The 72089-nt window shown below is 38.4% G+C and overlaps 1 protein-coding gene across 1 annotated transcript; it reads left to right on the top strand.

Moving 5' to 3' along the window:
- Positions 1–53042: 53042 nt before the first annotated feature.
- AADAT (aminoadipate aminotransferase) lies at positions 53043–70328 on the top strand (the record flags this gene model as incomplete). Its single annotated transcript, XM_080343370.1, has 14 exons — positions 53043–53102; positions 54493–54561; positions 56209–56377; positions 57437–57569; positions 58210–58284; positions 59689–59898; positions 60271–60336; positions 61534–61616; positions 62868–62964; positions 64368–64429; positions 66750–66814; positions 68268–68374; positions 69037–69138; positions 70287–70328. Exons 2-14 carry the CDS (start codon positions 54495–54497, stop codon positions 70326–70328), a joined length of 1278 nt encoding a protein of 425 aa, XP_080199496.1. The 5' UTR covers positions 53043–53102; positions 54493–54494.
- Between the last annotated feature and the right edge of the window lie 1761 nt (positions 70329–72089).

The following is a 72089-nucleotide window of genomic DNA, read 5'->3' as shown; positions in this document are numbered from 1 at the left end:
CTACTTCCTCAGAGCAAATAGTTTAATTACCAGCCCAGGACTGCCTGATTTTTGTTTTTCTTTTTAAAGCAAATGCTGCCCCCACCTGGGGGTATAACCTGGAATCAACTACTGTTTCCAGCACTTACTCTCTCCTACCTGAATGTATTAATTCTATTGATAAAGTTACTAGATATATATCTTCCAATATAACATACTTGAAAAATGCTTCATTACTCGAGAAGATTTCAATTCAAAATTTATAGAGAAGTGCTTAAACTCAGTGATCTGAAAAATCAAGATTTTTCTTACTGGATACATACACATTGATTAAGTATAAGGTAAATTTACTTTGGATTGTGTTACTAATATGTGATGCTAAATATTTTTAACTCCAAATTTTACTGAAAGCAGACTCTTTAAACAGAATTATTCTATAAGATAATATCAGAAGCAGGTAATAGGCATAAAAAGTAATTACATTTGATAAAATATATAGAATTTTGATGTATAACCAATACAAACCATACATTTGATTTTTTTTGTGATCTGCATTACCATAATACACCAAATTTAATCAATGCATCAATCAAGTCACTAATGGTCTACAGAGCTGAGCATTATTCTCCTGTGCAGGCAAAGTGAAATTAAATCCTTTTTTCTCTTTTAGCTTCAGTGTATGAGCAGGACTCCTGAATAGCTGCTATGAAGGTTTACTAAACATTTCATCAAACATAGATTTATCAATTCATAACATATTTCAATATATGAATCATAATGTTGGATATGAACCTACATGCTTACTATTTATACCTTTCCCCTCCCCCATCTTGCATCATCTCAAGGGCCATATATGTTATCAGAGCCATAATTGGTATCTGTAGAATGTGGTAGAAGAATCTCAGACTGGAGTTTTCAAACTGCCTTCATATTGAAATCACACTGAAGGTCTGTCATGTTACACCTCAAAATTTCACCAGCCAGCAACTAAGATTTCAGAGGAACGTAGACCAGGAGAACAAATCCAGTGCACACTTCACCAAGTCATATTAATTGAACTCTTCGCACACACATGACCATATCGCAGAAATTCATCTTCCTGACTTTTCCACAGAAAAAAAGTTTCTTGTGTTTGAACTGCATTCACTAGAACAACCGTTCACACTGCTAGAGGAAACCTGGCCGTGTGAAGCATTATCTTCTACATTAACCTTCCTCTTACTGGATCTGGGGATACAAACTCTTTCCCCCACCAAGGTGCTACTGAAGGCATTACGGAACACAGGGAGGCCGTCAGAGAGCTGATTGCACTGACCATGTTCCACGGGAGGAGGGGTGCTGCCACACCACACAGACAGGCCAACCTTGGGCTGCTCTGTCACACAGAATCACAGAATGGTTGGGGTTGGCAGGGACCTCTGGAGATCATCTAGTCCAACCCACCTGCTAAAGCAGGTTCACCTAGAGCAGATCACACAGGAATGTGTCCAGGTGGGTCTTGAACATCTCCAGAGAAGGAGACTCCACAACCTCTCTGGGCAGCCTGTTCCAGGGCTCTGTCACCCTTAAAATAAAGAAGTTTCTCCTCATATTCAGACGGAACCTCCTGTGCTTCAGTCTGTGCCCGTCACCCCTCATCATATCATTGGCATCACTGAAAGGAGTCTGGTGTCATCCTCTTGACATCCACACTTGAGATATTTATAATCATTGACGAGACCTCCTCTCAGCCTTCTCTTCTGCGGGCTGAACAGACCCAGGTCTCTCAGTCTCTCCTCATAAGAAAGGTGCTATAGGACACTAATCATCTTCATAGCCCTTTGTAGCTCTCTCACCACTGTGGCACAAAGACTGCATGATGCAAAGGTGTGAGATCCCACACTGCACAGCTTGCCCCACTGCCTGCCCTAGGACGAACAAGCATGTAGTGTCACGTGTATGAACAGCATACATGATCTGACCAATGTCTGTGTCTTTCCTGCGGCTATACCCATTCAAAGAAATATAATCACTGTATGCATTAAGTTGCAAGACGGTAAGAACTCACCAGTGCACTGTTTTAAATAAGTCATTTGTGAGCTGAACATTTAACTACCTGTGGCTGGCACACTCAGGGACCAGATTAATTGCTGTGGGGGTGTATGCCATGTGAGGGGCAGTACAGAAAGTAAGGAATGGGAGGTACAAAACCACGGCTTTCTTGTGAAGTGCATATGGTGCACTGTTCTTGCTTGCATGAAAGATCAAGCTCATTGCTGCCACAAGCCAGACTAGCCCAAATAACTGCATGTGAGGAAAATATTCCTTTATATTCATACCTCAGGTAAATATACAGATTGAGGCCCTCCTTCAGATACCTTCTACCAAAACATTAAAAACATCACTCTCCTTTGACATGCACGTGACTTCTGCCTTCTGATACAGCAAGCCATGACAGAGAACAATCTATTCAAACATGTAAGAATACCCATGGATAAAACTACCAATGTTTTTGTATAAAACAAGACAATAGAATACTGCATCCTGAATATTTTTTTACTGAGACCAAACCATTGTTAGAACAGATTTCTTCTGGGTCTCATGAAAAGCTAGCTTTTCATTGCAGTATGAGTTCATTTATTCTTATATTCTAAAATCTACATAAAGTTTATGGCTTTTTTACTAAAACTGTGATAAATATTTGGTACTGCATTATAAAACAGCAAACAAATGATAATTTTACCTTCTGCTCTGTGCTGCTATAATTACTTCCCTTAGGAGTACAACCTAGCCTTTTGTCACTTTGACAGCAGCTATTCTCAAACAGAAGCAGCAGAACAGCTAAAGGAGATGGATGGATATGTAAAAAGCTTTTAATCACAGGCACAAACATACTTTAAGCAGCAGTGTGATTCCTCTTCTGAATAAGGTGTCTGTGGCTTCAAATCAAACAGATTCTTAAATTTTCTAAACTACTGAGTAAGAAAATCCAAGACCTGGCTTTGGTCTAGATCCCTGGAAAACGCTCAAATAAACTAGAATTCCTGTACTGATGCAGGAACAGAACTGGGAAAAGCAGTCGTTCATTATATAGAGAGCATATTTACCCTTTGCCATTATTACTGTGGGGTCAAAATTATTGTAGAATATGGATAAAATGTAACAGAATTAATGTGTTTTTCACTTACCACTCCTCCTTACCCAAGTCTGATAAAATTTACTGTAATATACCATTAGCACCCATCTCTACTACTTAACTCTGCTTTGAAGGTGGTTGTGGAGAGAGGAGACACACTTCAGGAATATTAGATATCACTTGACGGAAGGCTGGTACCATAAAATTACAGTTTATTAGCGAAGTAACTATTCCCACCTTTTTCCCCTCTCCCCCTTAATATGCCAGAGATCAGAAAGGAAGACTGCAGGAAAAAAAGAGAAAACTATCAAAGGAAATTCACTCTACATACATCGAGTGTGAATCGTCATCATTTCATCTGAATTGTGTTCTTTAATCACATGGGTATTTTCTAAACAATATATGAAGACTGAAAGGCATAGCACATATACCATCATCACATAAAGTATTTGGGAAAGAAAAAGATGCATTTGCAGGGAGTTTATGAAAGATCTCTAGAGATAAGCTATGTTTTTCCATGTAAGAAAGATTCACCTTCTCACAATTTAAATTCTACATGTTGTATATATTTTGTACGTAACTATAGATTTCATATTATACAAATAACAAGGGTTTGAAACACAATCTAATGAATTAATTAGCCAGTTAAACATCATAGGGCATGATCCAAGAAACAGTCCACACTAATGTAATTAGGAACTGTGATGTTACACACCTGCAAGACCAAGATTTGCATTTCCTGGCTATTGAACCTTTAACTGAGCAAACTTCACATTATTTTAAATCCAGCCATGCTGGTAACATACTAATAAGCAAAGATCTGTTTTAAGAAATAATTCACCCTTTCACTGAAAATCTGGCTCATTGACTTCTTGTTTTAATATGATATAACTACTGCTTACAGGAGGGTCTAGTAGTTAAGAAATCAATTTGTTTGAAGTCCATGGCAATGCTGCCACTCATCTCTATCGACAGAATTTCATCTTGAGATTGACAAATATTTTCAACAATTGTAATAAATCAAAAGTAGTCTGAAGAAGAATCTGAGTAGTATAATTAAATATAATTAAATCAACTAAATTTATTTGAATCAATAAATTAAATATAATTAAGGCAACTTATCTCCATAAAAGCCAAAAATACCAGCACTTGGGATCTCAGAATACTGATGTTTTATAACCTTTTGGGGGAGGTCAGAATGGCTTTGGCATTCTGGTTGCTACTCTAGTTCGGTTTCCCAGAAGACAAGCATTTATAGCTAATTACCAGCCTCAATCATATTTGCATATCACTTTTCTTAAAATATACTTTCAAACACTTCTTACAAGATGAAATTCACCTTTTATTTTCAGCTTGAACTGAATACTATCAACTGTAATGTGCAGTTATAAGATACACATTTTTATGACAATGAGTTGGACATTTCTGATTTTACAGGTCACTGAATTAAAAGCATGATTAAAGGATCTAACTGGACCATTGCTAATGAAAATAAGTTACTGGTTGATGTCAATGAGCGGGTAATGACATAGGCCATTATCTGTCATATCCATTGTCGCAAAGTGAGTGAACCATCACCCTGCATTCCTCTTCCCTGGAGAGACACATTCTGCTACATCTGTGGCTGCACAAAATCATGTGCCCAGAGGCTCAAATATGAACAGAGCTCTTGAGATTTCTATTCTTTAAAATCATCTTCTAATACTTCTGCTCCACTGAACGGTGGAATGTGCCACGGACATTACTTCATAGGACTTCTCACTGAATACAACATCAGCTTCTCAGAATAACAAAACTCATCTGCAGTTTTTTTTCCAACAGCCTAAACTGCATTGATGTGTGCTTAAAGAACAGCTTCTAACATGTAAAAACATAGTAAGCAATTTAGCAACCTAGAGATGCTTCCTCTACAAAATCAGTTTTATCACAGTTCATTTTTCCTGCTGTGCCACAAAGAGAAGGAAAGTGTCTGGTTTCCTTTTAAAAAGTTAGGGCTATTTAAAAAAAAATAAATCCATAGATTATAATGGTCGAGATACAAAAAGCTCTATGTAGGTTTTTAATGTATTTCAAGTTAGATGATTTAAAACAAAAAGTTGATAATGAACTGGTTCCTCGAGAGAATCCAAATTCCAGCACAGAAAAGCCATGAAATAGAAGACTAAACTTCTGCTGAGTTACATGAACCTGCAATTGCAATATTCTGCATATCTATATAGTAGTACTGTACAAATAGCATTTGATGAGCCAGACTCAGAACTACATTATTACATTATCATCCCAGAGGATCAAGGAAACAGCGGGGTAAAATTCAAAGTCCCTTGGCTTCTCCTCATGTGCCAGCATAAATTGAATCGAAACTGGAGACTGAAATGTTTGAAGTAAGCAGCTAAAAACATGTCCCAAACTACACAGCTTCAAACTTCTCTCTTACAAATTAGCTTGCTGTTTATCCTTAAGTGGAACAACTCACAGACCAAATTAATCTGAGTCCAAAACAGCCTTCTGGTCCTGTCGATGGGAACTGCCATGATAATTAACAGTAATGAAGAGAGGACTAGCCACAAGCAGGAAAGAGGTTTCACATCTGTCTCTTGATAATTTGCTTATATCTATCTTGGTTATAGGAGCAGCAGTTAGCTGATATAGAATCAGTGGGCAATGCAAAATATTAAAACAAAACAAACAAAACAAACCAAAAAAAAAAAAAAAGAAAAAAAAAAAAAGAAAACCCACCACACAGAAAAACAAAGTATGGAGGAAATGTTGTAACATTTGACAACTTACATTTTAAAGGCACTTCACTGATATGTACAGAAAACACAGGTGAGAAAAGAACATATCCACTTAGCACTGTACTATTACATACCAGCCTTATAAATTACATCCTGCAGTATTTTATGTGAAGGCAATAAATAAAACCCCATTCAGTTTGCCTTTTTTCTCTACCCTTTATCTACAGCAGTTCCTTTTATTCTGTGATACCATATCTTAGGTTTGGGGGGGTTTTGTGTGTGTTTTTGTTCGGTTGGGTTTTTTTTTTGTGGGTTTGTTTTGTTTTGTTTTGTTGGGGGCGGGGGGGGGAGCTTTTTGTGCTTGGTTTTTGTTTTTTCTTCATATTTTTAGTTCTAGTATATGTAATTTCATTTCCTGATGCAATCGCATCCAGCTCACAGACATATTTGGTAAGCATGCTCCTCTCCTTTGCAAGCTAAGGCACAAACACCAGTCTATCTTCAACATGGCTGGGTCATATATCTTGTATTGTAACTTTAGCTACAGTGTATTGGGGTTTCTGCATGACTGGGCAATTTTATAAGCATATAAGTTCCATTTGTGTTCAAGGTGATAATTTAGTCACTAGATAGAAAGGTCTATGGAAAACTTCTAATAATTACTTTCCTCTGCTCTCTGCTGCACAAGATATATCTTGCTGCTTCTCTGTATTTTCTATTCTTACTTTCAGGCTCTGGCATACCTCTCTCACATCTCAGTTATCCATCCAAAAACTGAGCATAGATGAAGACAGTGTTTTCTTTCATGATTTGTCAAATCTTCTGCATTATTTCTTACACACTTCTTTTGATTAAATTATAAGCTTCTTCTTAGGTTCAAGGATAACAGTGTTCTATTTTTGTCCCAAGTTAACAGGCTGATCTCTGCAGCAGGAAAATTCTCGCTGCTTTTCCCACATTTGATCAGGATATTCCAACAATCTTTCCTTATCGTGGTGTGCCATTGTAACCTGACTTTGACTAGAGATTCCACCAGCCTCAAAAACTACATACATTAATAAGTGTCAAACCTTTAAAAAATGTTTCCAAAGTGTATACAACTTCTTTCTCTTTGAAATCCCTCTCAGAAAATTATTTCCACAAAGCACAGCATCATTTCTCTTTCTTTACTACAGTTTGATGGCTGGATTGCACATCACTGTACCGTTAAATAAATCAATTTCCATAACTTCACTGACTTAAGAGATTACTTCTATCCTTGTTCCTTCTCCAATTGTTTAGAGTGATTCTTGAGTGATTAAGATACTCCAAAGTTTGTTTTTCCATCCTCTTTTCCACCTACCACTCTAATTCTACTTCAAACTCTGATAACAGTTGAAGAAAACTCAGTCAGAACGGATACCAAAGAAGAGCCTTTACCTACAGGAAAGCTAACATTCAGAAAGTCAATCAGATGAGAAATTAATGTCTCTAGCCCTGCAACTGCTAGTGTTTAGTCAACACATACATAAATACCATTCGCAAATAAACTTCCTTCAAGGAGAATTCAGTCCCAGCCAGGAAAGCTAAAAAAATCTGGTACCTCTTCTGGGTCCTGTTCCCATGCTACTCACCAGCACTGCTCATGCAGCATGAAGGAATGAATACAGCTGATTTATCTCTTGAGTAGATCCTAAACTGCTTTCTGCTGGCACAAACTCACCCACTTCACTTTGCTGGGGCCCATGCAGCTGCCACCATCACACCTGCAATTATACAATTCAATTTTCTAACTGAAACTCAACAACAATGATACGCAATGCAGATTTCCTGTATTTCTTTTTAAGACTATCACCTTCAAGTTGCTCACAGGAAGAGGCAGGAATGCTATTTTTTGCTCACTTTTCACTCTAAGATGGGATTATTGAGGAGCAAGTCCATTTTACACAATGCTTTTCAACAGACGGTTGCAGCTTTTCAGCACTGAGCTGCACTTCAAATGTAGGTCAACAGAAGGTAAGACTGCATAGGAGGATCACTGCTAAGAAATAAAAGACTAGATATTATTCATTGGGATTTCCAAATTCTAGGTAACTCTAAACATGATGTGAAATTATAGAAAATAATGAAATTAAAAGGTTGTGGACTCTCGGCAACAGAATTACTTTCATAGGAATGTTTCACCATTAAAATATCTATTTATTAAAATGTGTAGCTAGCTATGTTTTTTAATCCTTTTTAATAGCCTACTGTCATTCAAACACCTTTTTTGCTGATCTCAGAGAGCTTAGTTTATCCAATTGAACAGAAGCATAGAAGAGGTGCGGTCTACTCTAGGAAACATGAAAAATATTGTGCTTTTTAATAGGAAAAAATGCAAAATGAGAAGGATTCTTATCAGCTTCCCCCTATGAACAAGTGATAAAAGTTAACCTGCATATTCTACTTCTACTTCATTATTAAACTAAGAAATCCAGTGTTTCCTAACTTATACACAGAATCATTAAAAACAGCATTAAAAGCTAGATACTTGAAGGGACAGCATGTGTTACATCCCCACAACAGGAAAATGACTCTGACACATTTCTGACCACTCACACATCCTACTGCTACATAGGGGATGCACATCTAAGCAAACAGTGCTTATGGTCACTGATTTAAAGACACTGGTTCATAATATGGACTTCAGGCTAACTGAATAATTCAAATTATCACTATGCATCAGATTTCTGTGCACTGTAAGGAGACAACAGTAGCCTTTTGCCAATTTGTTTTGTTTTTCCAGTTGAATGCTATAATCTGAGCAAGTACAACCTCTTATTATATATCTACAATAGTAGAAAGTTAAAAAACACATTAATTTTCTACCTCTGAATGACACAAATAAATACATCCACTGTTTTAAGTACATTCTGTTAAGTTCAAATTCTCTTCCTTGTTATAGTACACCCATCCATACTGATGCGCTCACTATAAAGTATTATACAGTTCAGCCAGAACCATCAGAAAATAGCACTGGCAGAGCTTTAGAGGGGGTGTCCAGGCCACATCCTTGACCTAAACCAGAATCAAGAATACCTGAAGCACTCACAGCTGTATGTCAAACCTCTTACATTCCCTAAGGGTCTAGAGCTTCCCCAGAGAGTCTGCTCCATTGCTTCAAAGCTTACAACCAGAAATCTCATCCTGTTGTTTCAGTTCAATTCTCCTCACTACAGTGCAAGTCACAATTATGAAAAACAGTGGAATGTTAAATGGTAGATACATTGAATGAAGCTCTAAGTGGGAGTGCTTAGCTGTGAACTTCCCACTTCACTCAATAGGAAAACTTCCTTTAATGTCACTTCAGCAGTCTTAGGGTCCATAGTCACTGCATGCAAGTCATACACTCAACATGCTTCACTCCTACTGCAGTTCTGTAGGCTTCTTGTACACTTGCCTTGGCTGAAAGGAATCCAAAAATAAAGCAGCATCATAAAGCTAATTCATTCCTGGAACCTACTAAGGAAATAACTAGAATTGTTCAATAGTAAAATAGTAATATAAGCTAATGGTCCAGAGAGACCTCTGAGTTCGGCTATGAACTTATTCAATGCATTGTTCCAAGTGAAAATCAGTCATGAAGAAAAGTTCTTCATTTAGAAATTTTTACTGGAGCAGCTCAGAATCAGAATGAATCTAATCAGACTCCAAACACTGCTGGACAGATGCAGGTAGTGACATCCTGCACCAGCACTCCTGGAAAGTTGACTTGTCAACTGAAAGGTTTTTCCATGTGAGGAGAAACGACCAGTTAAATCCAGAAGGCATTTGTTGCTTCCCTTCAGGAATAACTAATTTAAATTATCATGGATAGTAAGAACTGGCAGTCCAAAGAGAACTTACAGGCTACAGAATTTTAGCAGAAAAAAAAATAATATACAATCAGAACTTGGATTTTGCCTAGAAAAAATTGTAGCTGACATTGATTCTGGCAGTTTTATTAAGTCCTTTATATTAAAGTCACTGAAATTCTTCAGGTACCAGGCATTTGTGTACATAGCTGTTGTACATGGTTGTGGGCAGTATTTTTTGTTGTTTTTAAAGCAGAATCAGATTTACCACTATTTCCAGCTCAGTTCTTGTATGAGCTGTGTGTCAATTGGGCTTACAGGGTAGAAACATAAACCACCTACAACTTTGTACCTTGCAGCTTTAATCCATACAAAGCCAAAAATCAATTTTTAATTAGTGAAATAGCTTGAGAAATCATGTTCTTATACTATGTTTGTGATCCTGTGGAAGTTAATAGCAAAGCTACCATTGGCTTTAAAGCAAATCGGGTTGAACTTGGCATCCTTGGGCCCCTTCCCAACTAGTTTCTCTAAGGCTGGATCTCAACGAAACACTGAATGTGTTTTTCAGTCATGTTTACTCAAATGAATGGGTACAATATGATGCGATATGATTGAAGAGCTCTATTTAGGAAGAGGTTAGAAAATCTAAAGCCATATTACCTGACCAAACTAAAGAAGAGACTGTTTAATCATATTACGTTCATCTAATTTAGCTCAAGATTGAAAGACTGACTCTTATTTGCTTATGAAGACATACCGTAACTGTTTAACAGTGGCATGTCATGTAAATTCACTGAAAGATAAAGTGACAGAAACACAGCAAAGAAAGCTATGACTTATATACTCTACCCAGAAAATTATTCTAGTCTGCTATACAGCCATGCATTTTTTTTATCAGCATTTCACAGTGCACAGCAAAGTGCAAGCTGTGATGAATAAGAGAGTCTATGGACTATTTATAATTCTGGTTCAAGACTGAACTTCCTGCACTTTTAAAACCACAAATCTTACTTCAGTCATAGAGTTAGTGGACTGCCTTTATGTCTCCATTTTGGATCAGCAATTTAGAGAGTAGCAAAATGACAAAATGTAATACAATAAGAAACAAATAAGAAGTAATTCAGCAAAATTATTATTAGTAATATACACCAGCAGGTAACCAGCAATTTTAGCAGGAATGGCTACCTGACTTGGAGACAAAAAAAGAAAAAAATCTTCAAGGGAATAAATATTCTAGGTAATCCGGATCAAATAATAAAGAATGGTGAACAGACAAACACAGCATACACAGGCTCCTATGGTCTGTCTGGATCTGCAAGCGTCTTATACCTCCTATACTTGTTTGGAATATCTTTTTGCAAAAATACAACAATACTTATTCTTGAATTTTCTCTAGTCCACTGAGAAGTGCAAAAAAACAGCAAGTGAAAGCGCTGGCAAATGACAGTTTCTGTTATTGAGAAATTGTAATGGAAAGAAGTAACACTGATCCTAGAAGCCTGAGCAACTGGGTATGATGCTCTATTTCCCTGCTGATCTGGAGAGCAGAGAACATGGAGGGAGAGTGTTGAGGCCAAAAATGAGATAATGCTGGAATGTACCTACACCACAGTACCAAGTTCACATACATATGGATGCTAAAGCAGGATTCTGTTGAGAATTTTGTCTGTTCACCCATCCATTATGGAGACCTGCTGTAACTAAAAAAAACCCTTTACTGGGTGGGGGTGGGGGGGGAAGGGTTTTTGTTTCATTTTGTTTTTACAAAAACTCCCTCTGGAGTACCTAGCAGTTGTTAGCATCAGAAACACAATACTCAAGACACTAAATGGACTATGGATTTAACCCTGTGTCAGAAAATCCTGCCCTCTATCTTTCCAATTCTTTCCCAACATCTTTTTGAGAGAAGTGGGAAATAGTCCATAGTCATCATTAGAGTTATTTTATCCACTGATAACTATCAGGTTAAAAAAAAATAAATAAAAGAAGGTGTCAAGAGAAAAGAAAAAGCTGACAAGATGGATGTGGATTGGGGTTTAAAGGGTAGACAGAAAAAAAAAACCCACAGCAAACAAACACACACACAAACAACAAACAAAAACAAACACACACACAAAGAGAAATTTAACTCACTAAGAACACTCATATCATTCTACTGAGTCAAAATAGTGAAGAGCAGAACTATTTAAATTAGTGTAAAAAAAGGGTGTTTGTTCATTCTGCCTTCGTTCAAAGCAACACAAATGTTGGGGTGGGTGGCGGGGGGGCAAGTGGACTTTTGCACAAGGATTCTTTTAATTTTGTTTTGTCAGAATGACAAGGCTATGCTGCAGTTACTCTGGTCATAACAACACCTAAAAGGAGTCAGTATATTTCAATAACTTTTCCAATATTGAATCAATGGATCCTAGAAGACATACCACAGGGTGACTTCTCTGTTGTTATACATCTAAACAGAAAATGTGACAATTCATATACAACCAGTACAATGGTCTCCATCTTTATTTGTGCTATCAAATAGTGCACGCTTATCACAGAAATATTTTTGGTCCATCACTACTCACTGAAAGGAAAATAAACAGTCTTATGAATGTTAGTGCTTCCTCACAATCCGTTGGTCACAATTGATGCTGCTTCAAGAGGAACACTTACAGAATCATGTAGCAATTGTTATTAAATGATGAAGACAAAGTACCTCTTATTTTCATACTCAGAAGGTGAAAATAAGACACAGAGGTGAGAAACTGATCCTTGTGCCAGGAGAGAGAAGTCGTAACTCAGAAGACAGTGATATATCTTGCATGCCCACTTCTTGAAACTGGTTTTCCTCAGGGCCCTCGCTATACAAACAGGGCTGTAAGCCTAACAGTGTTCTAGAGTGTAAGTATTGTCACACTTCTTGATGTTATTTAGCATGGCAAATTAAGACAGCAGGAGAGGGGCAAACCTATGAAAATGTGTACCACTGGTGAGTATAATCAGATTATCTCAAGCTTTAATGTGATAATTCCTATCATAGCATTATTTTAACAACTGCTGATTATATTTTATAGTTCAGTCCATCCCACATTACATTTTTCCTAAAGCACTTGGGATTCTTAAGGTAAGAAGTCACTGTTCTTAAGCTTTAAATCTGGGTTTCTGTTACAAGCTTAGTGGTTCCATTCCTCCTTGGGATCTGCATCTCTTGAATATTAAAAACAAGGAAATTCTTTGCTTTATGAACTTTTAAAGTTAAATATATTTGAATTGAAGTAGTTAAGACTGCGTGTGTTATACAGGCTGTGTACACAATACAGTTCATGAGCATGAATGCTGTATTATTTCACAGTTTTAAAGACTGCTGACTCCATCATCTCCTTTTCTGTTGTTGATTAGGTAACCTCCAGTGCTGTATCTGTAAAAGACACAATACTACTGTATGAGATAAAGAAAATTTAAGAGATGTTCCTTTCAAAATTAGCTGAAGATGAAGTAAACAACCATTAAAAAAAAAAAAAAATCTATAAATAGACAGACTAATAGTGATTACATTCAATAATTTAGCATGATATGCATGACAGCTTCGACCTCCAAAATAATTTAGCGCCTTGAGCTGAGATTAAATGCAGAACATAAATTTTTTCCTCTGGTTGTCAAGCCAACCAAGAGGCCCGTCAAATCCATTTAAATAAAGCCTGCATCATGTAATAATATTAAAGGGGATAAAATATTAATATGGGTGATAGAACACTGGACAAAATAGCTGCAGTGAGGCAGCTTTAATTTACTACACCAACAATCTGTCTTTATGCTGAAAACAGGATGTAAAGGTCCAAAGGAACACATATTTGAGTTTATATGATATGTTCCTTTATAAAATGTTACTGATTTTCAGTCACTGAGAATATTTAACATTACCATGCAGGAAAAAAAGAAAAAAAACAGATGGTTCCCAATTTAATCCTACTGATGTAAAAAAAAAAATATAGATAGATAGATAGATCCACACACACAGGACCAAAGCTCCCTCAACATAAGCAGATGAGTGATAGTAGTATGGCTGTACCCATTTATTGCCAGTAATGAATTTTCTTCCTTCATCTGGAGGATGATAAACATCATGCAAAAATTCAATATTTTGTAATATAAAAATTGATTGAGAGGGTAGGTAAATTCCCAGGCAAAGGCAAACAACTTTAAATATTTAGATTACAGGTGCTTCATCAGAACAGTAGAGTTTATGTTGTCAGTACACAACCACTTAGAGAAAGAAAGAATAGTAAAGATGGTACAAATTAAAACAAGTCTGAACAGTTTCCTGTCAAAAAAAGAAATGAAACCTGCCGATTTAGACATGGTTAATTTGCATGATAAATGGGATTGGTTGTATTTACCGACAATATCACATACATACAGAATACACTCAATGTTGCATTCTTTAACTCTATTGTAGTCACCCTTGGGTGGACATGGAACTGTATTTGTGGCATGGCCCCAAGTTATCTCCTCAACATGAAGTTTCTTGCACAAAGCCTGTCCCTCAAGCCTAGTCGAGGTTGTCAGTTGTGTTTAATTGAAAACTAGTGATTTTAAGAGACTAAAACATCATCTAGTATTCCTTCAACAACAGGCTTTCAACATAGGCTCATTCAGTCTTAACATTATAGGTTCTGAACCAATGGTTGAGACAAATCAGAGTAAGCTGAGTAACTGACAAATTCTTAGCAGGCATGAATACATGTCTGTGGAAAAGGTTCTCAATGAGCATTTCACTAGAAATGCCATAGCCTGTATCTGTTCTCATACCAGCTTTTTTTTTTAAGCACTCATCCATACTGCTCAGCACACGTCATGTTCACATGCCATACCCACGCCACAAAGCCCTCAACAAAGAGGAAGAATGTGAGATAACCGGCTTGCTATGAGCAAGGGAAAATAGATTATTTACACCTGAGCTGACAGTTTTCCTCCAAATTTTAATTTCTACCAAATAAGGTCTAGACTGTACTAACCTTAGCACTGCAAGACCAAAGTACTTAAAACTTTGACTCCATGCTCTTCTAATGAAGGCTTGACACTATTACATTTTGGAATCCTCCTTGAAGTTACCAAATAGCATCTCAGCAGAAGACAAAGTGCTGCTTATAGAGTGCAGAGTGAAACTAAATAACCTGAATCCATTTTTCAAAGCAATTGTAGTTCGCATTCCAAGGCTGATGAAACTGATAAATATTGAGCAAAGCGCAAAAAATACAGGTTTTATAAAAGTCATCAGAGATATGTTGGGACTTGCTATTTGCTGATCACATTCCTTTTTTTTTTTTCCTTTTAAGCTGACTGTCCTTATTTTTTACCTACCTGTATTTCACATATTTGTCATTTGTAGCACTTTGTATCTTGGACAATTAAATTAAAATTAAGGAGGCTATGTAACATAAAAGGTGCTATAGTCATTTGATGTCAGATATACAGAAAAATATAATATTTAAAGAAAAGGGAATGCAGATGATGCCTGGGAAAAAAATATCCATAAGGCACCAGAAAAAAAAAAAACCACACCACACCAACAAAACCTCAAGAACCAATATAAGGATTTCTAAGCTTTCAGATATTATATTTAGGACAGAGGAAAGTCACATACTCACCATAAAATGACCTCAACCTTCTCCCTGGCATGTTCTGAGGCAGAATCTGTTGCATGGCTACTTTTAACATTATATGAACCTACATTACACATCTTAACTCCTTTGTAAAGACCACAACATTTTTTTTTCTTTTTTTCTTTTTTTTAACAGAACCACTTGCTTGTCAGTTTTACTTCATTGCTGACCAATATGTGGGAAGGACACTTCTAATGTTTGGGGAAAGTTCTGTTTAGTATTTCTTGCACTGTAAGAATATTTAACAGTTCCACTTTGACTGAGCTTACATTTGAACATCAGTGCTTGACTTCCAAGAGTGCTCTCCCAATCCCAATGCTATGCAAGAGGAGCACAAAGCTGCTCAGTGTTTCCGAGCTTATCACAGCCTGCACCGAGAGAGAGTGCCAAGTTGTGTTCCCAAAAGCACCAAAACTGGACTGGAAGAACAGAACAAGTTGCAGCACACAACACTTTTGGCTGTACAGAGCATGGAATCAGTGAACAGTGGTAAATCATCTGGTGGAGGATTATGGGTTTAGTCTCAAAGCTTTGCAATTTTTTGAGCTTAAATTTTTTTTATAACAAACTCCTGGAGTACTCAGTCTTGCAACATCTACAGAAGATATAGAATTCTTTTTCTGCACCTTCTTATGGAAGATGTGATATAGGTCTTGGCTTGCTTTACATCCTGGATGATTTCTGTACATTTTAGTTCATCTGTTCAGGTATGACACCAGGTTCATCATTAGGGCACCTCCTAGTACACGTTAGTACTACTGTTGTTATGTTGCTATTCCTTTTTTCTTAGGGGTAAGACAGGAGCTCACATTTAGAAATACTTTTTATTATACACTGAAAAATAATTTTAGAAAGAAGCGAGATTTAAACTAGGTTCCTAAGGCAGTGAATCTGCAGCTACACAAAACCATGTCAGCACTAAAACACATCAACTGTTCTCTTAAGAGATTTGATGGTTTTGTCATGATCTATTGCAGATTTTATGTCAGTTGGCTACCAAGAAGTGCCTCCATGGACACATTGCTGCTAGGTGTTTTCAAAAGAAGAATAAGAACCTTGAATATGACCTCATGTCAGAGGAATACCTAGGACAACATCTTCAGGTGAAGAGCTCACACCATTATATGGCACCAAAGGAAACAGCTCCTGCAATTCAAACAGTTGAAATTTTTCTGAGCATACCTAGAAGCAGCAGCCATGCTAAAGCATGACAGACTATATGCTTTGTTCTATTCTTCTCTTCACTATGAAATCAAATCCCAAGAGACTTGGAACTGGCAGAAAGCCAAGATCAGCTTCAATTGCAGTAGCTGGGAGAGACATTGCTTGGTTCATGTAAAGCCAGTACAGATAATCTGTCCACCCTGTGGAGGGAATAAGCAGGAAATAATAAAATTTCTCTATTCTGAAGACAGAAAATAATAGCTTGGTCTATAACATCCACTGGGTACAGGGGCTTTCAGACTACTGAGCCCTTTGAATGTTTACTTTAGTGCAGCAGAAAAGCTCTGCCTACCGCACACTTCAGGAAAATTAAAATCTACTGTCACCCACACAAACCTGTCCTGGTTTCAGAATCACCAGATTTAAATAATCCTTATCCTTCAGTTTACCCCATTTATGTAACCCTAGGCTAAGGAAACAAAACACAGGTGAACACAGTAACACACCCATGTCTAACAACATTGATGAACCACCCTGGGTAATTTTTATAAATTTTCACTATTTAATTGTCATAGAACATCAAGTTTTATTAAATACTATTCATGTTACTGGGGCAATGTCTCTGCTTTGGAGAAGTGGCAGAATTTGAGACACAAGCACTGAAGAACAAGAATGGCAATAGAGGGAAGTGGGCACAAGCAAACAAGAACAGCACTCCACATGTGGAGACATGTTTTGCTTCCAGCTACTTCTCCATTTTTCTGATAACAAATAATGATCTAAACTGAACTTCCAAACAGAACTTGAGGCTGATGCACACTTCCTGATTAGTTTCTAAACATCTCCCTTAGGCCCTGATTCACACCAAACAGCTTCAACATCTGCATGGTATTAATCAATGAATTATTCCAATAGCTGAAGTCATACACATTAAATATCTTTGGAAAATGTCAGCAACAGATATTCAATTATTCTAGACATCACAATTTAATGATGCCATCAATACAAAACTGGAGTCAATCACTTATGATCCTCAAATGAGCGTTTTTCCCGGATGTACTATAGAAAGAACTACAGCATACACAACAGTAAAACTTAAGGATGGCTAACCACCCCTTGTCCCTAAAATGGAAGGGAACATTCACTGAGTACAGGGACGTTCAGACTACTGAGCCCTTTGAATGTTTATTTTAGTGCAGCAGAAAAGCTCTGCCCACCACACACTTCAGGAAAACTCAAAATCTACTGTCACACAAACCTCCACAAACCCGGCTTGGTTTCATCTAACATTCTGCTTTCAGTTCAAATGCAGAAGATCTTCCCTTTCATTTTGCGCTTTAGAAGAAAAAACAAAACAAAACAAAAAACAACACCACACCGCAGCCCATTCAGCTTTGCTTGAAAAACAATCAAAATCAGAAAAGGGTTTTTGTCTGTTGCAGCTGCTAAGGAGAACAATTATATCATCTGGTGGATATTGCAAGTAACTAACTTTCCCCACAGCTAAACAGAGACCAAACAAAAGAAATATCTGTCACAAAACTGGGTGCAGAGTATGGCCTCTGAACCATATATGGTAGCCAAGGGGACTCTGTCACACTGGTTTTATAGACAGCAGCTCCCCAAAGGCACAAAAACAGGCTCAAGACCCTGTCCTATATATTTAAAACAAAGAAAAGCTGATAGATAATGAGAAAGTGTGTTCCATAACACATCTTTCATTGGTGTTTAACGCACTTATCTGGAATGCAGAAAATCCACTACAAGTTTCCGCTTCATATCTTACATAGCTGGTTTTGAACCTCCATCAAACCACAGGGTCACGTATCAGTTGTGATTGTTACAATCTTTAAACTACCCCATGGTAGTGGATTTGGCCAAAATAAACCCAGAGTTCAAGAATCATTCCTCAGGGAACCTCAGGCTTCAGTCTGAGCTACAGTAGTGCAAAAGCCTGAGATGATCAATCAGCCCTCTAGCCATGACTGACAGCAGAAGCACAATAACCTACAGGGTGAGATCGTAGCTGAGCAATAGCACCTGACTGATGGACTCTGACCAAAAATATCTAGGGGTCTGGCTGTTTCAATCCATTTCAATGAGATATTCAATCATATACTAAGCCGTGATTTCACTGAGATAGCCAAACGACTCCTTTTTCAGAAGAGGCTATACTGGAAGGTATCTAGTCGCACACCCCAAAACTGCCCTTCAAACTAAGCCCATAACAGTAAGTGGGGACACAGCAAGGGGATTCACTCAAAAACACTTTCTCTCCAAATAAAAACGCTATTGTAGTACAGCCTGCCAAAATTAGCTCCTGCACTTTGACCTTTCAGTTTTTACCAATCTATAAAACAAGGACAGCCATTCTACAAACCTACGAGGAAAGATTACTTAATGCTTGTGAAACTATGGAAGTGGGAAACAAATCTAAAAAGACATTTCTTTTATCCACAGATCTGAGGGCAATTCCTGCCTTCTCACAGCTTTTCCTTTCATTAAGAAAACTATGAAGTTGCAGTACTTTTCAATAAGTATGACTGCTTCAGTCATGTCAGTTACAATTTTAATAGCAACTCTAATAGCTATAAGCTCTTCTACGAACAGAAGTTCACCCATTAGACAACTAGAGAATCTAATGATAAAAACATGCTTTACTGGGGATTGCAGTCTTTGACTTCTAATACAGCACATTATCTAAAAAGTTTGTCATTATTAACAATTCTCCTTTGAGAATTCTGTGGTAAATGATAGGGCCAAGTTGACACTGCAAACCCCTAGTTAACCGGAACATAAAACAATATTTGCTTTGCTTAGCTACTTTCTTTCATGAAATTTGAAGGCAATCATTATCTCCTAGTTCCTCACCCTGTCAAATAATTCAGTAAAAATTCTGGCTACCTTAGGACTACAGGGCAAAAAAAAGAAATCCCATACAATCCCCAGACAGACAGGGAAAAGTACTCAAAACTAGATTTATTACCACTGACATAAGTAAAAATTGTTACTGCTTGTTACATTTCCGAGTCAACTATGGAATTAGAATCTGTACCTAAGCATGTAAGATTTCACATCTCAAATTACCATCAGAGATTACAAGCATGCACAAAACAATTTACAGTGCAATGCAGTTTGTTCTTAATATTAGTTCGTGGGGTTTTTTGCCAATATCAGTGGTAAACTTCAGAACACTTTAATTCTATAGACAGTTGAGTGATTCTGTTATGCTAAATCAGCAAACGTGATTTTTTTTTTTCCCCCTGGCTGGCTAAGGGCTAGAGAATTCAGTTCTTTGCCACCTAAAGTGGCATTTTGAAAAATGATGTTAGTTTTGTTTGCAACCTCAGCTGACATAGAGAAAATGCTAAGATGAATTGCTAACATTTCTGCATGAGCTCTGGACAGGATGATGCAATATGCTGAAACAACCCAAACAAGGGGAAGTGGAAATGGAGCAAACAAACAGCAAAATCAGCCCCTGTTGTCCATGAGTGACTAACTGCCTGCTCTGATAAAACGGGGAAACCCTTTCAGTGCCAGACAGTTATTGACTTTAGTAACGAAATCCAAACCTTAGTACTCTTGAACGGAGTCTGCCTTATCTTCATGACTGCAGTCTGTGAGAATAGGTATGTCTGCAGAGCACAATGCGAGATAAATGGGGAAGCTGCAGCATGATCGTACAAGGAAAAAAGTACGTGAAAGATTTCAGTGTGATTTCCAATGCTGCCAGCTGGATCAAGCAAACAGCAGCAAATAGGTAGATTTCTCCTTAGAATACCTAATTTTAGAGAAGCTGGAAATGCTTTATCTTTTAATGATGTAGACTTAACTATCATCAGTAGATACTGGGACAAACATAACAATCCTCCTGTCAAATCACAAACAAGAAGAAAAGTCTTGGAAGAACCAAAGGGCGTCAACAGGGGATTAAACAATTAATAAAGGCAAAAATACCGGTGAACACGGGTTGATATTTAGGGTTGAAAGAAAAACAGAAGCTCTGGTACCAAACAAGCCTGTATATACAGAGGGCAGACAACAACTTAGATTTACAGAGAACTTTGGCAGCAAGATGAAAAGTAACACCATTGTTTATCCGATATCCACTTTTGGTGGTCAGATTACAAGCACTTCCACCTAATCATGGTAAGTGGAAAAAATTTTATCCAAGTTTTTCAAACAGGACTGGAAATCTTAGAACTAAGACATGAAACATCCTTTCTAAAAATGTTCCAAAGATCAGCTTTGTTTTTACGTGCAGTGGAATCTCTATTGTCTGTGTTTTTCCAGAACTTTAGCTAACCTTCAGTTGAATGTGGGACTTATCCTTGCCTCACTTCTTTCACACAAATTAAACAAACAATTCAGAGTTCAATTTGCTGTTGGGTGTTAAATAAAATTAAAACAAACAAAAGGAAAACAGAGTGAGGTGCTATTAATTATGTGAAATATGAGCTGCAGCTCCCGTATTTATACTTCAGCTATAAAAACAAATTGCTGTAGTTATTGCAGTACATACTCTTCTGCCACTTGGTAGGAATTTACATATCACCTTGTGTTGAAACAGAACCGCATGGTACCTCCAGTGGTCTCACAAAAAAGCATGAAAATTCCAAATTATGGACAAGAATACAGTTAGGCAAAAAGGTCTTCATTATTCAGGGTGTTATTCAGGGTCTCACTTCCTTTGTCCTATACATCTTACACAATCCCAAAGCAAAACATTGTGACAATGTAAACAGTTTTGTTTTTTTCCTGTCATCACAGGAAAGGTCATCAAGAAAGCAAGCAAGATGAAAAGGGATGAGTGGAAAACAGTTTTCTGGCCTTTCACGTGTGTTTCAGGACTACACATCTCATGCAATTTTTAAAGCCACATTTAGAGCTGAAAATAGCAACTAATAAAAATTAGGTCTCCTCTCCACATCATACAGATTCAAGCAGATCAATAGACAGGCACCTCATGTCCTCATAAAATGTTTCAACTGAATGAACGGGTAAATGAGACCAGACTGAAGCAGCTCTGATAACTGATTAACTAAAAGCTCGAACAGTTTGAGGCCTGGTATGTTTTGTATAAGTGCAACACATCACTATTGCTACTAGCCAACTCTGCCTAAATCAATAAAAATAGGGAGCTGGGCTCCACAACACACCAAATGTACTGCTTCCTCCATCATATAGATGGTGGATCTTGCCAGAAAGGCCTCTCATTCCCACATCCAGAAGTTTCAGATGCATTCTCTAATATATTGCTACCTTAATCCAGCAAAACAGAAGGCTCCAACTAATGGACCTACATTTGTAACCCTGTCCTTAAATTTTACTTTATTGCCTAGCCACCATGCACCATTGCCACTTCACTACTGCTCTCCCTTACTTTATTCGTATTGCCACTGCCTCAATACAGACACAGTGTTGATCATTAGAGATTACTCCCCCACCTTTAGCAGTACACTGTCCCATACAGGAGAGAGTCTCCCAGCTTTCCTAGTGCTGCTCCATTCCTGTCCACTTCCCGAAAAGTGAACAAAAGCCCTGCAAAGCCACCTTGTTAACAGAAAACATAATCCTTTCACAATTGCTATGAGGCTGCCTTGCCCCATCATCTCTCAGGCATTTTCAGGATACAGCTTTATGGAGCTAGCATTAATTCAGTGTTGTGTGTACCCTAACTGGGAGAACTGGCTGGCCAGTCAAGCTGTTTCAGATTTTGCCCAGTCAGTACTGTATGAGGAGACTTGATAGCCTAGGACTGTTTTTCTTCCCCAATCCCTTGATCTACCTGATCCTAGATTAACAACTCAGCTGGGGCTCTGGTATCTGCCTAGGGATTTGCAGGGCTTCACTCCTCCTGAGAGCCCAGGGCAGAAGAGGAAGGCATAGAGAGATGAGAGAACTGCAGTGGTAATGGAGGGAACCGAGGCTTAAAAACAGAACAGCACCAGTTGTCAGTGACACAGTGGATGCCCATTATTTATCTTCATCATCTACAAACTCTCAGAGCCCATCTGCTGGAAATGTTGCAGTAGGCCCAAGTAGGAAACTGGATGCAGATAAAAACTACCCAGTACCATTTGCCCATCCAGAAGGCTTCAGTCTTTAGACTGTGCTTTAAAAAGATAAGTGTTTCTGAAGTCCTTTCCTTCTACAAAGCATACCCACATCAATCAAAATAAAGCAATCAATCTCTCATGGTCCAAATGCACTTGAAACATACCACTCAGAACCATCAATCACTAATATAGCTCCACAGCTCCACTTCTAACACTATCATCAAAAATGTCCGGTTTTGATTGGGTGTAGTTTGGAAGAGATACTAATGACTAGATTCCCTGTTCTCTTAACAGGTGTATACAACTAATTCTAAATCTGTACATGACCCAGAAAAACATATTTAAACTCAGTGATATCCAGAATGCCTTTCTTACCAGAAATGGAGGCTCTGGCACAGGGTGAATACATTGTGGTTTTACACCAATGAGATACAGGGCTAGCTGAGGTCCTCACTATCCAGCAGTAACCCTGCGTTGTAAAGGTCAAAGACATTTTTCAGCAACAGGAACAAATCAGTCTCCTTTAGCACTGAGCAGCAAAGTGGGAAAAGGGATTAAAGGAAGGAGATTAAATTGCAACATCAATATTTAAAATAAAGCACACCTCTGCTTCCTCTGGACGCTATATCTCTTAATTAGCAAGCAATGAATGAGACACCAGTTGAAAGTGAACTATCCTATGACAGCAAAGATACAGGGTTATGAATGCAAATTCACAGAAGTCCTAGAAAATTCAGGATAAATCATTTAATCACTTCTCTGCTACAGCTTCCTTACTTGAAAGGACTGAGGAGGTGAAAATCCACTCTTCAGAGGTACTGAGCACCTCTGGGGTCAAAAAAGAGGCTGAGGACAACACATATTGCAGTTGACTTGACCTTACTGTTTCTGTAGAAGCAGCTTTAATTTACGCCAATATTAAAAATTGTTACATTGTTCTGGTATAGGACTAAAATTCTAAGTCTTTTTAAGGGTGTGGGGTTTTTTTCTTTAAACAAACAAAAAAAAAAAAAGAAAAGTATCTCTGTCATACAACTTCTGAGCATCAAATGACTTTTGCCATTTCTCAAAGCTGCATGATAACAAAAGGTCACAGGCTGGCTCCAGTTCCCTTGTATTTAACAAAATAATGTGGCTCAGAACAGAAAGGCTCAACTTAAAGGTCACAACAAAAGCTATTTTTCTCCACTATATTATACAGAGTATTTCCTTAGAGTCATATTCCATCCTACAACAGACTGAGTAGCTTTCAAAATAAACCTAGGCAACACATTGTACATGCCATTTTCTAAACACTGTCATTTCAGGGAGGGGGGACAGAAGGGAGAGGGAGGGAGTGGGGGTAAGGAGGCGGCAAAACTTAACTCAAAATTTGAATGGAAAAGTACAAGACTTAAGGATGCTAAATGCTACAGCAAACTGAATTAATACCTGTGAAAGTCAGCTGTCATGACTTTAGAAGCTTCAGCAAGCAATTCTGATATTGCTGCTTGGACTATTCTTAATAAAAAACAAGAAATGCTAATAAAAGGGCTTATTGCATCATCTGTTTCCAGGTCTAAATGAATTTCCAGATGCATATGCAAACACTATATCAGACAAAAAACAGACGTTTTCAGCTACTCATTTAAAAGAGCACTTGTGTGTCAGGTGCAGCCTATTGCTTTGTTCTGTTTTTGTTCCTTTGGGGTCAATTCTTAGTAACAAAGTAAAGAGGAGAATTATTAGAACAGTAGTATTTTAAAGGTTTTCTACTGAGTAAGAAAGCATAAACCTTTATTGCAGAGAGCAATGATACCATCTGTGACTACTGAAGAGGAAGATATAGGATAAATCCTTTTCCCACATTTTTTTCCCTAGTGCTTTTGATAAGGTTGTCACCCACAAAATACTGTATCAATGCAACTTAGTGAATATTAGGGGTGCAGTTAGATTTTAGACAAGAAAATGGATGGAGAAGCTCTTTGAATCCTTCCAGTTCATAGACACCTTGTGAAGTTTACCTTCTTGCTTCTGTTTACTTCCCCAAGTTTCAGACACATTATAAAATACTAAATAAAGCCAAAAAGATGACATACAGGATGTATGAAAGACCTTTTGTCATCTTCATTTTTGTAGAGGCTTCCTCCTCCCCTCATCCTTTAACACACATTTGACATGGATTGTGATTCAGTATCTTCTTTGGGGTGGGGAGAGGGGAATTCTCAGCCCACAACCATCTTTATACAAAGTACTCCATGAAAAAATAGAACATATCTAACACAAGTATATGCACATAAGTATCACCAGAAAGATCCATATCACACCAGAGGGATAAAAAAAAGGCACACTAAAAGATTATGATAAAGCAGTGCAAAGGTGGGTTTTTTTGGTTTGTTGTTTTTTTGTTGTTTTTGTGGTGGTGGTTGTTTTGAGGTGTTGGTTGGTTGTGGGGTGTTTTTTTTTGTTTTGGTGTTTGTTGTGGGGTTTTTGATTTTTGTTTTTTGTTTTAATTTTATTTCCTTCTCCATGTCTGAGAAAGATAAAACACCTCTTATTAAGAAGCAATGACCTTTACAAGCAGTGACCTTACAGACAAAATATTTTAGGGCAATTTTAATTAGCAGGATAGCTGAAAGTTAACTGAAAATTTTAACAAATCAACAGCAATTACTACACTTGTTATCAACTGATCATTTTTCCCATCTTTAGAGGGTTGATCTTTGTTTACCTGTGAAATTAAGCTTCCAGACAACAGCCAGTTTTAAAACATGATGGAGATAGGAAATCTGAGAACTGACAACAGAACTGTCCAGCTAAAAGCAGTGAGAGACTTTTGTCATGCAGGTTTCTGCTCAGCTATAACATGTACAGAGTTTGGTTCTCTTTAAGGAAGATGAATCGGAAAGCAAATATTTTTCTTCCTCCTCTCCTCACACTTATAAAGGATCAGCAAAAACTGATTGGCCTCTTTTTACATGCACACTTCGTACTCAGCTCTATTTAGCATCATGCCATCTGGGCCTAATGTTTTTCTTCTTCTGGCATCAGCAAGCTTCATAACGCAAAACAAATTTCTTATAATGCTAAGGCTAGATCAAGAAGAATGAGCAGGCCAGCATGTTTTTCCACATTTAGACAGCCAGATGAACTCCCACTCATCTTTACCACATGCTACTGAAGATTCAAGATTTTCCTACAGAGACTCAATGTCCTACAAGAAAAAACAGATGCAATATTTAGGCATTGTTGTACTGTTAACCAGTGGTAACTTTCAAATTCAGCAATTGTCAGCAAGTGAATTGTCCCAGTTCCTTGGATATTTACACAGTAATCTGTTCACTTCACACTTTTTTTTTTTTTCTTAATAAATAAACAGAGACAAAGTTTAGATCCCAGTCACCACTGCACAACACTTCCTCCATTCTGTCTCTTAACCAGCATTGCTTATCAGCATTGGTGCGGGCATCTCCCAAGAGGAAGGTGTCAGCAATACACATTGATGCTGCCAATCCATGAGCTTCTGATAAAGCTTTGCCAGCTTCCAAGGTAACAGTCTCCTTGATTATTGCTTGAAGTTTTTCACAAACAGTCTTATGAAGGCAATATCTAGGATCTCCCTTTCATTATAAGATTTTTTTTTCTTTTAAAAAAAATTTCCTCTAAAACAATGCAATCACATTCTGAAGACACCTTCCTCATGTCAAAAAAATCTAGATCAGTACTCAGAATCTCAAGCATGAACATGATCTGCAGCCAAGACTTGCTATAACACGGCAACAGACTCTAAGACAAATAAAGCTTTTGTCTCCATTGTTTGTGCACTTTGAAGATAAAGATTTGCGAGACATTCAGTGCCAAAACTTTGATAGATGTCACTTGCACTGATCTGATTTGGCACAGAGCCGATCAGGAATTTCTTTACAATTGTAGCTGTGAGCTGTAGCGAAGCAAAGAACCAGAACTGAGAACTTTAACATCACATTCAAAGGAACTGACTGAAACAGCACTTAGAGAAACACCTTTGTGCATATACCTGCTGTGGAATAAACATGAGAGCTAAGCACTGGTTATCTGGAAAACAATAACAGAACACCCCCATGCTTTTGCAGCATGTCTGAAAAGTCAAAGTTTTACACCAATGAAGGCAGGCACAGAATCCTGTAACACTGAGAATCCCCTGCCTGTCGTATCTTCCCTTTTTATATTGAAAGGAATCTATCTTCAACAATCCTGCTCAGAAGGTGCCAAGAGAAAGGCAATGACTCTCAAAGGTCAAGCCCAAGCTCTTCTGTTTAAACTACTGAAGACAGAGCTGCAAACTCCACCTTTGAGAGTCAGCAGCGTGGAGCTCAGAAAAAGACTGCATACTGCATGAGAAAAAAAGTTCCCAGAGGCACCATGTCTATTTGATGTGCTCTAGATACTGAAATTGGCATATTTCTATACACCCTTCTGGTAGTTATGAAGCACTTCACTCTAGAAAGTACTTTCTCATTAAATTTCTCACTACATGGTACATGTAAGGCTTGAGTAGTAAGCAAAAACACAGCTTCCTTGTTCCATTAAATAATTCTCTCAACACGTGCTACAAAGAGTTCTTCCCAACACTAAACAATTGTACTGTGATACTTCAACAACTTCTAGAGCACTATTAATAATACAGCAGCAATGTGACTTTTCTTTGAGTATTTTATCTTTTCTTAGTGGTATCCTACTTTTGCTACTATACACATGGTTTATGAGATCCTGAAAAGGAATTGCTTTCCTTTATGAAAGGTCTGCAGAAGGACATGGATTTTAGTCCAACAGTCATTCAGATTACACACCTCTTCCTTGACCAAATAAGTTTTCTCTGCTTCCTACGTTTCAGTAGAGATTTTGACCTGTTCAAACCAGAAACAAGTTCTCTCAAAGATTCACTCTTTGCCCCCAATGTTTTAAAATTTTATTCCTTGTCAAAAACTGGGATTTAGTGACAAACATACCAAAACACCTACAGAAAGGTAAAAATTACTACCAAGTTTTTGTGCACTGCAAAGTGTTATTCAAACTGTTAAATATTTTAAATGATAGGATATTTGTTGAGCATTAAAAGTGAAAATCAGTGTGCAAAGAGGAGAATGTACCTCACTGACTTATTTCATGACTGATGGAGTTTCTGTAAATATGGCCTCGAGTTCTTCTACCCATTGCCATGTCAAGGTTAAAAGCACAAACTATCAGCTGCAAAATACATACTAAGCAAATTGACAATGCATTTCAATTTGAGTCATTCTTTACTTGCCTCGGAATGTTACACAACCAGGAATCACTGCTTCTAAGATGTATATCTGCAAATACCGGTGAGAATGATAGAAGGACAGCTGTAAAATGCCTTGTAAAATGCCATGTAAAATTATCACAGTCACAACAGCTCTGAACACCTGGAACACATTAACATTACTAATGAAGTGGCTGTCATCTTTGGGATACAACTAACTGAGAAATAGCAAAAAAAAAACCCAGAGTGCTTATTTCTTCACATTTTCAGAAATGTATTGGTAAAACGAGGGCCATTACAGAATCCATGTTTACGAACATTTTAATAGTAAGCTTTTAAGAAGGAAAATGACCCATTGTAAACATAGGAACACAGAGTTAAAGGTAGCACACTGAAAGCTTAAGTGAGTTTTTTCCAACTATAAATCGCACCAATACAAAACTACAATAAAACTGACAAAATTTAATATAGTATTTTTCATTCATAAGCTGCAAAATCTACAGGAAAACCTTCCCAGCTGATAGCAATAGGTTCTCTCTTGAAGCTTGATACACAATATTTTGATTTGGGGGTATTTAATGCCATTTTGAACAATAAAAGTGCTAGTTCTTTGTTGCTGTAAGGAGCACCTTAGGGTATTGCAGTCAATGTGTCACCTCACAGCTGTAGGCTGGGGATCACTACTAGCAAAATCACTTACGCACAGAAGGAGTTCAAAGGCAAAAATTTTGTTTCTTGCTAAGATATAAGTTGTTAAGTTAAATAAAAACAAAACCAAAAAATCCGACTAGACAAAGAAGGAAGCAACACCTGAAATAAATAATGTGCTACTAGAGGTTAATAAAGTCTTCCTGGTGATCACAGGATAGGAAACAACACTGCAAAAACCAATAATCATTGCTTCTGTTAGCTGTGATCCCACTTGAAACACTGTGTGCAAGATCTGGCAATATTCACCACCAGGCTGTGAAGGGCAGCAGGAATTACAAGACTGAGAAACTGATTTATGGGGAAAGATTAAGAGTTAAACACATGGATCTCTGCTAAGTAACAGTGAAGAACGAGCATGACAATCCATTAATATTTTATAGATGTAACTTCCAAAGAGAAAGAGATCTATCTAGTGTGACACACAAGGTTTAGAAGCAAAACGATGAGGACCAGAAAAGAGAAATTTTGATAAGAACTTCTTTATTCAGATGTTCCATCAGTGAAATAATTATACTGTGAAACCACTTCGTATTTCAGGTCATCACAGATAAAAGTTTTTAAAGTGTGCTGCAGTGAGCATTTTCACTTTTGGCAGGGAAACAGACTGGCTAAGCCAGCCACTGTTCCGGGGCTCCTGGATAAATCTGCTTAAGTTTGAGGGGACAAGCAACAGCTTATGGATCAAGGACAAGTGTGCCCTGATCAATTCTGCTGTCTTCTTACCTTTCCTTTCTTAATCACCCACTCCCCACATAAGTATCCAGCTACCTCAGTTGCTTTTCTTGCCTACTCCCCTTACAAGCACAGACAGCTGCTGCTTCTACCCCTGCACACAGATCTGTAAGCAATGGCCACAGACATGAATTGGTACACATATATGGAACAAAAGCACATGTATGGGTCTACCTGCAGAACAAACTGAGGCACAGCTGTAAAATCAGTAGCAGTGACAGAGTTTGTAAACGGGGAATGAGCAGAAGAAAAAAAAAAAACACAACAACAAAACAAAAACAAAACACACACACAAAAGATAACCACATGCATACACCACAAACAAACAAAAATCCCCAACACGCACTGACTGTGAGCCATAAGCACCAACCACAAGGAGCCCATCAACACAACTCACTGATAACCAATGCCAAATTAATGCACTTCTGCCACACTTTTGATGCTTCCATGTACATTTCTACCTGAGTTGGACTCCGAATGTAGAGCAGAACATGCATCACTTAATATATGTAACCCTAATGATGGATATCATTGGTAGCAGTGGGTATGTCACAAGCCAAATGTAGGTAAGTAGCAGATACTCTGCATGCTGTTTATAGATACATCCTTCTAATACCATAAGAGTTTTATGCTAATTGTGATCACAGGAACCCTCATAATTCTTAGCCAAGTGAACATTGAAAGCTTTGTTGGGAAAGGGGTGTTCTTGAGGAAGACAGAGGTTTACTGTCAAATAACATTATTTGTCCAAACAATATTGCTGGACTTGTCATTCCTGGTATGTACAATGTCAGAGTGATGGTAAGTAGTGAAGCTTCCAAGAACAGTCTGGTTGCACAGAGACTTAAGAAAACTGTCTTTCAGTGTCCTCACTGAATCCTGTGTCACTCAAAGTGACTGTTATTAATGAACAGATAAATAAGGGATAACCTGTAATCAATACTGAAATACATCGGTTTATTCCCAAAATAATCACCTTATTCAAGAGTTAAAGCTTCTAAAATGACTTACCCAAAGTGGTCCTCTTAGATATCTAACTTCACTAGAATGTGATTTAATCAATTGGGCCGCTTCCTTCCCTAATCTATGTATAAAATGTTGGTTTGTTGGGTTTGTTTGCTTGTTAGGGTTTGTTTTAGGATTTGTTTTGGTTTGGGGTTTTTTTGTTTGTTTGGGGTTTTTTGTTGGGTTTTTTTTTTTTCATTTGCAACAAATGTTATCCTAAGTAAGTGGTCAGACAGGTAAAAAGTAAGTGATTTGAAAGGCAAAACAATTGGAGATATGACACTGCTGTTCAATGCAACTCTGGTTGACAACCATTTCCCCAAAACCAGCATTTTAAAGCAAATGTGGGAAGTGGTAGAGTCACCATCCCTGGAGATGTTTAAAAGGCATTTAGATGAGGCTCTTAAGGACGTGGTTTAGTGCTAAAGATGATCTTAAGGGTCTCTTCCAACCAAAATGACCCTATTATCTTGGAATATATCTACCTCCATGTACACTGACAAACAGACCTTGATAAATCTACAGTTGGATTCCACCCACATTTCATGTGCTGAGATTTAAGCCTCTGAAAATAAGACAGTTCCCCAACTCTGTTACAGGGTTTTCTACTTTAGTCTGAGCACTCTCCACGCACATATCAAGTAGATATCATGGTGTTTCCAACTCTACCTACTTGTAAAATAGATACCAAAATTGTGTTAGGACAGAATTTTTACTGAATATGCATTATCTTAGAAACATGCAGAGATTACCTATGAATATTTATGGATATAAATAAACAGATGTAAGAATGTATATAAATATAATTTAAAACTATAACATAACAAAAACAAACAAAAAACCACAACAAAAGAAAAAACTACAGAGCATAATAATGTAAAATTTCAGCTTATCAAAGGGAAAAGAAACCAAACAACAAAACCAAAACCACACAACACACACAAAAAAAAACCCACCACTTTGTTCTGAAAACATGTGTCTACTTCAAACTTGTTAAGCTCCATAGTGATGCCAAAGAATGACTCCACACACACAATATGCAGACAGAAAATACTGGAAAACTTATTGATGCTCACTGGGTAAATGGTGGCCAGCTAGGGTATTGTACAATCTCAACTAGTGAAACAAAATTACAATATATATTAGAGACATAAAAACGGCTGTATTTTTATGTCCTGTAAAATAAATTCATGAGACTTACTGCCACAGCAGTTCAGTGAATAATTTAGTAAAATTCCAAGAAAAAATTATATGAATGTGATTAAATGTCTTCAGAGACCCTCTATAAAATTCATGCAAGGATAACATATTTCACCCAAGAATAACACTGTCTCTACTCATAGTTGGCAGAATTAAGTTATGAGAACTATTAAGTCAGATGGTTTAAGTCTCAGATCAAAAACTTATGAAATCCACATCTTTTTCCTTATGAGCTTCATTATAAGTATACAACTAAATGATTACAGGTAAAGACACTTTCCTTACAAGCTCCTATAATAAGCAATTGTTAAGCATGTCCACCAGAGAAGGTTAGTTACTCTGTTTTCTGATTAGCTTACTCTTCATAGTTGTTTTGCAAAGGCAAAACTGAAAGGTAAAACACAGAAACCATCTTCCCCAATGTTAATGGGACACGGGAAGGGGGAACACACAGTCCTTTCACCATTTAACTTCTCCAGAAATGAAAAGGGGGAAGGGAAAGCAGGTGTAACTGGAAGAGAATCATTTGTTTTTCAGCAGTTTATTGTGCTTGAATTGTTTTCCTCCCAGCACAATTTCTTCATGCATTTTCCCTACAGGTATATAAAAATGATGGTGAGCCTTTCAGTATCTGATTTGCCCAAGGGGACAGAGAGTGAAGAAAAAAGCAGGTCTCTATCTTGATTTCTGCATGGCTGGGGTTATTCATACATAGGGCGATTTGTTCACATATGAAAAACAGAAGAAAAGCAGTAGCAAGTATGCCTTTGGGTAAATCGAAAGGTTAGAGAGCAGCAGGTCAGAAGATTTACTGAAACATAATAGACAAGCTTTAAAATCTACCTTGAATGTCAGGTATCTGAAAACTAAGTAACATTCACATATAATTTTACATTCAGCTTAAGTAGTCATGCTGTGTCACAAGAGGCTAAATGCAGTTTTCCAAGGTTATGTGGGCAAACTGAGCACCTTTCCTACTCCTTGCCAAACAGACCTTTCCTCCCAGGGCTGAAGCTACCAACGTATTGGATATAAACTATAAAACAAATAACGGATATACACAATCTCACCATGTATGTTACAGTACCTTTCACATCATATTCAAAGATTCAGTCAACATCTGTGTTAACAGCATTACTCAAAAATATCCAGTGTCACATACTAGTGTCATAGTGTCATCACCAGAATCCTTAGTCATAACAGGAATAGCATTTTAAACATCACCAAATGAACTCCTTTTTTAAAAAGCACAGCTCTGTTACCCAGCTTCACTGCAACTAAGATGCTTCAGCTGAGTGGGACTTGCATGAATTAGTAATGTTATTGAAAAGTAACAGAATTACATTATGTCAGCAGATCTTTCACTGACTTCTTTTTTGGTTAAAATTTCTTTCCAACCAGCTGAGTCAAATATATCAGCTGCATATAATGTTTTTGGTTTTGTGGGTTTTTTTTCTGTATCTGCTATTCTCATTCAACTACAAGTCAGGAAAGTACTAGTAAGTCCAAGGTGAAGAATCAAATACATCTAATGGTTTGTCAGCCAATTTCAATTCTTTTAAGAACTTCACTTAACCTGTTTAACTATTTCTTTCTACTGTGACGACAGGTCTTATTTCTTGTGATTGGAAATAAACTGCAGATTTGACTAACTTAACTTCTGGAACTACTTAATACCAAAAACTAAAATGACCAGCCATTTTTGCTGCAAGTCCTTGACAAGAAGTCACATACAGATTTCTGATTTAAAGCACACAATGCAGCCTTTCCTAAGTAGTCACTCTAAGGACTTAACAGATGTCAGCTGCTTGGTAAAGCTGATCAAAACCACAGAACCTTCACGTGGTCACCTAAACCAGGTGAGCATCGGTATTTCTAAGAACATAGTCACTGCATAACTACATACTATTAAGTATAGGCTCAGATCCCAGGTCTTCACACAATGATGTGAAATTTGTTACAAATTTTTTTACCAATTTACCTAATTTTGAACCATCCCACCTTTGGAGGGAACGACAAAGCCAGATCATCAACCCTTTGTCTACTGGAAGAAACCATGAAGGAAGGAGTCACAATGCTACTTGTAGCATTTAAAAAAACAAACAAAAAAACCAAACAAACAAACAAACAAAAAAATCCCACATAACCTTTAAAAGCACTGATATTTCCTCTGTTTCCCACCCCCCACCTTATACTGTGATCAGTGTGGAAAGCCTGACCTATCCAGGCATCTTCGCAGACACATACCAAAATAAGAAACAAATTGGGTGGGAGTGTTGATCTGCTGGAGGGTAGAAAAGCCATACAGAGAGATCTGGACCAGCTAGATGGTTGAGCTGAGGCCAATTGTATGAGGTTTAACAAGGCCAAGTGCTGAGTCCTGCACTTGGGTCACAACAACCCCAGGTAGCACTACAGACTGGGGGAAGAGTGGCTAGAAAGCTGCCTGTCAGAAATGGATCTGGGGGTGTCGATTGACAGCTGGCTGAATATGAGCCAGCAGTGTGCCCAGGTGGCCAAAAAGGCCAACAGCATCCTGGCTTGTATCAGGAATAGTGTGGCCAGCACGACGAGAAGTGATCACCCCCTGTACTCAGCTCTGGTGAGGCCACAACTTGAATCCTGTGTTCAGTTTTGGGCCCCTCAATACAAGAAAGACATTAAGGTGCTGAAGAGAGTTCAGAGAAGGGCAACGAAGCTGGTGAGGGGCCTGGAGCACAAGTCTATGAGAAGTTGCTGAGGCAACTGGGGCTGTTTAGCCTGGAGAAAAGAAGGCTGAGGGGAGACCTTATTGCTGTCTACAGCTACCTGAAAGGAGGTTGCAGCATGGAGGGTGTTGGTCTCTTCTCCCAAGCAGCAAGTGTTAAGACAAGGGGAAATGGCCTCAAGTTGAGCCAGGGGAGATTTAGATTGGACATTTGGGAAAGATTTCTTCATATAAACAGTTGTCAGGCACTGGAACCCACTGCCTAGGGAAGTGGTGGAGTCACCATCCCTGGAGGTGTTTAAAAGGCATTTAGACAAAGTTCTTAGGGACATGGTTTAATGCTGGAGTAAGGTTAGGTTATGGTTGGACTTGATGATCCTGAGGGTCGCTTCCAACTGAAAATATTCTATGATTCTAAGTCTGCAGTCTTCTGCTCATGGAATTCCAATGCAGGTTTACGGCATTAGGTTGCAAACTCTTTGAAAGAGATATGTTCTTCACAGCTCCTGGAAAACAGACAAAGCCTTGTACAGTCAAGTGGCCTCCAGAGAATGGCACAAAGAATGCTTGAAGCTACCCTTCTCTCTCCCACCACTGGAGAAAAAGTGTTTTAACAGCTGCTTCTTTAATAAAATTTGTCCTTAATTTCATTAATTTAAAAAGATAGAAACTCCCTGATGAATTTCACTGGCCAGAAACTGAATCCTTCTCTGCAGTGCTGTTATTACACTGATATAAGATGACAGGGTGGGAGGATGGTTATCTAGCAAAATGAATAGGCACTGATGTTCTACTCCAGCAGAGATGAACGTTTCTACACATAGTCAATATGTTTCTATTTGTAATTAGGTCCTTATTTAAAAGTACTTGGGTGACTACTGATCCTGCAAGTCCATTGCTATAAACTACAAACCTCCCATTAACTTCAACAGTGCAGCACAAGGCTCACCATTCTTAATGATTTAATTCCCTTGGAACCAAAATTAACAAGGGATAACATGCAGATCCCTGCACAATTTCAAAACTATTCAACAAAAAACCATGTTTAAGGTAACTATTTAAGTCGCATAAACCAAATTTTATGCATGACATTCTTATTTTTGGAGAGTTAAAAAAATTAAGAGGGAACCCATAAGACTTGCAAAATCCATGCATGAAATCCATTCCTGGTCAAGCAAGTATGATCATAAAACAAAGTATGTAAACAGAACCGTATGTGTTATAAATGCAAATACAATCATACCAATTCAAAACTCATTACATGTTTGGTTGGGGTTTTTTTTGTTGTTGGTTGGTTGGGGTTTTTTTGATGGGGGGTGCTTATTTGTTTTGGTTTTTCCCCTGTTACAAAAGAAGATTGCTCTGTCCTAGTTACCTGCCATTTTGAAAAACTAATTGCCTGGAGAAGTTTCAGGATACGCCTCAAGCCTGATGACAATTTTCAGGAGGTGCAATCCCACAACATAAAGCTACATTTAAAAACCCAAAGATTTCCATAGAAAAAGAAAATATTCAAGAAGCAAACTACCATTTCTAATTCAAGTAGGAAAAGAGTACTTGGAGTATGCTGACATTTTAATTCCAGGGACAGAGGAGACTCACTTGACAGTGTGATTAGCTACAAGGACTATGATCTGAATACAAGTGCTATTATGGTCAATGCAACAGTGTAAAATACAAGAGACTTATTTTCAGGAAGAGACTGAAGCTACTCCAGGAGTCATCAGTCTGTGTTATGGTCCATCCCAGACTTAAAAATCTACAGTTAAACAAATGATCGGAACAGCTACTTTGCTTAACAAAAGAGAAGCAAGTGGAAACGTATCCCACACTTGAGTTTTGATCAAGTGAAAAACATTTAATTTCTATTTTGTTCTACTTAAGCATGCACTTTTTCATCCAATATTGAAGCAATTTCTTTCCTCAATGGTGGATACTGGAGTATTTTACCTGCATCTGGGCTCAATTGCTATCTTAATTTCATCCAAAACACAGTCTCATGCACATTGATAGAATTCCTACATATTGAATAACAAATCTTCACACATACTGGGATCTTCAGGCCCACCATTCACTTCCTTCTGACTACAATCCAAGCGAAGGTCCTTGGAGTGTTTCCCCACACGCAGATATTACCTGGCACACTGCTCCTACCCTCACACCTTCACAGGAAAGAAACATGAGCATGCAGAGAAGAAACAGTATTCATCAGTCACATCCCTAAAGTGAGAGACTGGGGGAATCAGGACTGAAAAGCATGTTGGCCAACAAACCCACTCCTCCAGGCTGGACTTTTCCTGTGGTCTGTGAAATAAAGAAACAGATTTTCAAAATGCAGCTTCCTCTGATGCCTGACAACCTCATGCTGAATTGATAACTCACCTCTTTTTGTGGGTTTTTACTACAACATAAGTACATACAACAGGGGAAAGCAACAAAGCTCCCAGCCTCAAACCATCTGCCCAGGCTGCATCTGGGCTTTTCTGGACTGTGCAAGCCATGGCCTGGACTCCAGCCCCACCACTGGCTTCTTTTGATACAAGAAACTACTCATACGAGTTAACTCAAATAATTAATTATAACCTTTCCAAGCAGAAACAATACTTGCAACAGGGTAGGCAGGTCAGACTGAAAGTCTTAATGCACAGAAATGCAATATTATAACTCCTATCTTTACAATTTCTGTCCATTTCAGAGCGCATCTTTCTAAGACAACAGTCAGCCAAATGGACTTTCTCTTTTTATTATTCTCAGCTTGCGGAGACAGCTCTTTTTGAAGTAGTCACTCCTCAGCCATGTCCTATACAACCTTCACTTGATACATTTTATAACTATGTATACAAATAAAATAAGCTGATATCAGAAGAATATGCCTTTCTTTCACAGTATAGAAATATATCTACACTATCTTGGCACTATATATAGACTAAACGCTAAGACTGAGACACACAAACCTAATAAAATATAAGACAACGTAAGAAATAAATTGGCCAAGCTTTTAGCAAAACATGCATCTTGACTGGAATATAAAATGTTTTACAAATTTGTTGGCTACATTGACTTTTTCATACTATAAAAACCTTTATCAGAACATTCCAGTATTTTGAAAGTGCTATAATTCCCCATAACCTTTAGTATTTAAAATATGTACATGTATTATTTGTAATATATATAAATTACACTTTGAGAAACATCTAGCACCAAAACAAAATCCTTAAACATGATGTTAATTAAACACTGAAGTCAACTTCACACAATTTGGTTTTCATTCTGACTTGCTCAAACTTGGAGGAAATTTTCCATTTAATCCAAATATTACCTGTCAAATTCCAACACTACCAAAACTCTAAAACCCAATTATTCCCGCAGTTACACTATTGTTGGTGTTATTCCCCTGGTAACAGTGATGTGTTTGACATTCAAGTCAGGAATCTCAGTACTAAGGAGCCTCAAAGTTGCAAAACTCAGTTGTGTTTACAAATGCTCAAATGGTTCCACTTACAAAGAGACAGAACTTCCTTCCCCAGGAGTCAGTTCAGAACAGAAGTTGTGTTTAGGTACTTTCAATTATTACTGGAAGGAACCTTCCTCCTCCTTAGCAATTGAGAATTAACAAAGTCTAGCCAGCTCAGACTCAATCTGACCAGCCTGAACCTCTCTTGCGGAGAGCTTCAAAATTAACTGGAAATGTTAAGTTACTGTCCTCTAAAATGAAAAAAATAAGATAACTGCTAAATCATTAGTCTTCTCACAAACCACAGTGACATAACTGTAGCTCTGAGCAAGCTATGTGTCATTTTTGTGAAATTATTTTGTTTGTGATTATCATAATGGTTTATTGACTTGTCCCTGACTTCACTTAATTTCTGTTACCTGTGGAAAATATTTTCTTATAATTTAATGGTAAAATGAGTTTTTGAATAATGAAGCCTAGTAGAGACTAAGAGGGGAAGGCACATGGAGCTGAGGGAATATTTTAAGAGTCTCTTAATATGGACAGTTTTTTCCCCTGAAATACTACTTGCTGAATATACTGCCTTCTTCTGTACTGATAAAAATAAACAAAGCCCCTCTGTGTAGTTTTGCAATATTGTGACTCCTATAAGAAGTAGCCAGGCAGCTGCTACTCTCGCTAAATTAAAGATAGTAGCAAAATGTAATGAATCTTAATTTGTACAGTGATGAGCTCTGAATAGATTGTTAATTGCCCTACTAGATGTTGATTTTATGTTTCTCCTGTGATCCTTCCTTCCTTCCTTAATCTTGTGACAGAAATGAAGCACAGGAGACCAAGAAACTGGCATCCTAGGATATGGCGAGACAAGCCTGACTAAATTCATGCTGGTTTATTTCATATATTTTATAGAAATTACTCTCTGAAGGAGGAGAAACATCTCTATTGTTTTCATGACCATATCACATTTACTCCTCTACAATGAAAATTCCTTTTGTCTGTAGCAGCCTGTATTATGCTTCAAAGTATTGCTTGCATGAACAGGGATACTTTTTGTTGCTATTGCACATTACAAGTTAGACAGGTAAGTGATTGATTTAGACATTTAATATAATGAGGCTATGAACATCTTTGTTTTGAATGAGGTGAAAAAATAGCTGTGGAAAATGTGCATAAAGATTGGCATGTAAATAGATCTTCCTAGATGAGTTGCATTTTTTTTCCAAAGGTAACAGATATTATCAAAAACATATGCTGGGTTAACATGAAATCTTAAACCAATTCCTATCTATTTCATTAGGGTGGGGATTCTATCACCATGATGCCAGCTGCAAAAAGTGGCCAAACTACAGGCATATCATGTATTTATCAAAAGGAGAAGATTGAGATGAAAAGGGAAAAGCTAAATAGTGACTATTTAGTAGTGTTTGTAGGAATAAACTTCCTTCCACATGCAACATGAAAGTGGAAGAGTTACTGGGGCTCAGAGAGTAGCAAGAGCATTCGACTGTTAGAAGTCCTCATGTAAAACTCACATCAATGTCATAATCTCTTTGCCACACCGACTTGCAGCCATCTGCAAGGAATACAACAACAATCACACTGAGCACATCTGTGCACAGAACAGATAATGGGAAAGGGATGAATGGCTTAGCCCTTTCTAAGCAGAAAAAAAAAAAAACTCTTCAGGCTTAAGTGGCACAGGTGCACCAGATCAAATGTTAATTGAATTTAGGTACTCTGGTCTTTTCACAGGACCAAGACACAGCAATGATTAGAACCGTGGTACTTTTTAAGCATCTTGAAACTGCAACAAATCACACTAGCCCTGCAGGCTTTTTCTGTTTCTCCCTTAGTAATACAGGTCATAATTACAAATATATAGGAAGGATTAACAAACCTCTTCACACTGACTAGACCACAAAGAAAAGCAAAATAGACACCTTTACTCTAAACTCAACCTAGCAGTGCAATTCAGATATCTTGCTTTTGCACTGGAAAAAAAAGGTGGCTACTTCAAATTCACAACCTTTAATTGTGAATTATGCTTTGAAACAGTTCAAAAACAAACCAACCATGCAAGTCTCTTCATTTGATGTATGGCTGGTGGGTGCTCTAGCTACTCAACTGCTACAACGGTCCAGCCTGCAGGGATCTTTCTTACCTACCAGTTCTACAAAATTCGAAACACTTCAGTTGAAGCTGTTGCAGTTCAGAAGGGAATAATAGCTTCTGCGAGCCTAAACCTAGAAGTACACATCACAGTCCTGCCAATTAGGGCAGCAAGCTTGGTTCCAGTTCCTGCACCACTGCATGCTTCTGTTTCACTGAATAAGGACCTACATAACCCTCCATCCACAAAAATAACAGACATCCAAACTGTGAACGCCAAAGTATACTGACAAGAGAGGAACAGCTTCAGACTGAAAAGACCTCACAAACATCTCTAACTTTGCAGTCAAGACCTTTCACTAAGAATAGGATTCTGCTCTCCAGTATTTCAGCAAGTGGCCTACCCACTGCTTACCAAACACTTCCCAGCCAAAAAAAGGCTGCCACAATCTGGAGCCAGGCAAGGATCCCTGCAAATACCAAGGGCAGAAATATGGCCATTAGCCATTTAGTCAAAGGTTTGTACACCAGGATCCCATACTCACAAGCAGGGGAACCCTCTCCACACAACATACAGGATACCTAAGTTTCTAAGTTGCAATGGCGAATTCTACAAGGCAGCAAGAAGTTTTAAATTATGTTGTTAATATTTTATTATGATGTTAACAGCTGTGACAACTCAATATTCTCATCAGTTTCAATTAACAGAAGTTTTTGTGTTTTGTTTTGTTTTGTTTTCAATTTTTAGAAATGCCCAACCATTACTAAGCAAGAACAAGCCTCATGATTTTGCTTTCCTCAAAGGAACCATTAATTTCAGAAAGAATGCAACTTCCTTTATCAATAATCAAAGTTCTGGAGTTTAGAAAGTTCGGACTGCATATCCCTGAGTACCTACAACAAGTGAAGTGACACATTTGGTGCAAGAAAACCAGTGATTGACAGAAATAGCAACATTGAATGAGATCAGTATGAATGTACTTGTAAATATGGTGTGTAACCCAGGAATCACAACAATGTAATTTACCATCTCTAGTTCTAAATCCGGAAGATCTGGTTTTAAATTAACTGCCAAGATACAAGAAAATACATTACTTCATCCAAAAATCAGAAAAAAACCAGATTTTTCTAATCAATTCACTACATCAGTCTTCTATAAAGCATTATGAGCCTTTCTCTAACTGAATGAGCCATTGTTTCGACAATCTTTCTTGACATGCTGAGAAACATTTTTTAAATAGCAAGGACATTTTAATTGTGGGTGACATGAATCAACTATCTGAAAGAACAGCTGCATCTTCAGATGACATGAAGTGTGATCTGGATGTAAAGTATAACAAAAGAATGTTTTCTCCACCATTTAGTATTTTTGTGCAAGTTCTACCTCAGAAATTTAATTTTAAGTGTGCACAAAAAAAAACTAGAAAAGAAAATAAGGTGGCAGGGAGGAAGCTTTTATGTGCATCTAAAGCCTTTGTTAATCTGTTTAAAGATTACCTTAAAAATTGTCTTCTGCTCACTGAACCACACTGCTTCACTGAAGTGAGGGATGAGAGAACTCAATGTTAAACTACTCTGATTTCACGAGTTTAAAAACCAAGCCTTCTCATTTTATGCTTTATAATTGGAAGCAAACACGGGAGTCCAAACAACTATGAAATACAGCCTTTGCAGCTTAGGCAGATTTGAATTATTTTTGTTGGATTATTACTCAGGTCTTATAAGACAGACTAGAAATACAGTAGGAGGTCTCAATAATTTAGACAGAAAATGAACTACAAAGCATGGCTTCAACATAAGAACCTCTGCCTCTGGCACGCGGTCATCAACAGTCATCAGCATTTGGTACTTCAGATACCACAACAAATGCAAAAAAAGTAGTTAGTATATGCATTCCAACAAATACTTTGTCTCCTCTCTCTTGTTCTAGCTACTGCAGACACCATTCCCTCTTAGACAGAAAAGTGACATAAGGCCATTACTCAGATTTTTGACAAGTTCTGAAGATTGAAGCAGCTTACAGGATCTTTCAAAGTTATTCTTGCATGGACAGCAGTACAATTCATAAAGTAGTAAGAGAACTTCAAACCTGAAAACTCGGCAGTTTCAGTTCAGTCTAGTCTGGGAGTTGACAAATATCATGTCTATGAGCACCGTACAGCCAACAACTACGTGGTGAATGACTGCAATGTAAACTGTCCCGGGGGATGAAAAGAAACATTCCTCAACTTGTGTTAAATTTTAACTACAAGATACAGTAAAATTAGTATCAGCATAAAAGGAAGAGGAAAAAAAAAAACGTTCAGACTATTCAAAACTTCATTGGAACAGCAGCTTCTTAAGTGACTTTTCCTAAACCAGGACATTGTTAGGAAAGTCAGCCCCTAAAGCAGACAAATGCAATAAATGGCAAAACTTAGAGAAGGTCTTCATCAGGAGAGGCAGTTATATTAAAGAGTCACAAAACTAATATTAGCTTTGTCAGTGGTGTTTTTTTGAGCAGAAGAGTCTGAAACATCCAGAGCAAGTCTTGTCTAAAATGCTGGAAGTACAATCAGTTTCTAAATTCCTTCACCCTGACACAAGTGTCTTCATAGATCTGCAATCAGTTTACAAGTGATTCTCAAACCTAGAAGAATATATTATTCCTACACTCTGTATGCATACTATTTAGCAATCAAAAATCTTCATGAGTTATCAGATCAAATTTTCAAAGCAACTTCTTTCAATGACAACTGATTTTTAACCTGCAATTTAGTTTCCAATGCAAATCTCAGCATTTCAAGAGGCTTGAGTTTGCATTTTCTGCAACTTTTTTGATAGGATGAAATGCTGTGGATACAAATTACAGGGAGAAAATGAGTAGATTAGACCTCAGCTCTCTGAATATTTAGCACCATAATGTTCTCTGCCTTCAAACTGTTATTTGCAGGTTGGGGAAATAAGCTTCTGCCTTGAAGTACAGGAAGATTCCCTTAAGGGTGACTGGAACACTAAAAGAACTGCTGCCACCAAGGCTAGTCATATCAGTCGTATCAGTCCTTAGAGCAGAGGTGGAAATCCTGTTAGCTGGCTTACACTTCCCACAGCTTCAAAAGGTACCCTTTAAAGCTGAAAAAAGACCTTTGAAGTGACCAGTTGTGCAAAAAGTCTTTTAAATAATGTTATTATAAATACTGCATTCTTCCAGCTATTCTGTAAACTGGGAAATAATCAAAGATGCATAGAGATCTGAGGAATATGCCAGTTAGTTAAGACTTTTCCCACTTCTGCTTCAATATAATAGCTTTTGCTAAGTAAGCAGCTTCCCTCCAAACTGCACAGCACTCCACAGCTCAGTTTCAGGCTTTAAACTCTCTCATTAAGCCCATATATAGTTGGATATATACTCCATGGATTTCAAGGCCTTTCTGCTACTTTCTGCAAGATTTGAATTATATGAAGTCCTAGAATTAGAGTATGTTCATCAGTCCTGAAAGAGACAAAGAATAAAAGGAGAACTGGTCAGGCGCTCAGGTTGTCTTGATGACATCCACACATATCTGTAAATGCCTAGAATCATGCTGAAATACAATGTGACAAAATCTTCCACTTTCATTTGTCTAATAAGAGCAAACAAAACCATAAATTTATCAAAATCTCTGATCACGTAATATTAAACTAAATAAGATACAGAGAGTCCGCATTAAACCAAGAAGTGGGGCTTGGGGGTGCAGTGGGTGATGTTAAAATTTTCTGTTTCACATGGTACAAAACTAAGTCAAAAAAATTTTAATTTCTGAAGCTGATGCAGCTGTATCCAAATTAAAGACTTTTGACATGCCACTGCTAGATTACAGGAGAAGTTTAGTAATAATAATTCTTCAAATAGGTAATTCAAAAAACCTTTACAAAATTCCAGCAACATCCAAATAAATAAGTTTGAAGACAGGGCATACAATGTCTTCTCAAACAAATCAATGTATGGTAATATTTCTAGCTTGAAACTGATGTTAATTTTCCTTTTGAGAGAGAAAAATATTTGAAAGTATTTGACAGTGGAACTCATTTAAGAAACAAATGTAAAAACATCTCATACATCTTATTCCTCACCTCCTGCACTCACATTTATTTCCACTCACTGTTGGCCTCAACCCAGCCATCTAAAAGGAGACGTGTATGGCTCCTTTTCTATGACTCTTGCATTTGAGTCTCACTCCTTCGACACTTACAGGCTCATAGCTTTGTATACATAATGGTTTTCTTCCCCCAAAGCTCAGCTATGGAATCTTCAAGAGCTCTTTGCCACCTCTAGATGCTTTAGTGCCATGAGACTCATGTCACAGAAGTCAGAACAGCCCAGGCAACTGACAGCTGGAGAAGGTTTGAGTATGCCATTCAAGAGGCAAACCTCAAAATGTACCTAACACACCTCAGCCCTGGCAGCCTCAGAACCTGCAACTGTATCAAGATGGCAAAAAGAATAAAACCCCTGATGTTTAACAAGCTTGAAAAGTCTAAGGTCCAACAGAAATTATCCAGCACAGCACCTCAACAGTCTTTCATAAACAGGTAAGCCAGGAATCAGACACATGCTTCCCTTCTAGAATCATGTATTTCTTGCAGCATAAGGTAAAAAAACCTTCAAAGCTTCTTCAGTCTGACAATTTAGTTTTCTACTGATTTTTAGATAGAAATCAATGCTTAAGCCTCATGGGTAATACACTGTACCACAGAAAGTGGGCAAATTCCAAGAACACTCAATAAGTGATTAGTTTTCTAAATATTTTGAAATATTTGTATCACCTCTACATCTGCATATGGCAGGTGTGGTCAGAACAAAGCTGGCATCTCCTTATGTTAGGCACAAGGTGAGAGTGCTAACAGAAGGACAGTTTTCTAAAAAAATACTGCAAGTTTCAGCCTGAGCTACCTCCATGGGCAATATGCAGCTATCTTATACGCAAAAGCATATTCAGTCAGACCCTGACCCCAGCTACTTCAGGGAATCCCAGAAGATGCATCAATCTTTCCAACAAACTACCAGTCTCACGTCGATGAGATAATCCCTTCTAAGAATTCCTGCACACCACAGAAACAAGGAACTTCTCTAAACTCATATGCAGCTTAGAATTTTGACTCATAATTCCCAGGATCCCAAGGACACGCTCACAAGCACAACTATGTATAGATAATATAGAAGCACAATATCATCTACCTATAAGCATCTGCTTATTCCTGTTCCCTTTGTCTTTACCCTCAGCTTCATGACAACTGACATGGCATTAGCCATAACTACCCTAAAAACATGGCCTGGTTGCATAAAAAGGTGCTTATACTCAGTGCTTCAGAAAAATGAAGTACATTCATACATATTCTACACTTGAAGATAAACTGTTTCATTATGCCATCTATTGAATTTGGCTTGTGAATATTCTTGTTTTCTGTGTTTACTTCAATCATTCTACAGTTCATCTTACTTGTACCAATCTGTTTTATTTTTATGAATTAATTGGACTAATTTATAACTTAATTCCTGAGGATTTAACTTTCACAGTTAATTGCTGACTGTGTTAGAAAAGCACTTTCTAAATCCATTTTAAAAGCAGTGATTTATAACATGAATGCAAACAGGGAGCAAAACAAAAGCAACTGCAGAGCCAAGAGCTTTTGATGAATGCTAAAATGTCATTAAAATGCTGTTCATAGTCTATATGATACAGTCAATTTTATCATTCTTCCCATGAATGTAAGTGCTTCCTCTGAATACGCTGACAGAGAAGTACAAGTCCACAGATTGTTGATGCTTGCAGAACTGCTTATCATTTTTTAAATTTAGTGGTGTATGAAAAATAAACACAGAAAGCTAGTGTGCTTTACAAATCAAGATCATAAAAATGAACTTGGCTGAGCCCGTCTCTTGAAGGATTTTGAATCATGCCCCAGATAAGCCAGAAGGAAAAAGGATGAGAAACTTGTCTGGGACACAGACACTGAAGTACAAAATACATTAAACAATGAGAGCACAATCAAGACTGACTTGACACATGAATAAAGCTGTTCTACAAAGTGAGAGCGAGGAGTTCAACATCAGAAGAAACTAAATGTACTATTTAAAAATGGAATAAAACTATCCCACCTAGAACTTTCTATTATTTGATGATGAATTAATATAAACTTACTCAGTCTGCGCTCATCACCACTAAAGAAGCATTTCCAAGATCTACCAGTCATGTAGAACTCACAATTTTGCTTCCATCTGTCATGTTATTCTAACAGACAGTACATCATTCTGATTGTCCTACGGAAGCTACATTGTGCATCACAGCGTTAGACACAGCAGCAGCAACACAGTTTGTCACTGTCTAAGGAAACGTTAAGTTAAAAAAACAAAGACATAACACCCCATTTGGTACAAAGTAGCACATAGACAACAAAATGGACTCTAGTTATAATCCAAACAGGTTGGTTAAGGATCTCTTCTGCAATGAGAGAAGAAATTGGATTTGCTTTAACTAGAGAGCTGTTTCATGTAATTTGAAAGAACATGATACAAAAGACAGCAAAATGAGAAGGAAGCTCAAGGAACCAAGGACAGAGCTATAGGTACAAGAGAAAAACAGGACAGAGAAAAAAGGGACTGAGGAATGAAGAGTCCAAAAGGTAGAAAAAATTTAAAAGATGCCTGAAGATCCTGCAGCATTGCAGAATTCAGGCAGATATGAATATACTTCATGAAGGTTCACCTTGACCACCTACAAGGATAGAAGCCTGAGAATCGGAGCAACAATGCATATTTTTCACTCTTGGAATTGCAGGGCTCAGCATTCTGTTTGAATAAGGATTACCAAGTAGAAAAAGATGCCATAATTAAAACAGACCTTGCTTCAACCTGAATTAACATATTAGCATTATCAGAACAACGGTGCATTTAGAAATTCCATTAGGAAAGGAGCAGCCACATGTAGCAATTGTCCACAAAAGAGAAAATCAATGCTTTGGGCGTGTTCTGACAGAGGTGATGTTCTCCAAATATGAGAGACAAGGAGGACAAAACAAGAGATGGCCTAAGGAAAAAAAAAAAAAAGGTTAGATTACAGAATACCCATAAAGCAAAGCTATAAATAGCTCACACTCACCACCTCAGTTTTCCTCGTTCCTGTCTAGTTCTTTTTTTTCCCCTTTCTTCAAGTATGTTGAAGAATATTTAGCCTTCATTAGAGGTTTCGTTGTTAACATTACAGAAACTTTTTATGTCAAAGGATAGACTCTGCAGCTTCTGTAGCTTCTCATTTATTTTAGGTTTGAATCTCAAAGGAACTGGCCAACAGCAAGGTAAGTATGATAAGTCAAATGTGGTAAAACAGTAAGTCAAAACAAACATACTAGAACAATGATGAAGCAAAGCAGGAGATGGAGCTGGTCCATTTAATACAGTTCTAATATACAACATGGTTTTCCAGGATCTTTATACTGCTAGTTACATGCAATAATTGTGAAGTATATTAAGCTAAGACTGGATATTATGGGGTATATAACACAGGAGAGAATTTGCATGCTTCAAAGGCAAGAGCTGCATAAGGCAATCTCCCTGGGTTCCCTGCATATTCAGAGTGACAGAAGCACCTTCAGGCTGCTTCAGGAATTCTGTATCATCTCTGGAGTCGTGTAATGACCACAGGCAGATAATAACCATAAGACTGACTGATATGAGGATCTTGCTTATCCACACCCCGCTCTGATAACACATGTGGACATCTGTTTTCAGAAGTGACATGGTTTTCTTTTTACTACAGATGTAATTTGAACACGAACTGAAACAACTTAGGAACAAAACCTAATGGAACAGAAGCATAATTCTATCACAACTTCAGAATGTAAAGTTTGGCTTGCAGTAGCATACAGAGGAATACTCTGAACTATTTTTGATGTTTACAGAAGCAAACCCCAAACATTAAAATTGAATAAACATTCAAGTGAAGATAAAGGTCCAATTCAAGATAAACTGACTCATGACAAGATGACAGATTCTAATCAAAAATTAACAAAAGCAAAAGATAATCTTCAGCAGTTTGAAGAATAGTAGATGGCTAGATGTAAAAGCAGCAATATATTCTATGGTGAATAGAATAGACAGAACTTCAAAATACACAAAGAAACACACCTCTAGTACCAGTTGTCACCAGACCTGAGAAATTTCTCCAGGCAACGACAAGAATGAAGCAACAATTTCACTTTTGCATTATCTCATTCTGCCTTTCGGATCATTCCTTATTCCATGCCGCACTTGCTTCAGACTAAAGCGTATGACCTTGCTAGGAACAGAAGAACATACAAGGCCAGGGGAGGAAAAACTCTCTCGCCTACTAAATGAAAACAGGCAATAAAGGCTGAGCCCAGGGAATAACGTATGTTGCAAACAACAGTGAGTACCTGCTTCCTGAGAGATTTACACAATAGAGTTCACATGTCAGCAACTGTTTCCCTATAATATAAATTCAAATTGACAAGACTGAGGTATTAGGGAACAGCATTTATCTCAAGATTGTCAGGAAAGTAATTTCATTTCTTATGATTCATTTCATTTGTAGGTTAGTGTATTAACTGGATACATTATTGATCTCTGCTCCATCCAATTTCAGTTTCTACAGCACGGACAAAGTGATCTGAAAAATACCACTCCCAGCCTTTTTTTTTTTTAAACATAGGAGTGTCTGACACATGTCTAAGGAAAACATTTCATCATATTAGACATCCTATCAGAGGAATACATTCTGGAACAAGCAACTGCTCTTGAGGAATAAGTTACTGTGAAGGCCAGATTTTCTAAAATCTATACTAAAATTTCTAGAAAATTGTGGTTTTCTAGAGACAGTTCTTTACACTCTGCTTGATTGGAAAAGGGCAAAGATGGAAGCAATAATGACAGCCCTGGTACAGAAAAAAAGGTTGCAAATCAGATAATGATACTGCCACATATCTGGGTGCAACCATCTTTCAAGCAGAGGGCTGCTTCAAACACATACAAGCCACAGCTGTCACTCTGCAGAATCATAAGTCTTTTGCTTGAAGACATAATATTCATAACAGCTGTCAAATTATACTGAATACCACGGAGGTCCCATTACTTTTGTCTGACAGTCTCTAAAGTATAATAAGGACACAGCAGTTACAAAAAATATATATTTCTTAAAAAAAAAAAAAAAAGTAATAAAATGAGCACCAGCAGAAAGCACACTGACACAAGTCCTAACTCTGAGGTGGTCAACAAGCAGTACCAGCATATAAGCTACCCTAGGCCACTGTTTATTTTTATTTGGATAAGAAGCAGGATTTGTAACCATTTGAGAATCTTTCTTCACTGTTCCCTAAGCCCTCCCCTATTTTGGGGATGCATCAAGTCCTAAAACCATGGATAAATACACTACAAGTAGGTTTTACTATGCAGTTGCCTCAAAAGAGAGGGAGAGGAGCAAGTGACAGCATTCTACTTGTTTTGCAGTAGCTCTGATTAGGGGGCAGCAAGATCGGGGTCCAACTGAAAAAGGAACACCACAAAGAATAAATAAAAGAGTTACTTTCCCAAGAGGTTGCAGTGAGGAAAAACAAGGAGTCAGGAAATTACTCAAGTAATCTGCAAGCCGAAGGATGAGAAACATCACATCTTTTCTACTAATTCTCTCTGAACATAGAGCCAGCACTCTCCTAGAAGTTTTGGCTTCTCACAGGAAAAAGAGGTACCTCTGATCTTTACAGTAACTGCGTCAGCAGATGTTCACATCCCAGATTCAAACTGTTCTGCACTGCTGAGATTTTTGTGGCCGCTGCACACCTGTGATGGTTTGCTGCAGACAGGGTGTTCTGCAAACACAAAGGTACTGCCCGAGTCAGCAATTTTCCTGTGGAAGGCAGCCCTTGGCAGTAAAAATTTGCTTCTGATGTTTAAAATGACTGATCTCACACTTAATCCATTTTCTGGTCTTATGCGATTTTCTCACAGGCAGCCATTCCAATTTGTCACGTTTAAATTTCTACCTTCACATCGTAACGCTATTTTGACAGTGCCACTTTTTAATCCTGTTGTCTCCAACTAGTAACAAACATTATTGGCCAACGTTTAACCCATTAATTGAAATGCAGATAGCCAAGCTGTTCAGGTGGGACTCTTAATTTCGAGTTTCAGAAACTGCCTGCAGTGAAGCAATTACAGTCAAATGAAATATGCCGATATGATTTTACCTGAAACTTTCATTTAGTTCGAGCTCACTACTTGGAAACGAAGGGCGAATGCGCCATCTTATGGCCAACGACAGCCGGTGCGACCCCACAAACCGCGTTTTTCAGGCACCGCTGAGGTTTTAACATTCCTAGTAGCTTTACTCCCGACTAGGTCCCCTATAGACAGTATCATATTTTCCGTAGACTCACGTTTAACAGATGTGAAATTATCACTTTAAATAGGGCACTCAACAAATCTTACAAAATAAACATGCTTCAGAACTATAAAAATTATAGTACCCCAGGCTACACTGCAGTTTCTTAAGGTTATTTGCACTTTACACTAAAATTGATACAGTTGCAAAAACAGCATCTAAGTTGAGTTTTGGCATTTACTGTCTCGATTTTTTGCTCTCCTCTTGGTCCTCTCAAAAGGAATACTGTTTTGGTATTTCCGCAAGTCCTTAAGGGAAAAGGAAGTAGTGCAGACACATTATTTCCCTAACCTTCTTGTTCTCTTAAATCAAATTGGTTTGGGGGCTTTTGGGTTTTGTTTGTTTATTTGTTGTTTTTCTAACACACAACTGGATCAAGCTTAGCCTCAGCATGTAGAGGTTTTGGAGAGAGGTATATACATTTTAAGACAACAGGAGATATATTTCACTATAAACAACCACATGCATGCCTTTCCAGTGCTTCATGAGTTATCTAAGACTCGCACCAAACAGCCATTGCTCTAAGTGTGCACGTAATACACAAAGACGGCAGAGAAATAACTACTCTTACACAGTAGGAAAATAGAGCACTCAACTTGTGGTTGCTAGGGAATATAAACAGCGATGCAGAGATCTGCCATTTGAATCCAGCAGGGGTAAGCATCCAAACATTTGTAGATTTTCTAATTTTCTTTTAAATTTGTTTTGATAGGATGACACCTTAATTAGCTAGGAGACCAGACAAAGCCCACAGAAATCAACAGAAATCTTCCATTTCACTTCTCTGGGGTTTGGTCTGTGCCATGAACTGCAACACTGACAGCCTGGAAATTGAAAACTAACTAAATAAATAAATAATCACCAAAAAAAACCCCACACAAGATTAAACAAAAAGCAGCTCAGACTCATTCCATGTTTTCACAGCAAACTCCTCACCCAAGTTTAGTATCTTTCTATTTGTGTTTGCTTGAAGACATATATTGAATAGTGCTGGTCCCAGTACTGACCCCTGAGGCACTCCACTAGATACTGGCCTCCAGCTGGACTCTGCCCCATTGATCACAACTCTCTGGCTTCTTTCCTTCAGCCAGTTCACAGTCCACCTCACTACCTGGATCATCCAGACAACACTTACTCAGTTTAGCAACGAGGATGCTGTGGGAGACTGTGTCAAATGCTTTACTGAAATAGAGACAGACCACACCCACTGCCTTGCCATCATCTATCTACCCGGTTATGTCCTCATAAAAAGCTATGAGGTTGGTTAGGCATGACTTCCCCTTGGTGAAGCCATGCTGACTGCCCCTAATGACCCTCTTATCCTTAATGTGCCTTCAGATGGCACCAAGGATAAGTTGTTCCATCACCTTTCCAGGGATGGAGGTGGGGCTGACCAGTCTATAGTTACCCAGGTCCCCCTTCTTGCTCTTTTTGAAAACTGGAGTGACACTTGCTTTTCTCCAATCTTTCTAATCTTTCTTTCCTATCTTGCTATGGCAACTCCTGGTTTTCTAGAACCATTTCACTCTCATATCTCCGCTTTGTCTTGAACAGGTTTTCGAAAGTACCAGTTAAAAAGTTGCTTTAAGCACTGGATACCTTCAAGCCTAGCGATATCCTTATTTAAAGCCCAGAAATGTTCCAGTGTCAACCCTTCCAGCATTATTACTTTCCTGCCTCCAAACTAACTAGGAAAACCTACAGGTTTTGAAAACCTACAGGACATTTGAAAGTGAATTTTGTTCACACATGAACAGGATCGGTGCAAGGAAAAGCAGGATCAAGTATGTCGTGACATGTCCCCTCCTCTCTGGGTGTTGCTGTTGCTAGGGCCACACATGTGACTGTAGTTGCTACTACTTAGGTCCAGAGACACCATGTCATGCCTAGTCATGGCTTTGGACTTCAGCACTTCAGAACTGCCATGGTCCTTGCTCCTGAGTGCAAAATGGAAGAGACACAGGTCTGGGTATTGTGGGAAACTACAGCAGGATTACTCACAGAGGGTATGGGAACAGAAAATAGCCTTGAAGATACTAAGGCCTATCCGTGAGAAAGACGGGAGTAAAGGAGTATCTGGAGATATTAAGGTGTACCCGTGAGAAAGAAAGGAGTAAAAGAGTAACACTGATGTTAGCAAAATTAGCCAATAATGTTACTATTGCAGCCTGCAACCAATAGCAAAACGACACATGAACTGGTAAAGACTATATAAAAAGTCGTTTGTGGTAATAAATGGAGACTGCTGTTTGTACATAAAGAACTTTGTCTATGTCGTTTGTCCGTCCCAATTGCGACAAGGTATAAAAAAGTGGTCTGAAAAAACAATGCAAGGACATCTAAAAATCAAGCATGCTTTGCAACCTGTAGGTTTTCCTAGTTAGCCCCGGGAAGGGGGGATGTGACTGCGGCACCCTGGGGACAGACACAGGGGGCACAAATGTGCTAAAGAGCCATTAATCGAAAAATGAGAATATTTTTGCTGTGCTTTAACAGAGGCAAGTTCCTTCACCCCGTGTGTCTCCAAAGAACAAGCCCTGACCAGTGATGGGAGCACACGCTGTCTGCACTGCTGCTTTACGCAACCTAGAGCACAAGGAAAAACGTACCCCCGGTTACTCCAGTATCAGCGCCTAGCAAGACCTGCAAGGACCACCAGGTTCAATTCTGATGCACAGCGCTGCCTCTTTTCATCTGTTTATAATTTTATTGAAAACCTGCTGCGTTGACCAAACGTGCCAGCTCCACTAGTCCTAACCTTCCGGAAGAAAGGAAAGTGATAAGAGGTTTCACTGTCTCCTGTTTTCCCCCACCGTCGAGCTCTGATTCACCCCGGACTGCCCACAACCTCCCCTCGCCCCGCACTCCTCAGGCTTCAACCCTTGTTTTCAGGGCACTACACAAAAGGAACCGACGGGGGAGCCGTGCTGTTTACGACTCTTGCACGAATCTACGTAAGATCGGCGTCCAGACCCGCTCAGCGAAACGCAGCCGAGCTGCCGCCACGGCCCGCAGGTACCGGACCGGCTGCCCGCCCCACCCCCCGACCCCCGCGCCAGCCAGGCCCGGCCGCTGTCCGGCACCTCCGGCAGCGCTCACCGCCCCGCCCAGGGCCCAAAGGCCGCCCCAGCTGCCGGCTGTGCGCACACGGAGCGGGCGAGCCCACACAGGCCCAGCAGCCCGCCCGGCCGCCGGCTCCGCGCCATCCCGCCGGTAGGTGCGCGGGCGGCCCGGCCTACGGCCGCTTCCGTGCCCCGGGCCCTGAGCAGCAGCGGGAGGGGGCGGTGTGGGGACCTGCAGCGAGCCGTCGCGTCTCTCGAGGCGGCCCTGAGAGCTCCGTCCGCGGGGGCAGCGGTGGGGTGTCTCGGGTATCCCCTAAAAGAGAACCGGAGCCAGCCTGGTGGCCCCGGTAGGAGGAGCAGACGTGTCTGAAACGCTGGAGCAAGCCTGGGTGTACAGGCAGCCCCGCGGTGTGCCGCTGCTGGGGAAGTGCTCTTGAGGGTGAGCAGAGCAAAGAACGTTTGTAGAATGCGTAAGTGATTTTTTTAAGCAGTCTTGCTCAACAAATAGCTTTTAATAACCGTCAGCACATGCACATTGCTGTGGTCGCTGCAGGATTATATTTGTGAATTCAGTAGAAGCACACTTGTAAATGGCAGTCAAAATGTCGGGATATCTGCGCCTGTCGTTGGATTCCTGTGCGTCCCGTCCCTGGGAAAGAGCAGACAGCTTTCGGGTGGCAACAGGCCTCCAGGCTTCCCACAGGACTGCAGCTCACCATCCACTGAACCTCTGTGGGCACCAAGGAAAAGGGAGAACACACTAATCTGAAGCATTTTGAAAGACAATTACCCTTCCTAAAAAAACATCTCTAACTTAACAAGTGTTGTGACTTTTAATGATGGCTTGCAATTGTTACAGTACTTTAAATGCAATACTTAACACAGTTAAATAAAGCCAGATTATCATTAGAAAAGAGCCAATGGGCATTCAAGTTCTGTCAGACCTTCAAATTTGTAATCTGCATTTAAAACTCCACAGCTGGCAGCTGTGGCAGCAAAGTAGGGGGAAAAGGCTTTTTCCTGGTCACTGGCAGACCAACAAATGCCCCACATCAAAGCTGTACTGCTGTTTGTGATACTGGCATAAGCACACTGTGCCGATGTCATTGAGAGGCCATGACAGAACCTGTATGAAGGGGAAACGTTTCCCTGAATTCAGAAAGGAAAATAAATCCCAGCACTGATTTTTTACATTAATAAGTTGACATTTAATTTATGAGTGAACACCTATACAGAAATGGCAGTTTGGAAGCATTACTTGTAGGAGATGGATATACCAAAAGCACTGGGGTTCCTATTAACTTTTTGAGCTTTATGTCCAATGAATTGCTTCTTCTCCATAGATATGAATTACTCTCAGTTCATCACCACTGTGAGTGCAGCAAGAAAAGCATCTCCGATAAGACTTCTGAGTGAGTATACGCCTGTTCTTCCCAGGTTCTCTAGAGGGGTATCATTCCATGTTCTGGATTTTGTTGGGGTATCATGGCTAAAGACTTGACAGTGCTTGAAAGACAGCCATGCTGTAAGCTGACAAGCAAAGTCAGTTAACTTGTTTGACTTTTGTCAAGTTGAGATGTCAAATAGGTATAAAGAAGAATAAAGTGAATAGCCTCAAACCATTTCAGAAACCCATCCAGACAGAAGAAGTAGTATTGTGACTTCAACATGTGCCTAAAAAAATCTCTGCTACTGCTGCTGAAGCAGGGCTTCTGGCACAGTTTGCTACTGAATTTACACTGGCTGACCGGGAACAAGCAACTGCTAATGGCTTGAGATTCAGTCACAGCATGTTTCTTTCCATTTAGCTTTCCTATATCCTGTTAACATCCATAAATTCCTCACCACACCCACCCCCTCAGTGTTACTACACTTTCCTTTTCTATATTACACTATCTTTATGCTACCATGTTACACAGTCTTCTGTGTGACAGATAGAAAAGGTTAACTGCCTACTTGATTACTCAGTTGAAACCTATAGAGACCTGACAGAATCAGAACATGAGACATCCATCACTTGTTAAGCCTTGAGGGGTCAATTTCCTCTCTGGGTATGGGGTTGGTATTTGCTGTTCTGCTTAAAATGCTCCATACAGGTACAGCTAAGTCAACTAATTCACTCTAGTCGGTCTTCATACTTTGTCAAGTGATACATTGATACGCATTATAATACAAATATTAATTAGCACACTTTGTGCAATAAGACACATTGAGGCTGCAGCTTTGATGACAAAGAAAATCTCTCTTTACCAGACCAAAAGTCACAGACACAACCCATAGAGCTGAGCTGATAATAGTAAACATGAGCATGGAGAGTTAATTAATAGGTAGTAGGAGAATAAACTCAATAACAGGAGTCTCTAAGCCAGATCTGGTGTCACCTGTCGTTTCATATCTGATGCAAAACCATCAAGCCAGCCTGGATGCCATATTGTGAGCTCTTAGATTTAATGCAGTGTAAGTGCCCTTACTGGATTAAAGTCCAGTCTGCACTGCGTAGATTGGATCTGAATGATTGCAAAACTGACTTCAAAGCAAGAGTTGTTAACATTTCCTTCATACTGAATTATTTACACAGTGCCTCTGCCACTAGAGCTGGGCTGCCAGAAACACTCCCACTGAGTATAGCTCTACTACTGCTGCCACATCAGCTAAAATGAGGCTGGGAAAAAAAAAAGCCTATCATTCCAAGTCAGTCTAATTGGAAGTTCATTAGCATTTTATATTCTTGAAGCTTAAAGGACAGACATATAAAAAGTATTTAGAATAGTAGAACAGTCTAGATAAAAATTTATAAAGCTATTTGTCATTTATTTTAAAACAAATATGATTTTATGTTTTGGTCTGCCCCATCCATGTCTCCTTCCCCACTCCACACACACCCCTATTTAATCCAAGTAGAAAGGTGAGTTTAAAATAATTATCCTTTTGAATTCAGGTAAAAAATAAAATAAAAAAATGGAACAAACTTCTCTGGACAATTATTATACACTGATTAAAGGATGTGATTGGTGTTAAAATAATCAAATTGTAACCAAGGTATCTTCCTTTTCCTCTAGCTGAACTGCTACAGAAGTCTCCACCATCTCTCATCTCTCTGGCTGGAGGGGCACCAAACCCTGAAGTTTTTCCATTTAAGAGGGCTACTATTGCCATTGGACATGGAACTACTGTTGAGATTGGGGAAGATCTGATGAAGAGAGCTCTCCAGTACTCGGCCTCAGCAGGGTATCTGTCACAGCTGCTTGCACTTCAAGATACCAGAATCAAAAGATCATATTGCATTAATTCATCTGTGCTTTTAAAACTTATTTTTAAAACCTATTTTACAAAACCAGGTTTTACTTCTTTCAGTTTTCCTCACTATTTACATTTCAGTTTAAGTGGAAAGTTTTGAGCATATGAGTAATTAAGAATTCCTCTAACATTAGTAATTCTCAAGCCAGGACATTTTCTGGCTGTTAGTATTTGAGAATCCAGACTCCCAAATCACTAGGAGACATCATTTTGTGTTTTACAATAAGATATTCGTTGAAATATACTGCATTGCAATACCTAATTTCCCCATTCTGGAGGATGTTTTGCTCTGATGCAGTTCCATAAATTAAAGTCAGTATGTACTACTTGTGGTAGTTGAATGGAGGTATTTATAGTTTTGTTATTTTTAGTATGAAAACTGCATATCATTAAGTTACTTTAGCACTTATGTGAACTCCCCACCAGACAGCAATGAGTCAGGCTTGTGACAAGTTTGCAAAAATATTTAGTTACCTACAGAGGCATACAAGACATTCAGTAATCAGTGAAGTTAAGACTTTTCTTAATATTTAAGTGAGCCTAGCCATTTGTGAACATGCTATAAGATCTTAAGACATACTTTTTGAAAAAATTGTTTCAGAAATCCTTATCTGCAGCCTGTTACTAACAGTATTGCAAGCTTTATCACATTGCAATACATTTGAGTATGGAAAGATGACTCCTAGGAGTAGATACTGTTCAGCATCCAGCCCCTATTCCATCCTTGATGAACTATTTCCACCCAGATTTCAGTATGATCATTTGGTGTATGAACCACAGATGCCCACCTCCTCTGCTTTTCCACAAGAAGCATTTCTCTCATTTTCATCATTTGGTAAACCAGTCATAAAAATCAGCATCTACATGTATCTGTATGGCAATTGAAATCAGACTCAAGACTGTGTGCTAGATTTGGCAGTGACTTAGAGGAACAGCCCAGCCTTGGTCTATATAAGATGTTAGATACACCTTATTTTATTAATGTTTCAGGATTCCAGAGCTGTTGTCTTGGCTAAAGAATTTCCAGCAGAGTCTACATAATCCTCCCACAGCCAACTACAGTCCTGAACAAGGGCAAATGGAAGTGTGTGTCACAACCGGCAGCCAGGAGGGCTTGTGTAAAGTAAGACCAACTTCATACGTTAAAAGCACTTCTTTCAGAGAGAGATTTTTTTCTTCTATCAGTTCAGTTATACTCAACATTATGTGCCACTGTAGTTTGTTAAATATATGTCTCAGGATATTATCAGTACGAGATAACAGAACTGAAGTAAAACTGGTGCAGCAGTCTAATCTGTCAGGACTCCATGAGTGGTTGGGTAAAACAAAGAGCCTGTCAGAAAATATGCTATAAGGTAACCTTTCATGTTACTCAGGTAGTGCAGTAATAAATACATAGCATTATTTACTTTACCATAACTCAATTCTAATTATATTAGACTTCTTAAATAATTACCCTTTGTACTCCACTCTCACCACTGCTTATTTGATCCTTTCTGTAACTGAAAGACCATTTCTCTTCCTCAAGATCTGTCCTTCCATTTCAAACTGATATTCTCTAGCTAATTATCTAGCTTAATTTGGCTTGAAAACAGATTTTTTTTTTCATATCTTAATTGTTCTTCTCACAGACAGCATAATTAAATAGTTAGGAAATTACCAATGTCTAAGCAAGAATTTTAATCCCACTAAGAAGTCAGAAGTATGAAGCATGTGTACAAAAATGGCACAATCTTTCTAATATGGACTATTTTCTTTCACAGGTGTTTGAAATGCTCATTAATCCCGGGGACAATATCCTTTTGGATGCACCTACATACCCTGGGACACTAGCAGCTGTAAGTATTTTTTGGCTACAAAACATTGTAGATGTTACATTTGACCTAAATAGCAATTTAGTACCTGATCTGCAGGCTTATAAACACTGTCTGTATAATGTATACTGTATTAGATACATTATATAATATATATTGCAATATATACACTGTAAAAACATATCTAAGAATCAGGGTTTTCGTGTTAGTCCAGTTAAGTTCATAAATAGTAATTCACATAACCTTTTCTGCTGGATGTTCAATAAAAGCTATTCCCAGGACAGAAGTTCCTCTTCCAAATCCTAGTTCATTCAAGGGCTAAGGACACATTTGGCATTGGAAAGAAAGCCATCAGAACCAAGTTGGGTTGAAGTAAATTTATAAGTGGGTATTTCAACATGTCAACACATGCAACTGAAGGATTTTGTGGTCTGATTATACTTATATATACATCTATATATAATAATGGATACTTATATATACTTACATATTTTTTGCAATAGTATAGACTTGGAATAGGTCTGAAACTTCCATATACGAGTATAAAGATGTGAATTAGTAAGAACTGTACAAAAATAGCAATGTTCACTTCTGAAAAGTAGTGCAATCAGTACGTAATTAAATGTCGGCTCAAAATGTGTAAGAACTGTAAGTAAGGTTAGGATAGATAATATACCAAAATGTCAGTCTAGTCTCCCTCTGCATCAAAAGGAATGTTGGGTTTTGGTTTTGTTGGCTAAGTTTGAGTATATCTGTCTAATCAAATATACTTTGTTAGGCATATATTTTGACAGTGCAACAACTTGCATTTTAACTTAAAAATGCAGAGGACTGCATGGTACAAATTGAAATTCCACAGAGGGAAGACAGCATGCTTTTCCTTTAGTATTTTATCTGTATTTTTTCATACTGCTGTCAATATGTCATTGCAATAGCATCATTTCACTCCCATGTATTGCTGAATAAATCTTTTGAGAACAGATTCTTTGCCCTTTGTCAGTGAAGAGTGGCTTACAGTTCTGGCACTTCCACTGAAGTAGAGTGTAAATTGTCAGTAGGAAATGAAGGTGCTGTGAACTTACTATCTGTGGTGAGAGCATGAGGTGTCCTGAGAGAATACAGCTCGAATTCACACAATCCCTTTCTGCTTGCAAAACCATGTGTGTTTTCCTAGAGAAGAGCATCAATTGGACATGGGAGCTACCCATTGCTCTCAGTTGGCTTCACAGGGCAAACAGAGTAATGTGGTAAGTTTGACAAGCTTCACAGGAAATTCAGGCAAACTTTCTTTTGAATCAGGAGCAAATGGAGTTTGAGATAGCTATAAAGTTAGAAATACTTGGGCATTGTAAAATGTCATTGATACAATGAGAAAAGGTAGACCTTTGACTTACAGGATTATGACAGTTTTGTTCCTTCCATTAACAGCTGAGACCTTTGGGTTGTAACATAATTAATGTTCCTAGTGACCAACATGGCATTATTCCAAAAGCTCTAAAAGAAATTCTGTCTGCTTGGAGCTCAGAAGATGTAAAAACTCATAGCCGCCACCTCCCCAAATTCCTGTACACTATTCCAAATGGCTGCAACCCAACTGGAAACTCTCTGACCGGAGAGCGCAAAAAGGAGATTTACCAGGTATGTAGCTGGGGCCTTGTGAATCTCATAGGTGGAAATGGATAAATGTCAATCCCATATCAGTTGAGGATACCCCATGTGCAGTGTTTGGATCCATTAGTGGTCCAGTAGGCATTCCTCCTAGAACTTGTTTCTAGCAGAACCTGTTTCATGACAACTCCTCAGAGGTGGATTATGCATTCGATAGTTTTTGCAATAGTAACCTATTACTGGCTGATATCTTTGCCATGGGCTTCAAACTGGACTTACTGCAAGTTTTCTGCACAGTTGGAACAGTATGTGGAACTGGTAATAGGTCCAGGGTACAGGAAGAACTGAATTTACGGTGTCTTTACATTTTAACAAATCTTTCCTTTTTATTCATTTATTTAGCTTGCAAGAAAATATGATTTCCTCATAATAGAAGATGATCCTTACTATTTTCTTCAGTTTGAAAAGGTAATTTGTCTTCCATACTCCTTAGTATCACCTTTTCTTGTCCAGGAAGAACTAAGGTTTGAGTTATGAGTCTTCTTGCATAGCAGCTTCTTCATGTCCTGCCAAGTTAGTTACAGGCCTCAAGTTTATGCTGCTTTCAGTTGTTGTCCCCTTTATGACACTTCATTGCATCAGTCCCGTTAAGCAGTAGTTCAAGTTCCTCAAGCCTTATATAGGACAGAATTTCCTTAAGTAGTCAGAAAATGGCAAAGACTTTGCCTCCCAGGGCAAAACAAGTCTGCCACTGAAGCAGCACTTGAAAATAGCAGCCTCTTAATGTTCCTTTCAGCCCAGTCTCTTACAGTCAGTGGAACACTGCCTACTCCCAATCCACTATATCTCCTATTTTTACCTCTTTGCCTTTGGAGAAGAGAGTTCTCTCAGATACCACAGGAAGAAGTATTGGATGGGCAGCTTCCCTCCATGTAAATTTTCCCCAGAACGTGTGACAATACAGTGTTGACCTGTCTTCGCACAGGGATCTACAGTTGCACAGTCTGCAAAAGTACTTACCTTCAGGAATAAAAGCTAGTATTATAAAGCAGTAAAACACCAATAGAAGCTGAAGTTCAGGTATTTTCTGTTTTGAAGTATGTTTTTGTGAAAGCAATAAAACCGCTTCACATTGAATAGCATTGTGTAGCTTTGTTACAGAGTGTAAAGGAGAGAAGGTATGAAAGTAGAATTCCTGATAAGGAAAAAGTATACTGAACTCAGATCATCAAAATTTAGTTATATCTTCTGATTTCCTTTAAGATAGACCTAAAAGTTAAAGGGCCTCTTCTTAGAAATTACACTGTCTTTCTCTTTATTCCTTAAAAAAAAAAAATCTTGGCAGGAAATAATTATTTCTGTCCCCTACTTATGGCGTCATACCAAAACCGGAACAGAACATTCATATGCTGAACAGTGGGCTAAGTATCAAAAAAATAAGGCTGATTTTGTCATGACTTTCATAGAATATTGTAATCACATCTCAGGCAGGTGGCCTAAAGCATTACTTGTCAGCAAGTTACTACATTTGTTCTTGGAATGTGCATCTGTAAAATATTTACTATCAAAGTCTTCATTTAAGGAATTATGTTTTCATTGTAAATAAAATAATTCCATCATAACCCTTACTAGCACCTTGAATTTTTATTTTTCTTTTCTTCCAAGCCATGGGCTCCAACTTTCCTCTCAATGGATGTGGACGGCCGAGTTATTAGAACTGACTCTTTTTCTAAAGTCCTCTCATCTGGGTAAGGCCAGTATCAGACTGCTCAGCATTGCCTGTTCAGCTAATGCACAAGGCTAATCCTTCATACAAAATGATCAGTCATGTCATAGTGTTTCTTCATCTAATACCTATCAATTTCTGTACTTTTGGATCCACAGCTTTTCTCAGTCCACTCACTTTTCATGTCATCTCTTGGCAGTCATTTAACTCCAGATTCTGTTTCTCTTTTAATACTGATAGTTAAGCCACTATCCCCAGGCAGCCTATTGTCACAGACACCACATAAGCAGAAATACAGATGCTGGATTCCAGCTCTGTTCCTGGAACTCCCAGGAGCTTTTCTCTCTTCTTCTTCCATTTCTCCCTCTATCTCTTACCATTCCCACAGACTCCCTGAACTTGTTAGACAGAAGATAAAAGATGGCATCATTCTCCACAAAGTATTCATAGGGTTATAGTGATCTCATCTTCTTGCCTTACAGTTCTTTCAGGTTGTTTTCACCTGCCTGAAAAAATAAGCTGGCTGCTTTCCATTTCACACAAGGCAACATATTTGATTTTTAACTTGCTTTTGTTTATTATCCTAATAGACACAAGAAAGTAATGTGAATTCTGCACTGTCAGCTGGTGGATTGCACCCTCATCCCTGAGAAAGTGAAGAGACAACATGATGCTAAGTGTGATTGCACTTTCAGAAGTGACACTGCAAAAATGCATGATATCAGAGATTCAAATGAGCTTACTGGTTCTATTTTTCTCCAAAAAAAACTTCAGGCAATCTAAAGATCGGTCATAAGAACTGAAGCATGAATAAGAATCTGATTTATCAGTCTAAATTCCATTTATTCTGGAGTAATGAAAAGGAGTAAAAAAGTAAAGCTGTTTGCCACTTGCCATCTGTTTTTCATAAAGCCTGAGCATTTGTGATTTTTCATTATGTGAAAACCTATCTTTCTTGCCTTCGATTCATGTAATCTTTATGGTTGCAAAGGAAAGCTTAGAAGTGTGGGTTATGGCCCGAAGTCTCAGAACTAAGAAGCTACTATAAGCATTAAAGATCCTTAAATGTTTCTATTTCATGACTTTGATACTCAGCTCATAAGTCGCATAAGCCTAGGGCTTAGGGCAGTATTAGGACACAGATAAATGCATAAAAGATCCTTACAGTATTAATGCAACAGTTACACATTTTTCCAGTTTTAAGTTAAACCATAACTCACAAAGTATTAACACATTGCATTTCTCTAGTAACTTTTCTCTTTTTTTTCTCTAGGTTAAGAATAGGTTTTCTGACAGGTCCCAAACCTCTTATCGACAGAGTTGTTCTACACATTCAGGTTTCAACAATGCACACCAGCACTTTCACACAGGCAAGTACCAAACTGCCAGCTCAATTGTATTTAGAAAAGATAACATGTTCCAAGTTGTAAGAAACCACAAATGAACAGCTTTGCACTTTTGCAGTTGCTCTGCATTTTTGTACTTTTGTTCATGATAAGCACAAAAAAATGTCAATTCTGCCAAAAGAAGAGACACCAACATAGAAATTACAGCCAGAGCTGGAGGGTATCTCAGTACATGGAAAGCACAACTAGTATGCACTTAACCCTCAGGTTTCAAAAATCAAGATTTAAAATACTTTATATCTCTTGCTAGTATATTCACTTGAAAAACTTCAGTGTAATGATACATTGGAAGCACTTAGGGCTTTTTTTCCTGGGGTGTATTATAAGGGATGTGATTAGTAGGTCCAGAGACGTTCTCCTTCCTCTCTACTCTGCCCTGGTGAGACCACATCTGGAATATTGTGTCCAGTTCTGGGCCCCTCAGTTCAAGAAGGACAGGGAACAGCTGGAGAGAGTCCAGCGCAGGGCAACAAAGATGATTAAGGGACTGGAGCATCTCCCTGGTGAGGAAAGGCTGAGGGAGCTGGGACTCTTTAGCTTGGAGAAGAGGAGGCTGAGGGGTGACCTCATTAATGTTTATAAATTTATAAAGGGTGAGTGTCATGAGGTTGGAGCCAGGCTCTTCTCAATGACAACCAATGGTAGGACAAGAGATTCCCCTTAAATTTAAGAAGAAACTTCTTCTCAGTGAGGGTAACAGAACACTGGAACAGGCTGCCCGGGGGGGTTGTGGAGTCTCCTACTCTGGAGACATTCAAAACCCGCCTGGACACATTCCTGTGTAGCCTCATCTAGGTGTTCCTGATCCAGCAGGGGGCTTGGACTAGATGATCTTTTGAGGTCCCTTCCAATCCCTAACATTCTGTGATAATTTTCATTCTGCTTTGTAATTAGAACAATACTGGCAGCCCACAGAGACATTACAAAGCAGGCTGCCAACAACAGCCCCTTTATAGTTAGCAATAAGGAAAGCAGACATGGAGCACATGCAGACATGGCTTCCATCTTCCAGTTCTATTAGTTCATCATAGAGTCAGTATTAAAGCAGAGAGGCTAATAATGGGCAGAAAGGTAAACCAATATACGTTGCCTTTTTCTCCTTAATTACCATATTTAGCTCTCCATTCATTCTTCCCTCCCCTCACCACAACTCCCAAACACTGCTATGATCCTTGGAGACAGCAGGAACATGGACTACATGGCCTTTTGCTGTTGATACCTCTATTTATAAAGAGCTCCAAGATACCCTGCATGCGATTTCTTGCCTGTGTGGAATCTTGAATAATGCATCACACTATGTATCTTTTGATGTTTGCAGAATAGCCTTGTTTAAAATATGGTATTGATGATGTGTTTTATTTCTTTAGATTATGATATCACAACTGCTTCAGCAATGGGGAGAAAAGGGTTTCTTGGAGCACGCAGACAGGTAGGGTCATGTCAAATGCTGAATCCCATCATCTGTCATTCTGCTTCTTGTTACCTACAGAAAACATTCTTTTCAGTAAAGAGGTCAGAAGAGGTGTGTCAGATACGCCAGGTTACCCAGACTGACAGTATTCACACAAGGGTCCCACAGGATCTCAGTGGGAAGTTGCAGACAGGCAGGTCAGGGTACATAACCTACCACTACTGACTGACAACCCACCAGTCCACTGGCACAGTCATTGTGCAGCTCCCATCTGAAGGGAGCTCAAGAGGAACCTGAGAGCTCCAAGTCAGTGAATAAGATTTTCATCCCTGCTAAAGGGGTGGGATCTAGAGCAAAGACTAGCATCACCGAGTATGCACTCTGTTAAGAGTCAGCATAGCTTCTATAAAGGGAGTTCTTGCCTCCCTAACTCAGCCAGGATTCACCCTCTAACATCCTTAATCTAATGATTGTGGGTGCTGATGGAAAGATCTACAGAGATTAGTGAGGTTTACCTACATCTGCTGAACGTTACCTCTGTTACCACACTTGGAGACAAAGCCCTGAGCTAAGGTCTAACTCAGCAAGCATTTTTACATACTGGCTGGCACACATTTGGTTTTCATTTATTATGCTGGACAAGCATAGTTTCTCTTGAGTACTTTTGCTTTATTTCAGATGCCATACTAGGATCCCATTAGAACCCCAAGCTTCCTGCTTCAGTGGGTAGTGTGTGACACTGCCTAGCCCTGTAACTGGAACGTGAGCAAAGTACGGAAAAAATTCTTACATCTGACTATAACAGCCACTTCTGTCCCCTGAGCACCCGCCTGGTGTCCATACCATAAGCACCAGCATATTAAAACAAAAAAAAACCCAAAACAAATACAAACAAAAAGCCCAACACCCCACAAAAAAACCACCCAACAACAAAGTACCACACCAAAAAACAGCAAACACAACAGCCCCGGCTTTGCCTTGTTCTGAGAAACAGAAGCATAAAAAGTTTTACAGGGACACTCAGACCACACTTCAGCTTAACTTCCAGCAGAAAAACATATCCTAAGTGCACCTCTCAACTTACTGTCTTGTAGGCCAGAAAGCATCCTTGCTCAAACCAGAAGACCATTCTTCCACTTGAGCTAATGAAAATAGTCCTGTGGTAGAGTAGCCACAACCCTTTATAACCTTCTAGACCCTTATCAGGTGACTTACTGATGAGCCCCAACAGCTGACTGCTATCTCTTGCAGGTGATTTCATTTAGACAAAGTTGACTTGGTAGATCATGCTTTTGAGTACGAGGTAGCCTGTTTTTGGAGCAGCTACATTTTTGTGGAAGTCTTGTCTCATTAACACTTAGAATTTTGTTCCAATGCGAAAGTAAAATGGTTAGAGGCAAAAAACTGGCAACAGAATTTGTGATATGGTGAAAACTGTGTGAGATGCATGCAGAATGTAGCTGTTGGTATAGGCTGAATCCCCAAAACTATATGAAACTTCAGTGGTATTAGTGTTTGTCTATCAATGTAGTAAAATACATCCAGAAATCAAAGCTATTGGTTCAGAGACTATAAAAAGAATCTAAATTACTGACTATGGTGTATCTACAGAGAAGGGAACACATTTGCATCTGACTGATGAACTCTGTATCGGGCATTTCTCTTGTGTCTCCCACTGCAGAATCACAGGTGTCTCATTTCATGTCACCAAAAGTCACTGCACAGGACTTGTCCATGTTGAAAATTGGGTTAGGATCATTTTCCCCACTAAGACGTTGAATTATTTGGAAGTTTTACTTAAAGTGTGAAGGACGTAGGTTCAAAAGTTTAGAAAAGGGGAAGCTGTCAAATAGTCATGACATCTTTATCATATGATTTGCTTTTTACCATGTGAAGTACCATTTCCTTGTGTACCTATTACGCAAATTCAACCCAAATGCACAAATATTGAGTCTGTGCTTTTGCATATGTATGTCCTTCATTTCCTTCAGTATGTCTGTTTTGTGTGGTAAATATTGCTAGCAGGGCTTGTATCCAGGGCTATAATAGACAGAATGGGTATAATATAGAGTTTCCATGACATATGTGAAGTTTAAAAAGCAGCCACACAGGCATTTCCTCTGCCTAGTTGATCAGCACTTTGTTGGAGACACGCTGAAGCATTCAAGATTCCCTGATACATACACAAAGTTTCATACACACTGTTTTGTGCCCATCTAGGATATGCTCATATTTCCATTAAATGTGCACTTAAGTTGTTCAAGTAGAAAAGCTTTGGAAACAAATGGACTCTGAATTGCTACAGGATCATGATTTTGAATTGATAATTTACTTTCAGAGTGGTGGAGTTCTACAGGACCCAGCGGAATGCAATGCTCATTGCTGCTGACAAGTGGTTAAAAGGTCAGTAAGTGCAACACAGCTAATAACTCATTTTTTTTTTCTAGCTATTTATCATCTTTGTGTTCAAGAAAAATCACTAAATCTCTCTTCATCTCTTGACTGAAGTGACAGATAAGCACTATAAGCAAATCAATGACATTAAATATTAAGCTTAAGACAAATTATCTAGTGCTGCTGTTTTCATGCTTTTCTGATGGGATGATTCATCCCATTTTGATGGGATGGTAATGAGAAAAAAGCTCACCACATTACTGTATAAAACAATTTTACAAAGGGCATATATTTCACTCCACTATTTTCTTATACTTTTTATCTTTAAGATCTCTGTCCTTAAGATCTTAGTCTTTAAGATCTCTGTCTGAAACAGCAATTTAGTGGCCTTAATTTAAAAGAAGATAGAACCAATTAATATAGCAGTAGTGATAATATTTTTTTGTCAGAAATCAACTTTAAATGTCCTTTTGTGTTACTCATGGAGCATAGAAATAATTTGATCAACAATAATGCAGTTACAGTTAGTGACTTCACTCAATTTTGTCAGTCTAAGTGGAATCAGCAATAACTGCTTAAGAACTGCCCACCTACCTCAGATGATGCTTCCATGGGACATGGGTATGTGGGCACCACACAGTCATTAAGGTACTTACTCCTGCTAATTCCAGGTTTTTAGATATGAGGTATTTCTTCTTTTTCTACATGGCTGTGGACAATCATGGGTTGTTGACCTAGGTAGTCCCTCTTTGTCCAAATTCCCCAAGTATCAAAACAATGTGATAGCACTGGGCAACCTTAAAGTGTATTGTGAGAATATACTCTTACGTAAAAGACTATAGGGTCTTCATGTTCTCTAGTAATAGGAGCCATAATATTATGGAAGACAGACCTTTCTTTTGTAGCTATGCAATGGTTAAATTCATCAAGGAACAGCAGGAGAAGATGTCAATTCAAATAAATAGTTTCTTGTAAAATATGTCCAAAACCAGATAAAGAAATCTGAGTAAACAAAAGGTGTCAGTAAGTCTGCATATATAATTTAAGACAAATCTTCTCCAAGCCTTTCCATCCTCCTCATAACTCCCAGGCTCTCCTTTTCTTTGGGGAAAACATCTGTAATTGTAACTTAAAGCAAAACAGTTTTGCTCTTTGCTACACTTTAAATCATATTGATAGTCAGTATGACATTAGGAGAAACTGCATCAGAAAAACTATTTTAGATTGTTTACTTGATCTGAAACTAATCAACAAATATAGTTTGTTAATGCCTGGGATTTATGTAATCCAGAACAATCACTTCAGTAAAAGAACTGAGGATACCAACACAAGTACAGTGAGCCCCTTTGAGTTCATTGGAACAACAACTCTACAACCTCACTGAATCTATGATGTATCAGTTAAAGGTTGGGCAGAAGTTTTCTTCTTTACTCCCTTTTTTTCTCTCTCTCTCTTTCTCCAGACTTGGCAGAATGGTACCCTCCTGCTGCTGGCATGTTCTTATGGATCAAAATTAAGGGTGTTTCTGATACACAGCAGTTGATCATGGAAAAAGCTTTGCAGAAAGAAGTATGACCTATGGTTTAATGGCTTTCAATGTTAAAATGAAATGAGGGAAGGATAAAGTTAATTTACCATATCTATCTACACATATGCACAAACTTAAAAAGGCAGGGGAACTAGCTGTGCACCATCATTGAACTTGCAAGTCAGGCATTGTTGCATAGTGACTCATAATATTTTAATGTCTATATTCAGATGTTAATATGTAATCAGCTTAGTTAGATTTAAGCCATTATAATCTATAGAATGATGTCATGTATACAACATATATATATATAATTTTAATATATGTAACTATATGAATGATGGCTGTCCACTATATCTTTTCAACGAGAAAAAAAATAAGTGTGGTTTCATTTCTACAATTTATAAGAGCCAGTACTGGTACTGAGTAGACTACCTCACTGGTGCTTCTAAACATTGTGAGCATAAGGCAGACCTGGTAACCCACCAGCCTCCGTAACCAAAACCTACGAGCCCTTTGATTTTGTTATGAAAAGTCCAATTCCAGGTTGCATATTTCTGGCTTTTCATTTTGAAGAGAAAGAATATATTAAGCCATATTCTGATACCAGTGTTTCAGCAGTGAGCCTTCTCAAATTTAATTTAACATAGTGTTTTAAAACTGTAGAGTTGTGATAACTGGGTGGCTCATCACTTTTTCTTAGGTGTTACTGGTTCCTGGAGGAGCATTCAATATTGATAGCTCAGAACCTAGTCCGTATGTCAGAGCCTCCTTCTCTCTGTCTTCTCCAGCCCAGATGGATCTTGTAAGTGAGATTTTTTTTCTTACATTCTTATGAAGACAATTTCTCACATAATAATGCTCCCTTATTTTTACTTATTTTTCTCCTTATGTGTTTTCTTGAATGTTAGCGTAGTTTTTTCTAGTACGTAGGTGATTAAGCAGTACTTTTGAAGCAGTCTTATCTGTTTCTTAGACAATATACTCATATCCAAATGACCTGAAAGGTACCAAATTTTTAGGACCACTTAAAATTTTTCTGTGTGTCTCATACATGTGGAGTGTAACGTTTAATCCTAACAGACTTTATTAATAAAGGCTTTACTGAAGTCAGAGTAAGTTTTGCTATTTGTTTTAGCATTAGCATGTATCTTTTATTTTCCAGACTTCCCATTCCTTAGGCTGATTTACCTGCTTTCTTTTGTGTCTGTGTCTTGTCAGTCCTTTATGAGAAAGAATGTTGCTTTTCTGTCATACAATTGACATATATGTTGTATTTATTTTCTCAGGAACAAATATTTTATGTAACTTGGGAACATTTTGGATGTTATTTTGCTATATCTGTAAAATCACTGGGAAGAAAGATAGGACACATTTATTTGTGCAGATTTAATACTAACTTGACTCAGGTGCTTGAAACAATGCAGAATTTGTAGTTGTCGTATCATTCAGTTGTGAAGGATTGTAACAGATAAGCACTTCTGTTGCCTATTTCTTCCTCCTTCTTTGTAAAAGTAACTCACAACCACACTGTTGACAGTCAAATTGTATCTTTTCTACACTTCACTCAACTGTTCTTCCTTTTCTTTCACCTTGTGAGTCTCTAGGCCATTATATTAAGTTAGAAGAGACACTCTTTCAGAGGTCACTATTTGTATTAAAAGTAACAGCTGTTTAGTTGCATCTGAACCCCAAATAACATTTGACCATTAATATGTGTATCTTCCTGCTTCAGAAGACTTTTGTTTTGTATCAGAGAAGTGGAAGCTTTGTCCGGTCAAAGCCCATAGCTGTTGTTATAAAAGGAAAACAAAGAGTATCAGTAGCATTTTGCAGTATAAAATACTGAGTTTGTATATGGTTAGGGTCATTTTCGTAGCTTTACAGGTTTGGTGTGTTGCCTATTTAAGTGATACTTGAATATAAATGTGAATTGTATTTGTGTCCTTGCAGGCCTTCAAGAGATTGGCTGACCTTATAAGAGAAGCTTTGTGAAAAAGCTAAATAGAGCTCTTGCAACAATCAAAATCATCTCCAAAAAATAGTAGTTAACATTTGGATTTCATCAGAACACTTTAAAAGCAAGCACAATACAGTGGATGTTTCTTTTGATCATTTCAGCTAAAAAGACAAAAAATGAAAGACTGAAAAACAATTTGTTTATTTTTTGACAGAACATTGCGTTCCTAAATTTATTCCAATTCAGAAATGTTTAAAGCACTCAAAACCAGAAATTTCCATTTCCCATCAAATTCATGGTTTTGTTATATTGACTTTATTTTTGTTCTGGCTTTTGTTTTCCATTTGGGTTGGGAAACAGGGAAATCAGTTACCTAGGAAGTTGCACCTGAGGTGATCTTAGGGATTATCACTTGATGCCAACTGATACATTCCTCCAACACATTATGTTGGAATTGGTTTTGTGTGCCACTTTCCTTCTTGACTTGCTGTATGGCATCAGGAATATTTGAAGATCAGTATTTAATTTTACTGAAGCTTTTTTTAAGATAAAACTGATGTAAGGATGTTGAAGAAACAGAAACTGATCCAGCAAAATTAGGTTATGATTACAAATGAAACTCTTTGGCCTAAGGTCCCTTGCAGTTTGCATGGGTTTTGCAGCTCTTTCTCTAATTTGTAAAAGGTTTTCTGGTTGCTGGCATCCATGTCAGTACATGTGTTAGAAAATCCCTGGTGTGCAAATGCGTGTAGGGTAGATGTGCTAATAGAACTGCTCTGTGCTCTTAGTTCATCAGATGTGGTTTTGAACCATGAGCATAAGTAACTGAACAGGGGATGTAGCAGATGGACAACCTGACACTGCCAGATGTACAAAGCAAGCAAAATGGAAAAAATTAAGAAATGTTTTGATCTCTAACCCCTGGTCATTGTGATCAGAAACATTTGATACTTGGCAGCATGTACAAAACTTTCAGTAAGTTTTAACTGTACAGATTCTCCATTTTGTTTAGTGACTTCAGTTTTATTTACTGTTTCATGAAAGCGCTGTAGTTTTCCACCAATAGTAGATGGTTGTTTCTTTATGTGCAAGTGTTCAGAATTTTGAAGTGAAAATACGTGTTCAAGGATCCAGCCAAACCGTCGGCAGCTTGGGTGACCCAACCAAACATGGTTCGGGTAAAACCTTGCTTAATTGGAAGTTTCACAAGAGTCATGGTTTTAGTAGTAACAGTATTTCAATTACCTCTTTCCCCCTTAGTTATAAATAGCATGTGTTATAACAAACTAGCACAGATGCGTGCCTTCCCAGCATGTATCCTCAGGATCATTCCAGTGCCTTCAGCCAGTATCGCTATTTATCTCAAGCCTTTTAATTCAGTCACACATGTGAGCCATCCCTGCTCTTTGCAGCATATCCAAGCTCAGTCGTTTCCCCCCTTCCCAGATTACTGCCACTTTTAGTCAAGTCCACATAATTTTCGGATTAATTTTCTCCAACTTGGTATCAGTCAGTACATGATGCCTTTCCTCTCAGACCCATTCAAACTACTTCATATGGTCCCAGCTAGTTTGTCACTTTGACCCTCCTTCTGCAAACATGGGGCTGGGTCTGTTGTCCCACCACACCTCATCTGCAACCCAACCTGCATCTCCACATTCCCCTCCAAGGTGCCCTGTCGGCAGCAGGGCTGGGGCTGCCGCTGGCGAGTGAGCTGGTGCTGTGGACAAAACCAGCCCCACCATGGAGCTGCGCTGGGCCTGGGCAGCCAGGACACACAGGGTGACGTGATGTGG

The sequence above is a fragment of the Nesoenas mayeri genome, assembly GCF_963082525.1.
Source record: "Nesoenas mayeri genome assembly, chromosome: 4".
Classification (NCBI taxonomy): domain Eukaryota; kingdom Metazoa; phylum Chordata; class Aves; order Columbiformes; family Columbidae; genus Nesoenas; species Nesoenas mayeri.
The sequence above is the reverse complement of the archived record's forward strand: the minus strand, read 5'-3'. Positions and strand labels throughout refer to the sequence as shown.